This window comes from Pongo abelii, chromosome 3 (assembly GCF_028885655.2).
Source record: "Pongo abelii isolate AG06213 chromosome 3, NHGRI_mPonAbe1-v2.0_pri, whole genome shotgun sequence".
Lineage (NCBI taxonomy): Eukaryota > Metazoa > Chordata > Mammalia > Primates > Hominidae > Pongo > Pongo abelii.
Genome location: NC_071988.2, coordinates 137,787,988 through 137,860,076, shown reverse-complemented (window position 1 = coordinate 137,860,076; position 72,089 = coordinate 137,787,988). Strand labels below are relative to the sequence as shown.

At 35.2% G+C, this 72,089-nt stretch overlaps 1 long non-coding RNA gene across 1 annotated transcript; it reads left to right on the top strand.

The window, feature by feature from the left end:
* Positions 1–25,613: 25,613 nt before the first annotated feature.
* LOC112133118 (uncharacterized) lies at positions 25,614–47,002 on the top strand. Its single transcript, XR_008524694.2, has 5 exons — positions 25,614–26,003; positions 27,875–28,068; positions 30,869–31,218; positions 41,177–41,211; positions 46,774–47,002. It is a non-coding gene; the product is annotated as an uncharacterized LOC112133118 (long non-coding RNA).
* Positions 47,003–72,089: the final 25,087 nt, after the last annotated feature.

Below are 72,089 nucleotides of genomic sequence, written 5' to 3'. Positions count from 1 at the left end.
ATGTGATGTGTAGCAAAGTCTAACATTATTTCTATAAAATTTTTTCTAATATTGAAGAAACAAGTTAAAAAATGCTTAAGTTATGTTTTGGGTGATAAGTAGACTTCTAAAATTCTAGAATAGAAGAGACATCTACAATCATTAATGATTCATATAGTCTAATAAGATATATGTTGTATGTTATTTCTCAATCTATAGCACTAGGTCTACTAGGTAAGATCTTCTAAAGTATATGACTTCCATCACTTCCTTCAAAGAATTTTTTTTTTTTTTGAAACAAAGTCTCTCTCTGTAACCTAGGCCAGAGTACAATGGAGTGACCTGGGCTTACTGCAGCCTTCACCTCTCGGGTTCAAGTGATTCTCATGCCTCGGCCTCCCAAGTAGCTGGGACTACGGGCATGTGCCACCACGCCTGGCTAATATTTTTGTATTTTTAGTAGAGATGGAGTTTTGCCATGTTGGCCAGGCTGGTCTTGAACTCCTGACCTCAGGTGATCATCTCGCTTCAGCCTCCCAAAGTTCTGGAATTACAGCCATGAGCCATGGCACCCAGCCTCAAATAATTTTTAAATAAGCCTTTATTTCAACGCTTTAAAAGATGATAGTAGAAATATACATATATTTTTATTAAAATATTTGCATATTTCATATGCAATATTTATATTAAAATATCTCCATTTCCACACCAGTGACTAAGTGTCTACCCAATACTGATTAAGTTGTGATACTTTGACCAGGGGTTCTTATTACATTATCAGATACACTCCAAATTACTTGAACAAATGTAAAGATAATACAGTGTTGCCAAGTTACAGATTGCCCAAGTAACCTTAAGACTTTATGGTACTTTATTTTGCAATTTTTTATCTAAACTATTGACCAAAATCTGTTGTTTGCCTTTTGGAAGCAAAAACTCATGGCAGAACTTTTGGTATCATACATAATAACCCTCCTGTGATATATAAATATATTTTATTACCCAGCATACTCAGCTGTATGGAATTTCAGGCTTTAATAATAAAGGGAGAAATAAACATAATGGACACATTTTTTCCCCACAGAATTGAAAACACAGAGGGTTACCTAGCTATTTACATTCATCAGGATAGGAAGCAAACAGGCATGCATAACACTTACAATATTAACTTTGTGTTTTCTCTATGGAAGTTATGGGAAAATTGTGTTTTTCTATATAAGTGGTATAAGAATGGAATCTAGAAAAAAAACTCAAGAGGCAATATTAAAAGGCAAAGAATTGGCTTACATACCCTGGCAAAGCCTAGCCAACTGTATATACAATGTGGTGCTGTTAGTAAATACGTCAATTGGCCCATAATACTTCCTTTTATTTTTAATTGACACATAATAATTGTACATATGTATGGGGTACAGTATAATGTTTTGATACATGTATACAATGTGTAATAATAAAATTAGGTGTGGCTTAAGCAACTCAAAACAGAAGGAATGAACATCACTTAGGGATCTTGAACTTTCAATTTCAGCAGTAACTGAACTTTGGCTTTACTCTTTCTTGAAGGAGGGCAAAGTGTGCTTTTGATTTACATGAAATAATTAAACTATGTCAGGTAGGGAAAGTGAATATTGTGTTTAAACAAAAACAGAAAGGGGTGGTGTGTGATAGATGGAGACAGATGGAGTGATAATGCCTATATGTTATTTTGTTTGGCCAACATGGTTTCTCTGAAATTTTAGGGACACTAATTCACTTTTTACCTTTGATTTTAAAAAACACTTTCCAGGCTGTTTTAATGAAACAGTTTGTCAAGTTTTCTCCCTCCTTCTGCCTAGCGATGGGAAAGAGAACCAAGCTATTTTATTATAATTTTTTAAGTGACTTAGTGGAATGTTAAGATAACTGATACAAAGAAAGTTTCTCAATACAAGAAATTCTGATGCAGTATCCTGAAATGTCTCTAAAGTTGTCAGAGAGTGGAGATGCTTTGTTTCTTTTTCATCTCAAAAGAAAGCAAGCTATTATTTTATTCTTTAACCACATAATAGCTTTTGTGTACATATATGTGTATGTGTGTGTGTTTATTTGTGGATGGCATGTTTTAAAGAAAATGTTGTATAAAAATGTAACATATATAAAATGCATAATCCATAATTGTACAACTTGAACTTTCATGAAGTGAATAGACTCGTGTCACCAGCACCAGGTATAGTAACAGAAAATAATTCAAACTTCAAAACTTTCCCTTGTGTTCCCTCACAATCATTAACCCACTCATAGGTAACCCCAGTGTTGATTTATCAGATCATAGGTACGTTTTGCCTGCTTTTAAAATTTAAATGGCATCATCTTATGTGTGTGGCTTTTTTGGTTCGACATTTTGTTTATGTTATGATACTCAGTTTGTTTTATAGATCTGTCAAACCGTTATTGACTTTTTACCACCTGTTTTACCAATTAACTAATTTGGGGGTGGATTTGTCAATTTCTCCTATTCATACATTTGATTTTGTTTTATATGCTTAAAACTATTCAGTACACACAGATTTTAAATGTAACTTTATGTCAATATTTTCATCTTTATCATTATCAGTATCTCCTTTATACTTCACTTTTTCATTAGTCAGCAATAAGTGTAGATACGCCAACATTCTTTTAATAGCATTTGCTTGTATCTGTTTTCATCCTTTTACCTGTAACTTTTTCTTATTCTTAAATTTAAGTTCTGTTTCTTATATACAGGTATTTGAAAATTTGTAATTCATTCTAACAATCCAATTTTTAATTGGTACATAAAATTCACCTACTTATATTTAATTTACTGACCAACTTGTGTTTATATCATATTACTATAGTTTTTATTTTAACTTTTGTATTTTCTTTTAGTATCTTTATTTAGATTCAAAGAATATTTGTTATTTTTCTCATTAACTTGATATACATTGTCTTATTATTTTTTCAGTGGTTATAATGGAGTTACAATATACATTAGTGACCTATTACAATATAAAATTACTTTTACAACTTCCCTAAACTATTAAAACCATAGAACACAAAAATCTACTTGCCCTTCTTTCATTTTGCATTATTGTTTCTACACTTGTATTTCTGCATATAATTAAACCAATATAAGCATGCACATGTATATTTTTTCTTTTTCTTTTCTTTTTTTTTTTTTTTGATACGAAGTCTCCCTCTGTCACCCAGGCTGGAGTGCAGTGGCGCAATCTCGGCTCACTGCAAACTCCATCTCCTGGGTTCACGCCATTCTTCTGCCTCAGCCTCCGCATAGCTGGGACTGTAGGCGCCCACCACCACACCCAGCTAATTTTTTTTTTTTTTTTTTTGTATTTTTAGTAGAGACGGGATTTCACCGTATTAGTCAGGATGGTCTCGATCTCCTGACTTCGTGATCCACCCGCCTTGGCCTCCCAAAATGCTGGAATTATGGGAGTAAGTCACTGTGCCTGGCCGTATATTTTTTCTCACATATATATATTTTACTTGATTTTCATTCTTTCCTGCATTTCCTTCAGTCCTCCTGCTATCAACTACTTCCTCCTAAAAGCCTGCTTTTCGTATTCTGTTAATGTATTTCTACTTGTTACAGATTTTCTTAACTTTTTTGCATAAAGTTATCATTATTTCAACTTCCATTGAAAGAGATTTTAAAGGATATAGAAATTATTTTCTTTGAGGACTCTAAGGAAGTTATTTTCTTTGAGGACCCTAAAGAAGTTTCTTTGAGGACTCTAAAGTAAGGTTTTCTTTGAGGACTCTAAAGCATATAGAAATTATTTTATTTGAGGACTTTAAAGATTCCCTCCAAATCTCATGTTGAAATCTGATTTTCAAGTTGGAGGTGGGTCCTGGTGGATGGTGATTGAATCATGGAGGCAGATCTCTCATGAATGGTTTAGCACCATCTCCTCAGTGATGAGTGAGTTCTTGTTCAGTTAGTTCACATGAGATCTGGTTGTTTAAAAGTCTGGGACATCTCCTTCCTTGCTCTCTTGTTCCCTTTCTCATCATCTGACACACCTGCTCCCCCTTCACCTTCTGCTATGATTGTAAGCTCCCTGAAGCCCTTACCAGAGCAGATGCAGTATCACCTTTCTTGTACACCCTGCAGAACCATGAGATATTTAAACCTTTTTTCTTTACACATTCCCCAGTCTCAGAGATCCCTTTTTAGAGGCAAATGGCCTGATACGGTTTGGCTCTATGGCCCCACTCAAATCTCACCTGAATTGTAATGTCCATAATTTCCACGTGTCAAGGGCAGGGCCAGGTGGAGGTAATTGGATAATGGGGGCAGTTTCCCCCATGCTGTTCCCCTGATAGTGAGTGAGTTCTCATGAGATCTGATGGTTTTATAATAATCTGGCATCAACTAATTTCTTGGTGTATTTATTCTAGCACATCATCAGTTTGCAAACTTTAAACCTAGTTTATTCAGCAAAACAATACTACAAAAACTCTATTTTTTTTTTTTTTTACAGAGGCTGTCTTATCTGAATATTAGTAAATTACATCCAGAAAAAACAATTTCAAAATATAATTTCACCTCTCATTCTTTTCTCTCTAGAACATTGGCCCTTCGATTGTGCAATGACTCTGCAAGTCCCACAATATTTTATATTCAAAATATATATTTGAATAAATATTTTTGTGCAATATAGTAAATACATTTTTGTGCAAATATAATCAAATTGGATTTTCTTTTTTATTTCCACATACATGAAGGTTTGGTTTTCTCTTTGCAAAATATTTGCCAATAAAACTGCCCAGTGTTTACTGGGTAAATATTTTCAAATGCATAAATAGTGTTGAATACTCACACACAGTTATGATTTCTAAGTATTACTATCTTTGTGAGGAAAGTGAACCTTGGAGAGACTAAATAACTTCATTAGATTTCAATTGCTTAAGAGTGGCAGAATCAGGATTTGAGCACAAGTTTTCCACGTTTGATTTCTTTGCTACTAAACTATGTTGAACAAGTTTGGAGAGAGTAGATATTGGTTAGATTTCCATATTTAACACCTATTATTAAATTAGTGCTCATGGAGATTGGTTTTAAATTGCTAAGCATATGGCTTACTTTCTATAAAATGTGACATATTATTTACTTCACTGAAATATCACTCAACAGTATTGAATACATGTTAGAAACACTATCTTATCTACATCACATCATATTAAAATTTATAAATTCTAAAATCTATATTCTAGATTCTCAGTGAGCTAAAAATAAACATTTTTATTAACAGACTCAAATATATTTGGTTTTTGCATACCATATAAAAATAAGATGCAAAATTATATAAACTTAAACTTATGCTTAATAATTCATGTTTCAGTATTTTATCTCACTTAGACTAATGTCAATGTTTGATGAATATTTATTATTTTATTTAGTATTTCTAAGTTTTCAAGTTACCATATTTTGAAAATTATTTTAAAACAGACATAACATATATTATTTTTAAATAAAATTTGTCATGATTCAATTTGATCAAATCAAATTTATGATTTTTATAATATTAAATATCCTATAGATATAATATTAGCTTATTCAATTAGTAAACCCACGTAGAAGAAAATACATGTCTTATTATACTTAATGCTGATTACTCAGAAGACATAGCCTTTGTTATGTAAACAAATATTACACAAGTCTTATTTGCCCAAAGGCTTACTCAAATTATATAAATCTGAATCTTTAAAACATTTGGGTTAGTTTCTATATTTAGGAATATTTAATACATTAGCACTTATTTATTTCTATGGCAATTATAATAGAGCTCCTTTAAGCGATTCTATAAATGAATTTGGTAATACCATCTGGAGGTAGGAAAATGTCACATTCGTAACCTAATGCATACATACATATATATGAGAAAGATGCAAATAAAGATCTTTTAGCTTTCATTCTAAAACTTTAGCTATGAGTCAGGCATAAACACAGCAATACAAAAGCCACCTGTTTTTGTAGCTATTGACTCTCAACTCTGTTTGATTTTAGATTTTATCAGAATTGTGTTTCTCACAATTGAGACAAATTGTGGTTACTCGCCCAATAAGAGGGCTAAAGCTTCCCACCAATATTTGTGAAGAAGGTGTTTAATACTTTTTTGTGCACTGATATGTAATTTTGTGAAGGCTGTAGACTAAATTTTGAATGAGGGGCTGAAGAGACACCAAGAAGATATCTGGGTGTCTCCAAAACCCATGTGAATAGATGAAATACCCCATCTGTTTTCTATTAGCTCTTCTGGTACCAAGGGGTTACTATTGGGGTGCATGAACCCCTTCAGTGCTCTGAAGAGGTCAGGGGACCCAGAATTCAAGTGAATATTGGGATTTGAGAGGCTGAAGTAGGAAGAAAAAGATGACTCAGGGGTAAAGGGATGGAGAAGGTAGATCCAAGGATTTTAGGGAGCTGCAGGAAAGCTTAATGGTGGCCAAGAGAGAAAGAAAACTGGAAGCGAGAGATGGGAGAAGTTTTAGATGAACCAGCTTCAGGAGATCTTGTTTTCCAAAAAGGCAATTGAAGTTTTAAACTATCCTTTCTAACATCATCCCAAAGAAAAAAAAGGAAGTGGACAGAGCATGTAGCGTAGTCTCCTAGCACATAGTGAGCAGGAATATGAGGCAGAAGAGTATCAGTAGATTGCAAATCTATTTCCATTATAACAGGAGGTCTCTGGTTTTGTAAGACTCTAAAATATGCAAGGATATTAACCCAAAAGGGGACTCTAACCCTTATATAATTGCTCAAAAGAATCAAAATCTACTCCTGTCATGCCTCAAAATGTCTATAGCATAGAATCAGGATTCAGACTCACTGAAGTATCTCCCAGAGTCTAGCCAAAGTCAACACGGGTGTGAGGGGTGGGCACTTTCCTTAGGGCGAAAATTCAGAGTTTCATGGAGGTTCCAGTCCTGATCAGGGTCATGGCACCAACGAAATGTTAAAAAATCACACCGGGCCAGGTGTAGAGGCTCATGCCTGTAATCCCAGCACTTTGGGAGGCCAATACAGGTGGATCGCTTGAGCCCAGAAGTTTGAGACCAGTCTGGGAAACATGATGCAACCCTCACTGTACAAAAAATACAATAATTAGACAGATGTGGTAGTGTAGGACTGTAGTTCCAGCTACATGGGAGGCTGAAGTGGGAGGATCACTTGAGCCTGAGAGGTGGAGGGTGCAGTGAGCTTTGATCATGCCACTGTACCCCAGCCTGGGCGACACAATAAGACCCTGTCTCAAAAAAATAAAATAAAATAAAATAAAAATAAAAGATAACTGTATCACAATGGACAAAGATGAACAAACAGAAATTGATTTTTTTTTTCCAATACTATTGTCAGCCATGTGGGAGAGAGAACATACCAAGTCTGGATAGTCAACTCCAGTCTAACAAAAGGCAGGAGAGCTTTTAAAAACCAGGATGGGTGGCTCTTAGGCCATCTAATTGACTATATTCAAAGGAAAAGTAAGCTTGTTTCTATTTTCCTGACAGGAGGTAGTTTCACAGATTGGAGAAACAAGGTTAGGATCCTACCCGCTCACAGAAACAGAGACAAGCGACGATCTTCCTTGATTGTATTTCAAAGGGATGGCCCCCAGGTCCTTGAGAAAGTCCTGGCAAGAGTCTTTTCAAACTTTTGTATCTCAGAGGAGCAGAAAAATAATTTACAATTACACCCTAGTTTTCTAAAGTAAGTAAGAAAATGAAGGTCAGGGGTCTGAAGAAGCCTGTGTACATTTCAATCAAACTGAGGGGAACTTTAAGGCTGTCTTGGTAATAGTCTTTTTTAACATTTATATCATTTCTCCAGTGGTGCAGTTTTTTGTTTTTGTTTTTGTTTTTTGTTGTTGTTGTTGTTGTTTTTGTTTCCTTGCCTTTCATTCATTTCCCTGACTGTAACATTCCCAGTGTTGTTTCCTTGAAGCCATATTTTTTGTTAACTTTGTGCTTTTTCCCCTTAAATGACACAGGAAAGCTGGAGAGGAAGAAAAGTATAGAGGATTCTACTTCACAAACTTAAACAAAATCCATCTACTGGAGAGTGAGCATTTGTAATGGAGGACAGAGGCTTTACAATGGGTGCCACCCTTCTCTAAGCCCTGCCAGAGTCTTGAGGGCATTTTTCTTGGATCCTCACTGAGAACCTGGCAGGGTTTCTGGAGGTAAATCCCACAAAAGTGTGGGGCTTCTTTAAGGTTGTGGCTCTGTAGACTTCAGAGTCTTAGTCCACATTGAGCCTCTAGCAATTATCAATATTGCCATTTAAGTCCATATCTAAGATGTTACTTATAACACAATTTATAAGATACAGAAAGAAATAATTCACTCAATTAATAAATGATAAGACAAAACAAACTAAAAAAAACCTGGAATGAATTATTGTTGGAATTAAAATGAAAATCAAATATTTTATGATGATCTTTTAAGGCCATGTATGCTTCAACCATATTCCATTTCACCTCTCTCCTAATGAGCCTGCTACAACCATAGAAGTCACAAAGTTTTTGGATATGTTATTTCCTCTGGCTGAAATTGTCTCATTTCTCATAGGCCTCTCTTATTTTGTTCTTTCAATCTCACCTTATACAGTTCTGGTTAGAGACATTTTTTTCTTAATCATCTTATGTCAAATAAACTCCTAAATTGTTACATATGCTGAGCCATAATCAACTTTTTTTTTTGGGGGGAGGCAGGGAGATGGAGTCTTGCTCTGTCACCCAGGATGGTGTGCAGTGGCGTAATCTTGGCTCACCGTAACCTCTGCCTGCTGGGTTCAAGCAATTCTCCTGCCTCAGCCTCCTTAGTAGCTGGGATTACAGGTGGCCACCATCACGCCCAGCTAATTTTTGTATTTTTAGTAGAGACAGGGTTTCACCATGTTGGCCAGGCTGATCTCGGGTCTCAAACTCCTGACCTCAGGCGATCTGCCCACCTGGACCTCCCAAAGTGCTGGGATTACAGGTGAGAGCCGCCGCACCAGCCTCAACTTTCTTAATATTACCTACTACACCTGCCTGACAGCTTGGTTTTGCCCGATGCTCCATTAGAATCCATGAAGGCAGTGACCATATTTTTTAAATTCACCACCATACTCTAGCGACCAGCACCTTGTTTGACCTTCTTTGACATATAGTGAGTTATTAATTAATCTTTCTTAACCATGACTCACACAGATTATTCTTAATGCCAGTGATTAAAATATTCAAACAGAAAAGAAACTTGAAATAATATTGATTCCCATAAACTCTGAATCCTATGATTCTGTGAGTGCTAATTCCTACTGTGTGTTAGTGGATAAGCTATTTTTTCTCTTTAGCATAAGCTTTCTCATTTGTAAAATAAAGCTAATAAGTATTTTATAGGATTTTAGTGAATAAAATTGAATAAATTTAAAACCTTACAACAGTCCTCAGAACATCAATGCTTAATAAAAGATAGTGATTAATGTTACAGTAGGTAGCTAATCAGGTATAAGCAGGGTACGAGAGGGCTCTCCCTTCACCACCACCCCTCACACACCAGGAGAGTTGGGCGACCATCAGGTGATGGTCAGGCAGTTGTTAACTGTTTCTCTAAAGTAATAATTGGTCACAGCCAGCACTAGGGAAAGGCAGTCTACTAATAGATATAGATAGAAAACACCTGAAACTGATCAGCAGCTTCCCAATAAGGTCTCAGGGGTGGGGAGAAGTAGTGCAAGATCCTGGAAGTTTGTCAATGTATAAAACCCCAAGTCAAGAGGTCAAGCAGTACACTTGGTTGTGTTGTCAATGTATAAAACCCCAAGTCAAGAGGTCAAGCAGTACACTTGGTTTCAAGTCATCCGCCTGGCCCTCTTCCAAGTATACTTTCCTTCCTTTCTTTCTTTTCCTTCCTTCCTTTCTTTTCATTCCTGTTCTAAACCTTTTTAATAAACTTCCACTCCTGCTCTGAAACTTGCCTCAGTCTATTTTTCTGCCTTATGCCCGTCAGTCAAATTCTTTCTTCTTTTTTTTATTTATTTATTTTTTTATTATACTTTAAGTTTTAGGGTACATGTGCACAACGTGCAGGTTTGTTACACATGTATACACGTGCCATGTTGGTGTGCTGCACCCATTAACTCATCATTTAACATTAGGTATATCTCCTAATGCTATCTCTCCCCCCCTCCCCCCACCCTGGAAACCATCATTCTCAGCAAACTATTGCAAGGACAAAAAATCAAATTCTTTCTTCTAAGGAGGCAAGAATTAAGGTTCCTGCAGACCCATACGGATTCACCACCATGTGACTCCGATACTTTCCACCAGTAATGATTATTAATTTTTTATAAAAATTAAACAGTAATGATCACAAAAGGAAACACTATACTTAAAATAGCCTCTGCTATTTTATAACATTTCTTTCAAGTGTTTCAAAGCATCATGAAAACATAATTAGATGCATTTCTATAAGCATCTCACAATTTCTATAGCATAGTTAATAGTCTATGGCTTTTTTTAACACAGTTGAAGTCAAAGACATAATAAGGGTAATTATCTCTCACAAGGTCAAAAAATATAGCTTTCAGAATATGGTTTAGGAAGAACTGAGCTGCTTAAGAAAACTCATGTTTACACTGCACTTAGTGTTCATTATATTTCCATTCAGTGTTAACACTGTATAGATAAGCAGTTTGCAGACAAACTCATAATATTGCAATGGACCAACTCATAATATTGCAAAGGACCTTAGAAAATGTGTCTCGTATTACAAAAAGAGAACTAAGTAGAAAAAAAGTCAGAAACCATAATTTGACTACCACAAATTGCCATTCATAGAACTGTTCTCGTTTGCTCACTTTATAATAGTAGGTCCAAATTCCCAACATCATTCTGTGAAGTGTTAGCAATTTGCATACATCATTTCTTGTCATCAAGTCCAGTGTTTTTTCCACAGCACTCTATTGATTCAAGTTTATTTCAATCGCCACAGCATTCTTTGTTAAGTATCAAATACATCTCCCCACATGGGGCAAGTGAGGTGAATGTATTTCACTGTCTTTTCTGTTCAGACCCAATTTAGGGCACTGTGATATATCCTAATTAACCCACTATAAGAACATCATTAACAAAGGAATGTGCCCAGAAGATAGCAAATGGAACATTAAAATACATGACATAGTACCACAATAGAAAAATTGGAAGGTGTTAAGAGCCACAAATGTGGTCAAAAGAAAGTTTACATCATGTCTCATTAGCTATTACTGAATGACTGAAGCACTCTAATTAAATTAAAAAAATTAAACTTGGGATTTGTGCCCACTGGTCTCTAACGTTTTTTTCATTCTATACTTTAGCGCAACTGAAATCATTTCTTTAAAATTTTATAGTTTTTATTTCTCTGCGTCAGTTGTTCTCAAAATATCTGTGCATTGGAATCACCTGAGGATCATTAAAAAGTTATGCCTAGATCTCATCCACAGAGTTTCTGATTTAATTTATGTTAGTTGATGTCTGCAGAGGGATTTTTTAAAACTTCTCCAGCTAATTCTCATGTACAGCCAAAGTTGAGACTCATAGTTTATGAGTCAATGTTTTAATTCTACACTTTTCCACCTTCACTGATCTAATTACAACTGTTTATCTATATTTCAGTTGAATTGTCACTTTCTCAGACAAACTTAACATGATATCCCTAGGTATCCTTAATTTATACCCCTATGCTATGCTGATATGTTTCTGGATTAAACCACTCACAAAATTTTACTGACAGATATATTTAATGTTTCTCTTTTCTGCCAGAAAGATTCTAAGAGCAGGGGGTTATCTGTCTGTGTTTTCATTTTGGTGTTTTAGCTCTTTTTCATTTCAAGCATATAATAGGCCCTCAATAAATAAAAGCTCAGACCAAGAAATTAAGGTTTCAATAATAATAGGTTAGATATTAATGTAGAATACCATAACTAAATTATCTATAATCTATTGAATACTTATGACATAGCAAGGGATTTACAAGCACTAGACGTAATTCTCAACAACCTTCCCAGATGTGATACAAATAACACACTAAAAAGGTTAATAAAATTTCCCATGATCACAAAGTAAGAAGTAGCAGAGCCCAGTCTAACTCTAAATTTGGATTGACATTAACACTTGCATATTTTCTACTATACATTATATACTATATCACAATAACATAAGAAAAACCACTCTAAAGAAAAGGTCCCCAACTCCTGGGCCATGGACTGATACTGGTCCATGGCCTGTTAGAAACCAGGTTGCTCAGAAGGAGGTGAATGGCAGGCGAGCAAGTACAACTGCCTGAGCTTCGCCTCCTGTCAGATCAGCAGCTGCATGATAGGAGCTCAAACCCTATTATGAACTGTACATGTGAGGGCTCTAGGTTGCGTACTCCTTATGAGAATCTAATACCTGATCATCTGAGGTGGAACAGTTTCATCCCAAAACCATACCCTGCCCCAACATCCACCGAAAAATGTGCTTAATGGAAAGAACTTCAACACAAATAGTGTATGCCGTCATGTTAACATGAAATTCAATTTTTTAAAAGATTCATCTATACCTTCTGATCCATCTATGTAGTGTGCAATGGTATGTAATTCACAGGGACAGCTATGGTATCTTCACTAAAAGCATTTTAGTGAAAATTTTAATATACAATTTAGAGATAATAAATAACTTTTTTGTACAATTTATATAAACTTCTGTTTAGAACATAGTGGACTATCTCTTGATTTTTGTTTGAAGTATCGATATCAATGGTTCTTCAAGAAAAGACAAGGGATCTTCTGCTAGGCATGGATATCCAGAATACACATAAGTTATTATGGTATGTCTATATCAAAGGCTTTTCTCAGCCAAGAATTTTATATTTATTTTTTCATTTTTCCACAAACATAGACTTTTAAACTCCTGGTAGTTTAAAATATTTAATGCTTAAAAATATTTTTTCCTCACAAACATGCAGGGTGAATGATACATATATTTACAATAACCTCCTGCAGAGATGTTTTCATATCCCAGTGGATTATTTTAAACATTGGAAAGAAAATTCTTACATTTCTAGGATATAAAAATATATTACAAGCTAAGAAAAATGAATGTTTATCAGCATTTTTTTCCCCTGCAGATAATATTTGGCTGGCAAAATGACCTTTATATATGGATGTATTATTCTGTCTTTAAAAAAAAAACACTGAAGTTTAGACAGTTTTTATTACATTGATTGTTATACATTTTTTCAGGTCATAGCTGAGTGTGGTTATTGCATTATTATTTTTCATTTGGAATTTAAAGATTTTCTGCCAGTAACTTTACAGCCCAATTTAAAAAAAGAAAGAGTGTTTGTAATCACTTGATTTATATATTTTCTAAAAGATAGTGCCGCAATGGGAACTTTTTCATCAGACTGTCAGGTCTATACAGCTTTTATGTTGTTGCCATTTTTGACTTTAAGGTATGTTAGAGATTCTTGATCAGGATTTTTTTTTTTATTTTAGACATTCACATTATTTATATGGGTAAAAATATATCCATAATAAATTGGTTATTCAATATTCAACACTGAGATTTTAGAGTAGATTTCACCACATTCAGAATTGCTTTTATGAGAAATCGTCAAAGTTTTGTTGCCATATTTCCCTTTAAGCTCAGGGGAGTTTGACAGAAAACAAGAACCATCATACTTATAAAGAACCACATGTAACCGCAATGTGCTGTTGACTTCAAGCAATCCATGAGCACTATTTCTCTTTATTATTAAAACAAATTGATTTGAAGGTATATATTGTATACAAGACAAAATTATTTGGGATATAAAAATTTAAACTCATTAGTCTAACTGCCAATTCTTCCATTATAATTTTTCTAGAAATGGGCTGTTAAGGATGTTATTCATTGGGAAAAACTTCATCTAAAATTAAATGTTTTTACTTGGGCACTGAATTTTATATTAGCATATATGGTTCACTCTGTATAATAACCAATTCAATACCTGCTCTGTTTCAACTCAATCAGGAATTTTTGAATAAGTCCAACTAATTGAATATATAACTAGGAATACATAAATTATGATTTCAGCTCTGCTTCTAAATACCTAAAGTACTTTGTGAAGAGAATTTAGCATTTCTAACTATAAATTCATGTTATTTTGATAATTAAGCTTGAAAGTCTCTTAGAAACAAATATGTACATTCATGAAAATGAACATACTACATCCCATAAAATTAGTCTTTTTCATAGATTCTTGAGTTTACTCCTCTGAAAAAGTTGGTAAGCCAAATTAATACAGTATTTAATTTACTAGATCCCTTCCTGAATATTTTTTAATCTCAATTCAATGCCAATCCTATTCTATTCTAAATTCCTGGGCTTCAAACCTCTCTCTTCTTATAGCTAAGACTCTGGTGTCAATGATTGTTATTGTCCTAAGAAGTTGTGTTTCAGCTCTCTACAGTAGACAATAAAGCATTATTTATTAAACTTGTGTTTTGGAAAATGTGTTTTATTTTTTAGTGCTTCAAATACATCTTCACCAAAATCGCAAACAAGTATTATTATTCCCAATTTACATGTATCATAACTCATTTCAAATATTCAATTTTGGAGTTCTACTATAGACAATACAAATTTTTGAGTTTATTAATCTTTTTCTGTTACAGATTTCTACTACCCACTTCTTCTAGGTTTATTTTCTTGCAATTTATTGACATCTTCTAGTGTGCATTCATAGTTTAGACTCTGCACTAGCTGCTCAAATACACTGGATTATTTATTTAATTTACCCCAATGTTTTCTACTACAATCTTTATTAATGCTCTAAATGCAATGCCATGGGTGATATCCAGAAACTAAGTAATGGTGTAGATATCCCATTGTGCTTTCTTAAAGTAGTCCACAAGGCACTACCTCTTCTGTTATGAGTACCACTTTGAAGTTTCAAACTCAGCTGGGAGCGGTGGCTCACGCTTGTAATCCCAGCACTTTGGGAGGCCGAGACGGGCAGATCACGAGGTCAGGAGATCGAGACCACGGTGAAACCCCGTCTCTACTAAAAATATAAAAAATTAGCCGGGCGTAGTGGCGGGCGCCTGTAGTTCCAGCTACTCGGAGAGGCTGAGGCAGGAGAATGGCGTGAACATGGGAGACGGAGCTTGCAGTGAGCCGAGATCACGCCACTGCACTCAAGCCTGGGTGACAGAGCGAGACTCCGTCTCAAAAAAATAATAATAAAACAATAAATAAAAATAAAAAATAAAATGGCAACTATATGACAATGCCAGATAGATTCTCTCTCAGTATTCCACTATATTATCCCATGAAGCCATACACAGAGTTCAAATACATAACGATTCTGAAATTGAAGAGTCAGGTGAATTTTTGCTCAGCTATGGAATGAAAGGCATGAGCAAAATTCTGTCAATTTCTAGGTTAGTATATCTGTAGGGGTATGTTAAGAGAGGGAAAGTAATTTCCTGTGAAGATTATCATACCATGAGCTTTTACTCTTACCCTAATGAATAAACAATAAAAGTAATAAACACCAAAAAAGGAAAGAATCAAACACAAATCATGAGCAACACTCAAAGAACAATAATGAAAATCAAGGAAGGCTGACTACTTTATCCTTTTTAATAACCCAACAAAATCGTTACTATCTTTTGAAAATTTCAAAGTTCTAAGTTGACACAAGCAAATGATAGGTATTACTCTCAAAGGGCCTTTCGACAAAATGTTACTTCCTCGTATGATATAAATTATAGTCAGAAATTACTCATTTTGTTTTTTGTTTTTTTTTTTTTTTTTTTTTTGAGACAGAGTCTTGCTCTGTCACCCAGGCTGGAGTGCCGTGGTGCCATGAGAGCTCTCTTTTCAAAAATTTTGAAAAGCTATAGCTGCACTCTTCTTTTAAGAGAGGTTCCAAACTTTGTAGCTATGACCTCACTACTGGTTCTGTTCCTGCAGGTGACTGGCTTCACTTTTTTTATACCCATGTTGACTGCCTATAGTGATAAACAATTTTTTTCTATTTTCGGGCCCAGTGTATTAGGAATCTCTCATTTTCTGATCATGTATAGCAATATATTGTGCAACATGTAAAAACTAAAGACACCTTAAACTTTGTTTTCCTTACTTTGTGCTACCATATAATTATCTAAATAAGCTACTAGTTTGTGACCATGTTGCTTAAACTATCTTGGCCCCACTCCCCTATCTAAAATGGAGGGATGGAACAGTAAATTCTTAACTAAAAATTATTTTTCTCCCTGTGTTTCAACTCCATTCTTTATTTGGCATACTTTACTCATATAGCTGCTTTTTTCCTCTAAGTGAAAGAGCTAATGTTGGGACCAGAATATACCCCCTCTTCAAAAACTCTTGAATTTTAGCAATTTCACATAGTTATTTTGATACAAAACAAGTGGGATAAATTTGAACTTTTCTTTTGCATGCACATTGTGCCCCCCTACACATTATGTGGACTAAATAACTATTTTCTGAGCTAGAGGAAACAAAGAGTTATAATATTAACATGGGGTTCTTTGGTGCCACTTTGCCAACTGGAATTCTCCATGGCTGGCAGTGTCTCTGCCCAGGCTTTGCTCAAGCCAGCTGGGCTCACTCCGCCCACCCAGGCTGGCATGCTGTGCTCTGCTGCGTGCACTATCAGCCAGGATTCTGTGCCTGTGGTGGCTTTGCACTCAGCCTGCAGCTAGTCCAGGTGTGTTGCGACTGGCTTCTGCCTTGGGTCCCAGTGTGTGGATGAGGGGGATGCTGCATCACCCAAAAACTCGGAGATGCCAGCAACTGCCAAGCTTCAAGGAGCATTAACACCTTTTGTGTGAGAAGTACAGAGGTCTGAGCCCCCAGGAAGTATCATATCTCATTCAGTTCCACTGCCCACAGCTTGGCCAGTGAGAGCATGGGGCATTCAACAGCTTTTTTTCCCCTGTTAAACAAGAGCCGGAGGGAAGGTAATAGTGTTACAGCTCAGCGGGTTCTGGATTCTTGTCCCATGACCACGAAGAATGAGGTACATGAACACCAGAGAGTGACCAAGGCAGAGAAGATTTTTATCTAGTGACAGAAAAGCTTTCAACATAAGAGGGGACCCAGAGTGGGTATCCTTCTGTTTGAGAGGGGTCCCAAAAGCAGGTAGCCATCTGTGAGGCTGAGTCCGGGGTTTTTATGGGCTCATAATGGGTAAGTATGTGCTGAATTGTCCATACAGGCCTGGAAAATCACCATTCAATTGGCTAAAAGGCATCGAGGGAGTTCTCACTCCATACATGGACTCCATCTGGAACTGGCAGCTCAGCTTTCAGGCTTTAAATTGTCTTTGGCTTGAAGGTCAGGTTTCACTGGAGACCCATACCTGTCTGTCTCAGAATTCATCTGTCTCCTGCTGCTATCAATAGGCTACGAGATATTTTGATTCAGTGATGAGGACTCTGTGCCTAATCTTACCTAGAGGTCTAGACCTGGATGGGGAGAAAAATCAACTTCCAGGTAAGGTCAGTAATCCAAACACTGAGAAGAAATATACTAACCTCCAAGGTGAGATTTTGAAAGTAAATATTTTCCGTGCACCTATTCATAATAGGATAGGGTCAGCAGAGCACAAGTGATGGCATCATGGGTCTAAGCAGAGAGAGTCATAGTGCTACTTTTTATCCCCATTTTCCTATATTTTGAGAGAGTCTTAAGGGAAGATCCAAATTTTCACATATGCCAGAGAGGAATAAAAAATGATTGAAAAAGCCAGCAGATTTATGGACACTTTGTTGTCTGAAAGAAGACAATTTAGTTTGCCCAGACCAGTGACTGGACAAAAGAGTCACTGGAGTAGTACTCTAGGAAATCTAGGTGGATAAAATCAGAATGAGAAAGATATTGCTTATATCTCAGTAGGTGCACAGTGATGAGTTGACAGAGGCTAGGTATCTACTCCTGATGACATGGTGATGCATAAACCTTACAAATAAAATGCTGCCAGAGGCTGAAGACCACATATATTATTATTCAAACACAGGAACATTTAAGAGTAAGAAGGGGGAATAATAATAATTATTCCAGACAACAGGCTTAAAATAGAAACTGTTCTAGAACCACCACCTAACACATGCCTGTGATCACTGATGACAGAGAGGAAACAACGGTTCTTCCTGAATGGAATAAATGTAAATCTTAAATGGCAAAGCCAGATTTGATTGAGAACTTGTCTTCTGACCTTTGGGGAAATTACTAGACATGGTGTTTAAATTTATATATAGAAAAATGAAGATATATTATTACTATTCAGAAATTGTTATTTGAAAAAATATGCAATAAAAATTAAGCATGAGAAAATTCTAATATATATCTGATACTTACATATTTTTGATATGCACATGTAGTTCTGATAGAAACACACATACATATAGAATTCTGATATACACATGCACATACACATTATACGTGTATAATTCTGAAATATAGGTACACATAATTGAGATACACAAACCATGCATAAATAATTCTGATGCACACACAGACCCAAATTTAATCTATCATCTAGATTAGTACTGCTGATATGACAAAACTCTGAAATAAATAATAGCCTCAAATTTGATTATAAATTGAATGAGAAGGGATTATTTTAGAATCTTTTTAAGAACAAACAGATATTTTAATAAACAGGCTACTTAATGTAATTAAATTCCAACTAAAATGTAGGCAAGGATTATTGTCTCATGGTCCTTCAGAGTGTAACTTATATCTCAACAATGGAGCCTGTGTTAAACATGCAATATAAAGACTGAGAGCATAGCAAATGTAAAAAGATACAGTCACACACACATCGTAATCTTAAAATGATCTTGCTAAACAAGATAAAAGTTTAAAAACAATTCAGAAAGTCTTTGCCTTAATTTTAGCTTTTAAAAAATAGTTTTGTATTCAAACTTAAAGAGATTTATTTTACTTAGGAAAAAAAAGTGCCCGGTTTTATTTTTTACTTGAAACAAAGTATCATCTATTTCATAGATACATATTTATACATGTAATCATATTCACCCTACATGAAAAAGATTTTTCCTTCTTTAATGGACACAAGACTCTTAACAAATGAAATGTTTAGAAGCCATCCTCTATGGCCCTGGTCCCCAACCTTTTTTGGCACCAGGGACCCGTTCTGTGGAAAATAATTTTTCCACAGACAGGGTGTGGTGGGCAATGATATCAGGATGAAACTTTTCCACCTCAAATCATCAGGCATTAGTTAGATTCTCATAAGGTGTGGGCAGCCTACATCCCTCACATGTGCAGTTTACAATAGAATTCGGGCCCCTATAAGAATCTAATGCACCTGCTGATCTGACAGGAGGTAGAGCTCAGGTGGTAATGCTCACTTGCCTGCTGTTCACTTCCTGCTGGGTGGCCCACCTCCTAACAGGCCGTGGACTGGTATCCATCTATGGCCTGGGGGTTGCAGACCCCTGCTCTACTTCCTGTGGGTAAGAAAAGACCACACGTGTTTGCTTCCCAATACCTTTGCATTGATTAAGAAACTTAAAGGAATTTTCAGTGTGCCGTAGTGTTAGTACTACTTGTGGTAGTAGAACCAATAATAAAAGAATCGGGAATATGATGCTAAGACTTGCAGTAACATTTTATCCTTGTTAAATTAAAGCCAAATCCATATAGCCCTGGAGTTTAGGTAGAAAAAGGAAGGAAAAGTCCTGGCAGAGATAAAGTCTGAGAATGACTTGAGTTCAGATTTACCATATATATGGTAATCATAATCATTTTTATAGCTTGCTTTTCAAAATTTTATTGATCTTTTTCAATGAGCCAAATGTTTTTTTAATTTCCTGTTTTATATATTTAGTTCTACTGTTAAATTTTCTTTCATTTATTTTCTTCCATTTTTTAGATTTATTTTGTTTTTTTCTGCTTCTTAAATTAGAATCATGTTAGAATTGTAGATATTTGTAATTTTCTAATATAAATATTTCAAGTGTAAAATTTGTTTCTGAGCACTGCTTTTCTGCATCCTGTTCATCATCTGTTTTCTTTTTTTATTTTTTTCTATTTTTGAGACAAAGTTTCGTTCTTGATGCCCAGGCTGGAGTGCAATGGCATAATCTCAGCTCACTGCAAACTCCGCCTCCAGGGTTCAAGCAATTCTCCTGCCTCAGCCTCCCGAGTAGCTGGGATTACAGGCATGTGCGGCCATGCGGGGCTAATTTTGTATTTTTAGTAGAGATGGGGTTTCTCCATGTTGGTCAGGCTGGTCTCAAACTCCTGACCTCATGTGATCCACCCACCTCAGCCTCCCAAAGTACTGGGATTATAGGCATGAGCCACCGCACCCAGCATCTGTTTCATTTTCATAATCTTTCAATGCAAACTGTTTCCTATTTTCTTGTAACTTTATTTTGACCTTGGGCTATTAACAAATGTGTTATACACTTTCCAAAAGTCTAGAATGTTCTATCTATCTTATTGATTTCTAACTTAGTTTCATTCTCAGAGAACATATACTCTGGAACAAATAACATAGTCATTTAAAATCTTATGTATTTATTGAGAATCCTTTAATGACCTAGTGTATGGCCTATCTTTGTGTAAATGATGCATATTGTATATATTTGGTATAGCTTTATAGCTGTCACTTGGCCCTACATGGTTTAAAATATTATTTAAATATTATTTTCACTGATTTTTATTGCTAGGTGTTATGTCAGTTGCTGAAATGTAACATATTTATTTCTTATTCTTATAAGCCAAAGTTTTAAAATTTATATTAAAGCCCTAATAATACACAGAAGCTTCTATTTATGTTTCTGATAAGTTGACCATCTCTTCATTATTCAACATTTATCTTTGTTAATATATTTCTATATTTATTGTGTGTAGTCCTCCATTCATTTATCCTCAGCTTAAGTCTTTTATGAAAGCATATAGTGGTGTCTTTTCTCATCTTATAAATCTTGAAGCCTCTGTACTTTGTTTCACTTACTTTTAAGACAATTAATGATATGGTTGGATATATTTTTACAGTTTTCTGTTTATTGATTATTCCAATTTTTTCCTGTTTCTCCTTTTTTACTTTTTTTGTGTTTATTAGAATTTGGAAGGTAATTAATAGGTAAGCTTTTTAGCTAAATCTCTTCAAATTATATTATATGGTTTCTCTAAGAATATCACATTCTTTTACTTTTCACAGTCTACTAAGATTCAATAATGTTCCACTTTACATGAAATTTGAGGATCTTACAACTGTGTATGACCACACTCCTATCTTTAATGCCATATCTATCTGTATGTACACACATATTACATCTATGTTATCAACCAACACACAATGTTACAATGTTGAGTTTAAAGTGAAATTTGTAAGTTTGTTTTTCAAGTCTGAGGAGTTTTCAGGCTTTATCTTTTAAAATATAATTTTTCCATTCTCTCTTCTCCTTCTGGGACTACCAATTATGCATGTTAGGTTTTTTAATAATGTCTGGCATTTTTTGAGGATGTGTTAATTTTTTTTAAATTATCTTTTAGATTGAATAATATTTATCAGCCTTTAGTATGTCTACCTTTTATCTCTAATTTGCTGTTGAACCAATCCGATGAATTTCACATTTCAGGTATAGTGTTTTTCAGTTTAAAAGTTTACGTTTGGTTCTTTTATGAACACTTTTTTTATGTTTAGATTTCTTCTCCACTCATTCTACATAAAAATAGCTTCCCTTATTTTTGAACATGTGTTCAACTAGTTATAATGATATATTGCTTTTCAAAATTGTTATTCATTGCAACATTTGGTTCATCTTACTGTTAGCCTCCATTTGTTACTTGTTCTATTGTATAGGCATTGTGTATACTCTCTGAAGGATGAATGAGTAAAAAGAATAAAAAATGAAAAACTCATGCTCAAAATGTAATTCTTTTTTTTTTTTTTTTTTGAGATAGAGTTTTGCTCTTGTTGCCCAGGCTGGAATGCAATGGCGTGAACCCAGTATGCATGCCATGAAATTAATTATACAGGTATGTAAATTTTATACATAGGCATACTCCCTAATGGTTAGTTTGAAAATAAATGGATAAGGTTTTTCTTATGTGTTTCTTATCATACCTTAGCCATTTTGAATGTTACTTTGTAGATTATTAGTTATCTATAATTATCTGAAAAGTGTTGATTTTGTTTTGCTTAGCAGGGAGTTAACTTGAATTTATTCAAACTTCAAATTTTGTTATTCTTGAAATAAGCAAAAGCTGAGCCATCTGCTCTGCTAATATTCTTAGTTTGGCCACTTGTAAGTTGCCCACAAATGCATAGATGCCAGCTATATAATGTGGAAGAATGTGTATTTATAATTAAGTTTCTCCTCTCTGGCTCCTTATTTTCTAGGAATTCTTTTTAATTTTCTTCATTTCTGTGTTCTCCCCCCAAATCAATCAATCTTCTAGGTCTTCAAGCCTCAACACAAAGAAAGGATAAATGTTGGAGGTGATGGAGATCCTAAATACCCTGATTTGATCATTACACATTGTCTGCATGGATCAAAATATCACAGGCACCCCATAAATATGTATAATAATTATGGATCAATAAAAATAAATTTAAAGCCCAAACACTAAATCATAACTTTTAATCTGAGTTTTGATTCCCTTGCATGTCCCTGACTGTGACCTTCCCTCAGGCAAAACTTATGAAATTGGAAAAAGCACGCAGTGGAAATACTCTTTTCATGAGTATAACCTCCCAGTTTCTTCCTATTTTAAATTGTTTACAGCACTTAAAGTAGTTGAATTTAATGTTGTTTGCAGAGTTTATGTTTGCTATCTATATAAGTATTGATCTATACCTATTATTTATGTAGCATTAACATAAGTTGTCAAAACAAATATACTTATCAACAAAGAAGTCTTTGATAAGTATATTTGTTTTGGCAACCTGTGTTTGTAACATATAAATAGATAAACAACGTGGTAAATTAAACTATGGCCACAAAAGTTTTACCTAATAAATGCAATGATAGTTACATTTGGAAAAACAGCTAATATTATTTCTTACAATTAATGTGCGCCCAATTCCTCGCATATAAAAGGAACAACAAACTCAGAATTGATACTATGCCTAAACTCCTGAATTTCACATTTATTTGCATTTTAGCCTAGCAATTTTTTTCAAATGTGTTTGATCTTTTATTGAAACATTTCCCCACCTCACTTTGTTGTTTTCAAAAGAAATGTGGTCTGAATCACTTAGTCCATCAAACTTCTGGAAATCATGGCCTAAAATTTATATTTTTTGTTTTGATTTACATTTATATATAGTTTTACGTATCTTTTTTTTTTTTTTTTTTTTTTTTTTTTTTGCACATACTATCTCCTCAAATTTTCAAACTGTTGAGTTTTTCACAGATGAGAAACCTGAGACATGGACAAAAAGTTATTTGCCCCGGAACTTCGAGAGTTAAGGTTAAAATTTACGCTTTTAACAATAAAATCAATACTTTTTTTTACCTCTAAGTAATTAAACATTTGGATAGAATAGTAGGCTATTATTCTTGACAACTTTTTTCTTAATAGAATGAGATTATCTATTATCACTGTGTATGGGAAGTATTTTACTCTTATCACCAATATGATATTTAAGGTTTTCATTATTAAAATTAATATCTATGGAGAAATTTCAATTACATGTATTTATTTGTATGGTTTACATAGGCAGACTGGATACAGGTGCCTCCTATGTCTTTTGAACCCAGGGCAATAAAAATATTAAAACAAAAGGAAAGAAAATATTAAAATGCATAATACATTGCTCATACTATTTTTTAACTCAAATCTCATTTAAGGAAATAATAGCCTAAGGATACTGGTGCAAGAACATCATTTTTAGAATGAAAATAACAAAAACAATTTGAATGAACATCAGGATAGAGAAGGGCTGAGTAAAGAATACATTCACATCATTAATTTTTGCCATTCAGATTAATTAAAAGTAAGCTTATTTTACTTGAAAGGTTTTCTGAAAGTTTGAGACACCAAAATACAAAAAGTTTTATGCATTAGGATCCAATTGTTGAAAAGAAATCAGCAATGCTATACTCCCCCCAAATTTACATGATTATATAAACAATTATATTACATATAAGTATACAATATATTACATTCCACTCAAAAATGTGGAAAGATGCATACTTTGTTGTTAACAAAATTTACTTATGATGAGAGTAAAAATAATTTTGTCAACTAAAACAAAGAATAGAAGAATGACAATACATTTAGAAGAAAAAATAAACCCAGTATGTGTGCCATGAAATTAATTGTACAGGTATGTAAATTTTATACATATGCATACTCCCTAATGGTTAGTTTGAAAATAAATGGAAATATATGTTAAACTACTTAAAATAACTAAAGCAATGTGCAAATGGCTAACATTGGTGAAAAATTTTCACAGTATTTAAATTCAATAATTTAATAATTCTAATGCCCAAAAAATAAACTGCATTTTTTATTGGATATCCTTAGTTCAACATAAAATTTGTAACATATGAAAAATATTTTATAGAGAAAACAGATTAAATCTTAAAAATTTTTGGCATTGAAAAATAATTCACTATGAAAATTACTTCTTGCTGGTAATGAGGAAATTTTTTCTTCAAATGCATGAACTGCTTTTGCTTTAAATTTTTCATTTCAACACCCTGTAACATCTTCAAAAATTTATAATCACTCGGGATAGCTGCCTTTGGAAATATGATTAACCTGAGATTTTTCAACTCTCCATTTTTCTTTCCCGAGGGTGGAGTTGAATTTTATATCAAAAATTAATTAAATTAGGTTATATTTTATATAAAATATATTTAATATTATGTCAATGAGTTTCCTTAAAAGATTAAAGCAGTATAGGCATTGTGTATACTCTCTGAAGGATGAATGAGTAAAAAGAATAAAAAATGAAAAACTCATGCTCAAAATGTAATTTTATTTTTTATTTTTTTTGAGATGGAGGTTTTCGCTCTTGCTGCCCAGGCTGGAGTGCAATGTCATGATCTTGGCTCACTGCAACCTCTGCCTCCTGGGTTCAAGTGATTCTCCTGCCTCAGCCTCCTGAGTAGCTGGGATTACAGGCATGTGCCACCACGCCTGGCTAATTTTCTATTTTTAATAGAGACAGGGTTTCTCTCTGTTGGTCAGGGTGGTCTCAAACTCCCAACCTCAAGTGATCCACCTGCCTCAGTCCCCCAAAGTGCTGGGATTACAGGCGTGAGCCATCGCGGCTGGCCAGTTTTGGATATTTATATATAGTTCCCTCTTTCTCAACATTGGTTACAAAATGGAATTTGGGGATTATTGCAGGGGGCCATATGAAGTCCCATATGGCCTCTAAAATGACTTCCTGAAGAATACTAAATGGACTCTCTATTCAAGCATGTGATATTTGTCAGGCCTCTGAGCCCAAGCTAAGCCATCATACCCCCTGTGACCTGCATGTACACATCCAGATGGCCAGTGCCTGCCTTAACTAATGACATTCCACCACAAAAGAAGTGAAAATGGCCTGTTCCTGCCTTAACTGATGACATTGTCTTGTGAAATTCCTTCTCCTGGCTCATTCTGGCTCAAAAGCTCCCCTACTGAGCACCTTGTGACCCCCACTCTGCCTGCCAGAGAACAATCCCCTTTGACTGTAATTTTCCATTATCTACCCAAATCCTATAAAATGGCCCCACCCCTATCTCCCTTACCTGACTCTCTTTTTGGACTCAGCCCACCTGCACCCAGGTGAAATAAACAGCCATGTTGCTCACACAAAGCCTGTTTGGTGGTCTCTTCACATGGATGCGAGTGAAATTTGGTGCCATGACTCGGATTGGGGGACCTCCCTTGGGAGATCAATCCCCTTATCTCCTGTTCTTTGCTCCGTGAAAAAGATCCACCTACGTACGACCTCAGGTCCTCAGACCCACCAGCCCAAGGAACATCTCACCAATTTTAAATCAGGTAAGCGGCCTCTTCTTACTCTCTTCTCCAGCCTCTCTCACTATCCCTCAACCACTTTTTCCTTTCCACCCTTCAATCTCTCCCTTCTCTTAATTTCAATTCCTTTCATTTTCTGGTAGAGACAAAGGAGACACGTTTTTTCCATGGACCCAAAACTCCGGCGCTGGTCACAGACTAGGGAAGGCAGACTTCCCTTGGTGTTTAATCAGGGATACCTCTGATTATTCACCCAGGTTTCAGAGGTGTCAGACCATGCAGGGACGCCTGCCTTGATCCTTCGCCCTTAGCGGCAAGTCCCACTTTTCTGGGGAAGGGGCAAGTACCCCAACCCCTTCTCTCCATGTCTCTACCCCTTCTCCGCCTTTCTGGGGGGCAAGAAACCCCCAACCCCTTCTCCTTCACCCTGAGCGGCAAGTCCCGCTTTTCTAGAGGGGCAAGTACCCCAATCTCGTTTCTCTGTGCCTCAATCCCTTATTTCCGTGCCCCGACCTCTTATCTCTGCACCCAATCCCTTATTTCCGTGCCCCAACCTCTTATATCTCTGTGCCCCAATCCCTTATTTCCGTGCCCCAACCTCTTATATCTCTGCACCCCAATCCCTTATTTCCACACCCCGACCTCTTATCTCTGTGCCCCATCCCTTATTTCTGTGCCCCGACCTCTTATCTCTGCACTCTAACCCCTTTCCTGCTTTTCTGGAAGGTAAGAACCCCCAAACCCCTTCCTTCTGTGTCTCTACTCTCTTTTCTCTAGGCTTGCTTCCTTTACTATGGGCAACCTTCCACCCTCCATTCCTCCTTCTTCTCCCTTAGCCTGTGTCCTCAAAAACTTAAAACCTCTTCAACTCTCACCTGACCTAAAATCTAAGCATCTTATTTTCTTCTGCAATGCCACTTGACCCCAATACAAACTCGACAGTAGTTCCAAATAGCCAGAAAATGGCACTTTCAATTCTTCCATCCTACAAGATCTAAATCATTCTTGTCATAAAATGGGCAAATGGTCTGAGGTGCCTGATGTCCAGGCATTCTTTTACACATTGGTCCCTTCCTAGTCTCTGTGCCCAATGCAACTCATCCCAAATCTTCCTTCTTTCCCTCCCACCTGTCCCCTCAGTCCCAACCCCAAGCGTCACTGAGTCTTTCTAATCTTCCTTTTCTACAGATCCATCTGACCTCTCCCTTCCTCCCCAGGCTGCTCCTCGCCAGGCTGAGCTAGGTCCCAATTCTTCCTCAGCCTCTGCTCCTCCACCCTATAATCCTTTTATCACCTGCCCTCCTCACACCTGGTCTGGCTTACAGTTTCATTCCATGACTAGCCCTCCCTCACCTGCCCAGCAATTTACTCTTAAAAAGGTGGCTGGAGCTAAAGGCATAGTCAAGATTAATGCTCCTTTTTCTTTTTCCCAAATCAGATAGTGTTTAGGCTCTTTTTTCATCAAATATAAAAATCCAGCCCAGTTCATGACTCGTTTGGCAGCAACCCTGAGACACTTTACAGCCCTGGACCCTAAAAGGTCAAAAGGCCATCTTATTCTCGAAATACATTTTATTACCCAATCTGCTCCCAACATTAAATAAAACTCCAAAAATTAAATTCCAGCCCTCAAACCCCACAACAGGATTTAATTAACCTTGCCTTCAAGGTGTACAATGATAGAAAAAAGTTGCAATTCCTTCCCTCCACTGTGAGACAAACTCCAGCCACATCTCCAGCACACAAGAACTTCCAAATGCCTGAACCGCAGTGGCCAGGCATTCCTCCAGAACCTCCTCCCCCAGGAGCTTTCTACAAGTGCCAGAAATCCAGCCACCAGGCCAAGGAATGCCCACAGCCCGGGATTCCTCCTAAGCCACATCCCATCTGTGCAGGACCCCTCTGGAAATCAGACTGTCCAACTCACCTGGCAGCCACTCCCAGAGCCCCTGGAACTCTGGCCCAAGGCTCTCTGACTCCTTCCCAGATCTTCTTGGCTTAGCAGCTGAAGACTGACACTGGCCGATCGCCTCTGAAGCCCCCTAAACCATCACAGATGCCGAGCTTCAGGTAACTCTCACAGTGGAAGGTAAGTCCATCCCCTTCTTAATTAATAGGGAGGCTACCCACTCCACATTACCTTATTTTCAAGGGCCTGTTTCCCTTGCCTCCTTAACTGTTGTTGGTATTGACAGCCAGGCTTCTAAACCTCTTAAAACTCCCCAACTCTGGTGCCAACTTAGACAATACTCTTTTAAGCACTCCTTTTAGTTATCCCCACCTGCCCAGTTCCCTTATTAGGCTGAGACACTTTAACTAAATTATCTGCTTCCCTGACTATTCCTGGATTATAGCTACATCTCACTACTGCCCTTCTTCCCAATCGAAAGCCTCCTTTGCGTCCCCCTCTTGTATCCCCCACCTTAACCCACAAGTATAAGATACCTCTACTCCCTCCTTGGTGACCGATCATGCACCCCTTACCATCTCATTAAAACCTAATCACCCTTACCCCACTCAATGCCAATATCCCATCCCACAGCATGCTTTGAAAGGTTAAAGCCTGTTATCACTCGCCTGCTACAGCATGGCCTTATAAAACCTATAAACTCTCCTTAAAATTCCCCCATTTTACCTGTCCTAAAACCAGTCAAGCCTTACAGGCTAGTTCAGGATCTACGCCTTATCAACCAAATTGTTTTGCCTATCCACCCCATGGTGCCAAACTCATATACTCTCCTATCCTCAATACCTCCCTCCACAGTCCATTATTCTGTTTTGGATCTCAAACATGCTTTCTTTACTATTCCTTTGCACCCGTCATCCCAGCCTCTCTTCACTTTCACTTGGACTGACCCTGACACCCATTAGTCTCAGCAAATTACCTGGGCTGTACTGCCGCAAGGCTTCACAGACAGCCCCCATTACTTCAGTCAAGCCCAAATTTCATCCTCATCTGTTACCTATCTTGGCATAATTCTCATAAAAGCACATGCGCTCTCCCTGCTGATCAAGTCTGATTAATCTCCCAAACCTCAATCCCTTACAAAACAACAACTCCTTTCCTTCCTAGGCATGGTTAGTGCGGTCAGAATTCTTACACAAGAGCCAGGACCGCACCCTGTAGCCTTTCTGTGCAAACAACTTGACCTTACTGTTTTAGCCTAGCCCTCATGTCTCCGTGCAGCGGCTGCTGCCACCCTAATACTTTTAGAGGCCCTCAAAATCACAAACTATGCTCAACTTACTCTCTACATTTCTCATAACTTCCAAAGACTATTTTCTTCCTCATACCTGATGCATATACTTTCTGTTCCCCGGCTCCTTCAGCTGTACTCACTCTTTGTTAAGTCCCACAATTACCATTGTTCCTGGCCCGGACTTCAATCCAGCCTCCCACATTATTCCTGATACCACACCTGACCCCCATGACTGTATCTCTCTGATCCACCTGACATTCACCCCATTTCCCCATATTTCCTTCTTTCCTGTTCCTCACCCTGATCACGTTTGATTTATTGATGGCAGTTCCACCAGGCCTAATCGTCACACACCAGCAAAGGCAGGCTATGCTATATAGCACAAGCCACTGGCCCGCGTCTTAGAACCTCTCATTTCCTTTCCATTGTGGAAATCTATCCTCAAGGAAATAACTTCTCAGTGTTCCATCTGCTATTCTACTACTCCTCAGGGATTATTCAGGCCCCCTCCCTTCCCTACACATCAAGCTCAAGGATTTGCCCCCATCCAGGACTGGCAAGTTAGCTTTACTCAACATGCCCCGGGTCAGATAACTAAAATACCTCTTAGTCTAGGTAGACACTTTCACTGGATAGGTAGAGTCCTTTCCTACAGGGTCTGAGAAGGCCACCGCAGTCATTTCTTCCCTTCTGTCAGACATAATTCCTCAGTTTAGCCTTCCCACCTCTATATAGTCTGATAACAGACCAGCCTTTATTAGTCAAATCAGCCAAGCAGTTTTTCAGGCTCTTAGTATTCAGTGAAACCCTTATATCCCTTATGGTCCTCCATCTTCAGGAAAAGTAGAACGGACTAAAGGTCTTTTAAAAACACACCTCACCAAGCTCAGCCACCAACTTAAAAAGGACTGGACAATACTTTTACGACTTTCCCTTCTCAGAAGTCAGACCTGTTCTCAGAATGCTACAAGGTACAGCCCATTTGAGCTCCTGTATAGACGCTCCTTTTTATTAGGCCCCAGTCTCATTCCAGACACCAGACCAACTTAGACTGTGCCCCAAAAAAACTTGTCATCCCTGCTATCTTCTGTCTAGTCATACTCCTATTCACCATTCTCAACTACTCATACATGCCCTGCTCTTGTTTACACTGCCGGTTTACACTGTTTCTCCAAGCCATCACAGCTGATATCTCCTGGTGCTATCCCCAAACTGCCACTCTTAACTCTTGAAGTAAATAAATAATCTTTGCTGGCAGGACTATGCTGAATCTCCTTAGGCACTCTCTAATCAGATGTCCTGAGTCGTCCCAATTCTTAGACCTTTTATACCTGTTTTTCTCGTTCTCTTATTCCATTTAGTTTTTCAATTCATACAAAACTGTATCCAGGCCATCACCAATAATTCTAAATGACAAATGTTCCTTCTAACAACCCCACAATATCATCCCTTACCACAGAATCTTCCTTCAGCTTAATCTCTCCCACTCTAGGTTCCCCCACTGCCCCTAATCCCGCTCGAAGCAGCCCTGAGAAACATCGCCCATTATCTCTCCATACTACCCCCAAACATTTTCACCATCCCAACACTTTACCACTATTTCATTTTATTTTTCTTATTAATATAAGAAGACAGGAATGTCAGGCCTCTGAGCTCAAGCTAAGCCATCATATCCAATGTGATCTGCAGGTACACATCCAGATGGCCAGTTCCTGCCTTAACTGATGATATTCCACCACAAAAGAAGTGAAAATGGCCTGTTTCTGCCTTAACTGATGACATTGTCTTGTGAAATTCCTTCTCCTGGCTCATCCTGGCTCAAAAGCTCCCCTACTGAGCACCTTGTGACCCCCACTCTGCCTGCCAGAGAACAACCCCCTTTGACTGTAATTTTCCTTTATCCACCCAAATCCTATAAAACGGCCCACCCCTATCTCCCTTCCCTGACTCTCTTTTTGGACTCAGCCCGCCTGCACCCAGGTGAAATAAACAGCCATGTTGCTCACACAAAGCCTGTTTGGTGGTCTCTTCACACGGACGTGAGTGAAAATACTTTTCAGGTTACTATTATTTGACATTTGTTTATGATTACAGATAACACATTTATCCAATTGAAACTGCCTTTACAAAAATTATAACTGAGGAAATTATGACAGTGAAAGAGATCAGACTTAACTGACTCCATCTTGCTTCTAACATTTAAGCTGTCCTTATTCATTCCTGGGCATAGGCCAAACTAACCTTGGGAAGGAATTCAGTCTATGGTTTGACTCTGAAACAAAATTGATAATAGCCCTTTCTTGAAAAGACCCCCTTCTTGCCTGGGGACCAGTCTGTCTTTGCAGGACTAACAAATTAGCTACAAGATTATGGGTTAGAGCCACTACCTGCCAAATTATCTTTAAAAACGCAGATCCCCGAATGCTCGGGGAGACTAATTTGAGTAATAATAAAACTCAGGTCTCCTGCACATCCAGCTCTGCATGAATTACTCTTTCTCCATTGGAATTCCCCTGTCTTGATAAATTGGCTCTGTCTAGACAACAGACAAGGTGAACCCACTGGGTGGTTACACTATTTTCAGTAGAAATATTATAAGGTAAAAAATCAAATTTTATTCAGATTTCTATTAAATGTAGTAAAAATATAGATGATTAAATTTGGAAATATTTGATGCTGCCAATTCTCATTTTAAAAATGATTTTCATTATTTTGTCTAATCTAATTCACCTAAAAACACAAATATACAAGATTTATCAGAAATTAAGCCCTTTTGAAATGGAGACAATGATCCTTTTGTTAACAACTCATACAAAGACTTGAATATTCATGTTATCCTCTTCTGAGTACATTTAGAAATTTTTTTTTTTACCTTCATAACTTCAATATATGTCTTCCAGTGAAGGCTGTATAGTTAATTTTAAATTCTAGCATAGTTTGACCTTTTATTTTGACATTCAGTCATCTCTATTTTAAAAATCTGGCTTGATGATTGTTTTACTGAGGACATGCCTCATGGATTTTCAGATGACTTTTAATGTGCTGTTATTCTCCATTTAATCATTTCAAATCTATTAAAGATATCAGCATAGTTCCTTAGATTGTCATTAAAAGACTTTAAAAATGGCTCAGTACTGCAATTTCTTCATATTGCTCCATCTAGATAAACATTAAGCAACCATTACATTAAGCTTTGCCCATTAGATGAATAGAGAACATGCTTCAAAGGCACAATTTATCTGCTCAGAGTTCAAGAAAATCCTTGCTTTAACTTTGATATTTGCTCTGTCTACTTTGTACGGATTCCTGAATCATGTCTCTTCAGTAACGTTGCTTACTAATCATAAAAATAAAGGAATATAGAAGAATTTTTACTTGCCAAATTTTCTTTTTAGTATGGCTTTGTTTTTATCAAAATAAAAGAGTATATTTCCTCTTTAAAAATTATTCTGAACTTTCAGTTTTTCTAAATTCCAGGCTAATTACAATCCCAGTTAATCTAAGGGCAAATCATTTTTTCAGGATAGTTCAGAATAAACTTTGACCCACCTCTTCCTCATTTTATATTAATATATATGAGCTCACCAAGACTGCCTTAATGTTCCTGTCAGCTTTAGTTAACTTTAGAAAGATTTCTTCCTGACTATAGGGCTGACCTCCCTTTTCTCAGAGCATTTACTTTAGAAAACTTGTAATTTAGCCCTTTTTCTCCTTTGAAATGTAAATCTTCTCCCAGCTTTGCAGGAGTTTTTAAAACCCAAAGAATGTTTCTCAAGGAATGTTTTCTCTGGGAGCTATCCTTTTGAAATGTAATAAAAGGAGCTAGTGCCTACTCTTATCTTCCAGTCTCTGTGGGAAGGTAGGAGCACAACTTCAATGAGTGACAATTAGCACTAACATTCTAATTATTGGCCTAATCACATTGATCTCTACAGTCCTACAGTGTTTTTCTACTAGCTCACCCCAGGGCCTAAGCATCTTCCTGCCTTTTGTTTCAGTGGAGTTCAGCCCAGTCTCTCTGTCCTATTGCAATCATATTAAATAGATTTCCTTGCTTGTTTAACTCTGTCAGGTGCAATTTCTTAGATATGGCTATACAAGAGTTACATTCATTCCTAAAAAAAGAAAGTGCACAAGCTGAAATTTAGGGCTCACTTAATATGGGGGCCTAATAATAAATATAATAGCAACACTAAAATGTATTGGGAGCTTACTATGTGAAATACATTATTAATTTAAATCAACTTATTGAATCATGAAAACCAACACACACACACACACACACACACACACACACGCACGCACAAACACACAAGTCTGTATATTTCCCAGTAATTACCTAGTGGAATAAGTACAGTGCTTTGCAATACAGATCAATACTTAGGTACTGGATATTAAAAAGAAAAAGTTGTCATAAATTCAAAAAGTATTGAATTTTTTACTTAACATAAAAACAAATATTAATAAACATACTTTTGCAAAAACTTGCATTTTCTCATAAATACCATCTGTAATCGGGGTTCCAACAATGCCAATGAGGTAATAAAATGGAGGGCACAGTCAGCCTTGTCACATGCCAGGCAACTAAAGAAAAGGATGCTGTTACAGAGAGTCACAAGTTCTTTCTGCCAATGGGAGATAATGGAGCTCTCTCATTTAAATGAAGTCTTACTGGCTGGTGAAAGGGAACTCTTTATGCTCTTTGGTTATTTTCTGGGTCTACTGACTTTTTTATTGATTTATTTCCCTACCCTAGAATCTGCTCTGAGATGTGCACCCTAACTGCTAACTTCCAATACTCTATCTGTTCACCAAGCAAAGTAAAATCCTATTTTGTAAATTTCACAATATACCCTGAGTAAAAATATATTTTTTAATCAGCTTTTTCTTACAGCAGAAAAAGTTCAAATTCCCAATATTCCAGTAGAAAAGGTTAAAAAGCAATGCTTAGTTTTCTTTCATTCAAAAGTCAATGAAAAGAAAAAAATACAAGTTAAGGTTTCCAAGTCAATTATATTTTAAAAGAAGTAAATATTCATATTCTGATAAATATACATAATGTGAGATAATTTGATGCTGAACAGATGAAGTTATACTATTTAATAATTAGTTCCATTAGTTCCCTTGCTATTGTCTATTTTCCTATTTTGCTGTCTTCATTAAATAAGATATGTACCTCTTTGGAAATACTGATGAAAATAAATAAGCCAGAAAATGTTCACTATAGTCGACATTTAGGATTTTTTAAAGCAGGGATGCTTTTCTCCAATGTTCACAACACTGACTTATTCCCCTTCATTTAAACTCACAAAATTTAAAACACACAATGACATACAAGTTTAGATACCTTGGAAGATTTTTGAGGGCAGAGTTTGGTTCTATTTTTGTTTCAATCACACAGAGAGCATAAAAAATGAAAATTAAATCTGAGGTTTATAGAATTATATACATTAAGAATGTAGGGTTTTATAAAAAATAAGTTGTATATTTTTAAGTATTTTTGCTTTTATTCTTCTCTCAAATTTATTTATACCTAACCTCCTGTGAAAATTTAACCATTTTCTAAGTATTCTGTTTAAATATTGTAATATTTACAGAAAAGCATTGTGAACACCAACTACACACACATCGACATCATGCCAAACGGAATCTATATCTGTATATAGACAAATACAACAAACAAAATACCAAAGAATACACTACCAGTCAGAGTAACAAACGCTATTATAGGATTCCCAATTAAGTCAGGGAAAATTAGAAACACCTGGAGGTGTATCAGGTTGATATTATTCCTTGGTTCCAGTGAGGAAACAAAAGAAAATATTTCTCAGAAATAAATATTTATCAAATTATTCTTCTCAAGTTTTCTAAAAATTATGATATATGAAATAAGAGCTTTTAAGAGAAGTAGGAAACTTGTATTTGGAACTGAAAAAATGAGGCAGAATGTATTATGAAGAGATTTAAAAAAATGAAAATAGAAAAAGGTAAAAATATAAGAAAGGTAGAATAAAAAGTTCTCACAAACATCTAAACGGGGTCCTAGAAAAAAACGGACAGATAATGGGATAGAGGAAATATTTGAGAGGGATTAAGTATTTTTTTAGAACTAATAAAACAAGTGAGCCAGAGGAAGAGAAACCTCAGTCGAATAAATGGGAAAATGTTAGCAAAAATACCAGAATAATACAAAATGAAAACCTTAAAACTAACTAGAACAAAAACATTTTTGACATGAACAGTCAGTAGAAGCCATAGTAAACACAGAACTATATTCAAAGGTCAAAAAAAGTATTTGTCAAAGTTTTGTGCCAAACAAGTGTTTTTACTAGTTTTCTATTGCTGCTACAATATGTTACCATGAATAGAGTGGTTTAAATGATGGAAATGAATTATCTTACAGTTCTTGTTCTTTTGGAGGCTCTGAGATAAGTCATTTCTTTGCCCTCTCCAACGACTACAAGCCACTCTGTTTCTTCACTCATAGCCTTTCCTTCATCTTCAAAGTTGGCAACACATGTCTGACCCTGTTCCCATCTTTACATCTCTTTTTCCTTTCTTTTTTTGAAACAGGGTCTTGATGTGTTGCCTATCCTGGAGTACAATGGCATGATCACAACTCACTGCATCATCAAATTCCTGGGCTCAAGTAATCCTCCTACCTCAGCCTCCTAAGTAGCTGGGTCTAAAGGCATGTGCCACCATGCTTGGTTTTTTTTGTGTGTTTGTTTTAGTAAAGATGGGGGTCTTGATCTGTTGCCCAGGCTGACCTCTAACTCATGGACTCAAGTGATCCTCCCACCTCAGTATCTCAAAGTACTAGGATTATAGGCATGAGCCACTAATCTATCTTACATCTCTTTTTCTGACCTCAGAAATTACACTGGACCCACCTGAAAAGCCCCGGCTAATCACCTTATTTCAAGATCAGCTGGTTAGCAAACTTAATTTCACTTGCTAGCTTAATTCCCCTTTGTCATGCAATCTAATGTATTCACAGGTCCCAGGAACAGAGCATAGTTATCTTTGAAGGGCAATATTGTGCCCATTACATTATCTCCCATAAGCAAAGACAAATTTAATTTTCACATTAAAAAATAAGGCTGGGCACAGTGGCTCACACCTGTAATCCTAGCACTTTGGGAGGCCGAGGCGGGCGGATCATCTGAGGTCAGGAGTTCAAGACCAGTCTGGTCAACATGGTGAAACCCTGTCTCTACTAAAACTACAAAAATTAGATGGGCATGGTGGCACATACCTGTCATCCCAGCTACTTGGGAGGCTGAGGCAGGAGAATTGTTTGAACCTGGGAGGCGGAAGTTGCAGTGAGCCAAGATCATGCCACTGTACTCCAGCCTGGGTGACAGAGCAAGATCCTGTCTCAAAATAAAATAAAATAAAAAATAAGAAGTATTACTACCAATGACATGTATTCAAAGAATTTAAAAGGGATATGTTTCAGGTAGAAAAGCATAACCTCCTGAAGTATCGGTAATATAAAGCACGAAGAAAAGTTTTGTAAGTAAATAAAAATTTTAGAAAAAAATGCAAAACAATTTATGTAAAATGCTCATGTCACTGGTGTCTATTTGGAGGAAGTTAAAAGTAGACATAAGTAAAATAATAAACAACAGTAATCTTGTGGTGAATGAATACAATATTTGAATTATTCATATTTTCATAAGGCTGGTGCTAAGATAACTTTACTAATCAAATTACTTCACTCCTGCATAGTAAAAGGTGAAGTGTATTGACTAAAATAATAAGATTAAATATAGTTCTGATAGATGCAGGAGGCAGATAAGGGAACCTGCACAGAGTCTTGCCTGGGCATGCCCACAAGGGACTGGGGGCCTGCGTGTGCACCGGGAGAATGGGGTGGAGCCACCAGGAATTCATGCCTTATGCAGGGGGAGGAGCTGGGCCTCTTTAGCTCCTGTGTGGTGGCCTCCTATTCAATCTGTGAGGTGGGAGCCTGTTGGCTGGACCCCCTCTTACTTGCTGTGAGCTTTCTTTTAATAAATTCCACTCTCCTCACCCTTCAATGTGTCTGCGTGCCTATTTTTCCTAGTTGTGAGACAAAAACCAGTATTTTATCTAAGCTAAGGAGCAAAAAATTTTGCACCAATTTTTATACCGTACAGTGAATATGGAAATTAAAGCCGACCACCCAATAACATAAGTAAATAAAGAAAAAGAGCTAAAACTTTGTAGATAAATACAAAGAAAGCCAAAAGGTGGTCAAAGCCCATGTATCAATAATCACAAAACACTCTTTTAAAAGGTAGTAAATCATCATTTTGGGTATTAAAACAAACCAGATATAACATATGCCTGGATATTTAAAAGGTACATCTGAACTTACATTACAGAATTGTCAAAGGTTTTTGTGTGGTCATGCAGTGGTTTGAAAACTAATACAAAGGAAATATAAGCAACTTTTAATTATAAATTTTATATATTGTTAAATATGAAAAGGACTGTTATGATTTGAATTACGTGCCCCTGAAACGCATGTTGAAGTCCTAAACCTTAGTACCTCAGGAAGTGAACCTGTATGGGACTGAAATAATCTCACATATAATTCATTCAATTATCATGGGTTCATAATGGAGTAGGGTGGGACCCAATCTAGTATGACAGGTGTTGTTATAAAAAGAGGATAGTTTAAAACAGATATGCTTACAGATAGAATGCCATTTGAACAGGAAAGCAGAGGTTGCATGATGTATCTACAAGCCAGGCATTCCAAAGATTTCCATGGAATAGATTCTTCCTCACAGCATTAAAAAGATACAGCATTGCTGTCACCTTGATCTCATACTACTAGGTTCCTGAACTATTTAGACAACAAATTAATATTCTTTAATTCACCCAATTTGTGGTACTTTGTATACGAGTACTAGCAAATCAATAGAGGAAGTAAATTCTAAAGCTCTATAATTACAGTGCAGATTCAAGAAACAATATACATTTGATAATCTACACAAATAAATAAATTTAATCTTTAAATAGTAATCTTCCCAGAAATGGATAAACAAAGTATGGTATAACCATATACTAGAATACTATTCAGTGCTGAAATAAACCATCAAGCAATGCAAAAACATGAGTGAATATTATATTCATATTACAAAATGAAGGAAGTTACTCAAAAAGGCTACATATTGTATGATATTGTTTATATAACATTCTAGAAAAAGCAAGACCATAGATATGGTAAACAGATAATTGGCTGGGAGGGGTTTGGGGCTTGCAGTGAGTTGAATAACTAAAGTAAAGAGCAGATTTTAGGATGGCAAAATGATTTTGTGTGGTACTACAACAGTAGTAGATAACACTAAATATTTTTTAAAACCCATAAAAACTTACTATATGAAGTAAGCCTATTTTATGCAGATTAAACAATATTTAGGAGGTCATGGCACCCCAGGATTAAATGCAGACAAAAGAATCTAACCATATAACAAATGTATAAAATTAACCCACTGAAGAGGGTAGGAGAAAAGTTGCTGTCAGTTAATTCAGCAATGGTCTAATGTCTGTTCTCATGCTGCTATAAAGAACTAACTGAGACTGGGTAAATTTATGAAGATAAGAAGTTTAATTGACCCACAGTTCCACAGGCTGTACGGGATGCATGCCTGGGAGGCCTCAGGAAACTTATAATCATGGCAGAAGGCCTAGGGGAAAGCAAGTACCTTCTCCAAATGGCAGAGAGGGAGACACAGAGGGTGAAGGGGAAAGTGCCAAACACTTTTAAACCATCAGATCTCATGAGAACTCAATCACTTTAATGGGAACAGCAAGGGGGAATTTTGCTCCCATGATCCAATCACCTCGCACCTGGTCCCTTCCCCAACATGAGATTTGGTTGGGACACAGAGTCAAAGTCTATCACTGGCCTAAATAACTTTAGAGACAAAGGAAAACTGTAAGACAAATGGCGAACGGGGCTATACATAAGCATAGTAATATACTTGGTAAAATTGTTTAGCATAGTAGTACAGGATAACAATTCTAATACTGCTGTGCATGTGTAGTATAGTTAGGCAATTAAGTGAATTATGGTGGTGACAGATTTCTCACTGTTGAAATCAGAGCATACAGACAAGCAATGTAGATGACTGAAATTATTTATGAAGTACTAGATTAGAGTCAGAGAATTCAGTATACATTTTCATCTACCCTAATATATATACGGGTTGGTATATATAATATATATATATATAAAATATATACACACATATTTCTAGAAGTTTGTATATGCATGGTTAATATATACACATGTATTTCTTTGCTCTGTCACTTAAAGGGCCTAGAGACAACCTAACTAACAACAATCACATCCATCTAGTACCTAGATGCTGGTTTTATACAACACTTTCAAATATGAGAAAGAAGGGCACACAGAAAAAATAGCTGAGTCTAAGACTAGGGTACAGAATACCGAAGAAGAACTTTATACATCTTGTAGCATCAAAAACAATGATGAGGCTCGTCAAATAGACAAATAAGCCAACTGAAAGTGTTTCCAGCAGACAAAGCTGGAACAAATTGAGTAGGAAAAAAACTTAAAACATTGTGTAGAATTATCACCCAAAATATAAAATACATATTCATAAATCCATTCTGAAATTTAAAAATAATTTATTTAATAAATGGAGTAAATAGATAAATCACACATATAGACAAATTCCAAATTGTTTAAGTAGATAATACATCCTCACTGAGCTGGAACTTAACTCCTCACACCTTTAGTGTGGCCAGTGCATAATGACATCCTTCGAAAGTGTTTCATGAAAAAAGAGAAAATAAAATAACTTTAAAGTGGAGAAATGTGACAAACATAATCTCAGCCAGTTAACTAAGGTTAACATCAGCAGTAATAAGTCATGTTGATATAAAAATGACATTTTATCTCTTGAATCTTTTTCCTCCCCTGACAAAAATTACTTCAGTCTAAACATAGGAAATACAAACAGTTAATTTATAATTTAGGACAGTCTACAAAACATCTGACCAGCACTTCTGAACACTATGAAGGTAATAAAAAACAAGGTAAGGCTGAGCACTAATACAGCTAAGAGTAGTTAGACACATGCTGTCTAAATGTAATGTGTTATCTTGAGTGGGATTCTAAAAGGGAAAATAAACATTAGGTAAAAATTAAGAATTCTGAATAAAGTATGGACTTCACTTATTAGTAATATATCAATATTTATTCATTAGTTATTACAAATATACCAGGCTAATGTTTGATGCTAGCAATAGAAATTACTATAGTATTTTCACAACTTTTGTACAAATATTAATCTATTTTTAAATATAATTTTGAAGAAATATTGCCCAAATGGAAACATAAGAAATTAGTAATATGTATTTCTGTCCTCTAGCCATTAAAGTACAATGTAGAATAACTGGCTTTTGTATTGCTGAAAGAATGAAATCCAGTTATCTGTATACTCCATTTTAATTAATTCTGCAAATTAACCTTTGTTACATTTTTTGTCTTTTTTCAACTTTCTAAAGAATAGTTAAAATGCAATAAAATATTAATCTATGGTCCACAGTTTAATAATGTTTATTAATTTGTTTACCTCTACACTACCACCACAATCAAAATATGTGACATTTCTACCTGTAAAAGGTTCTATTGTGCCCCTTCTCAGCAAAGCGCATCTTATTCATGGTCTCAGGGCAATCACAGATCTGTCTTCTGTCATAATAGATGAGATTTTGAATTGTTAATATTTTATATAAATGTAATAATAAAACATCTGAATCTAGTATATTTTGATGTTAAATTGTATTGGTAAACTATATAACATATGAATATCTTAATTTACTTATCTTCATTGTTGAGTAGTATTCCATTAGGTGATTTTTTACAATTTGTCCATTTGCCTATTAACATACATTTACTTCTTATGTTTGCAATGTTTTAATAACATTGTAAATATTTGCATATAATTTGTGGATTTTTATATTTTGTAGGAAATAACATGATAGTGAAATTGCTGATTCAGATGGTAAGTCCAATTTTAACTTTTTAAACAATAGACAAACTGTTTGCAAAAGAGTGGAATCATTTGCATTCATCAAGGAATGTATAAAACTTCCAGTTACGCTATATCCTCAGCAACTTTTGGTAATGTCAGTCTTTCTCATTTTAACAATTCTAGTGGGTATATAGTGGCCACTTTATTGTGTTTTAATTTGCATTTACCATATAAATCATGATGCTGAACTTTTTTTATTGATCATTTCTTTGTCTTCTTTTGTGAAATGTCTGGTGTAAATATTTTAATCAATTTTATTGAGTTTTTATTGAGTTTTTTATTTCCAATTATGAAATTTTAAATATGTTTGGTATGTTTAGGAAGCAAGCCCATCATCTAACTGTAATGTGCATGTCTTCTCAGTCATTTTGTGATTCTTTCATGTTCTTTTTGGCTGGAGTGCAGTGGCATGATCTCGGCTCACTGCAACCTCCACCCCCCAGGTTCAAGTGATTCTCCTGTGTCAGCCTCCTGAGTAGCTAGCACTACAGGCACGTGCCACCATGCCCAGCTAATTTTTTGTATTTTTAGTAGAGACAGGGTTTCGCCACGTGAGCCAGGATGGTCTTGATCTCCTTACTTCGTGATCTGCCTGCCTCTGCCTCCCAAAGTGCTGGGATTACAGGCATGAACCACCACACCTAGCTCTTCCATGTTCTTAACTGTGTCTCTGAAGAACAAATATTTTAATTTTAAAGAAGTACAATTTATCAATTTTTAAAATTGTTCCCACATTTTCGTTCTAATTAAAATATCTTTTGACCACTGTTAAAGTTATAATTACTGTGTCCTATGATGGCCTAGAGAAGTTTTAGTTTTTATAACGAATTTTTAGTTCATTTTTATAAGTAGCATAAGAAAATGGTTGAATTTTGTTTTTGTCATCTTTTCAAACCATTGTAAAAATAGATTTAGGGAGTTCAAGTGCATTTTTTGTTATGCGGATATATTGTTTATTGGTGAAGACTGGGTTTTTAGTGTAATTATTATCTGATCAATGTAAATTGTACTCTATAGGTAATTTCTCATCACTCACCCCTCTACCATTCTCCCACACTTTGGCATCTTCAATGTCTATTATTCTCCAATGTCTATTATTCCACTCTGTATGTCCATATGTATCCATTGTTTGGCTCCCACTTATAAGTGAGAATATTCAATATTTAGCTTTCTTTTTCTCTGAGTTACTTCACTTAAGATAATGGCCTCCAGTAGATGGTCATTATATAAAGATAAACAGATCAACTCAACAAGAAGATAATACTAAATATATATGCATCCAACATTGGAGTACTAAGATTCGTAAAACAAATACTACTAGACCTGAGAAAAGAGATAGACAGCAATATAATAATAGCCCAGCTCACAGCACTAGACAGATCATCAAGTCAGAAAACTAGCAAAGAAACACTGGAATTAAATTGAACTCTAGACCAAATGGACCTAACAGACATTTACAAAACATTCTACTCAACAACCACAGAATATACATTCTTCTTATCTGGGCATGGAACAGTATCCAAAAAGACCATATTCTAGGTAACAAAACAAGTCTCAATAAATTTCAAAAATTAAAATCATATCAAGTATCTTCTCATACCACAGTGGAATAAAACTGGAAATAAATAACAAGAGGAAGTCTCATAACCATATAAATGCATGGAAGTTGAAGAACATATGACTGAATGGGTCTTTGGATCACTGATAGAATAAAGAGAGAGATTTAAAAACTTTTAGAAACAAATGGAAGTAGAGACCCAACATCAAAAACCTCTGGAATAGAGCAAAAGCAGTGCTGAGAGGGAAATTTATAGTATTAAATGACTATATCGAAAAGATAGAAAAATCTCAAATTAACAACCTAATGTTGCACTTCCAGGACTAGAAAAACCAAGAACAAACAAAACCCAAAGGTAGCAGAAGAAAAAAAAAATAAAAAAGATCAGAGAAGAGCTAAATCAATTTGATAGCAATAAAACAAGTCAGAGGATCAATGAAAGAAAAAGTTGGTTATTTGAAAATATAAACAAAATCGATATACTACGTGCTAGAATAACCAAGAAAATAAGACAGCAGACTAAGATAAGCACAATCAGAAATGAAGGTGACATTACAACTGATACCACAGAAATACAAAAGTTCATCAGAGACTACTATAAACATTTCTACATGCATAAGTTTAAAAACCTAAAGGAAATAGACAAATTCCTGGAAACATACAACCTTCTAATAGTGAGCCAGGAAGACATAGGATTTCTGAAAAATCAATAAGCAGTGAAATTGAATCAATAATAATAATTCTTCCAAAAAATATGCCCAGGAGTAGATGGATTCACAGCTGAATTCTACCAGATGTACAAAGAAGAGCTGGTACCAATTCTACTGAAACTATTCCAAAAACTCAAAGAGGAGAGAATCCTCCCTGATTCTACAAAATCAGTATCACCCTGATACCAAAGCCAGGCAAGGACACAACAACAAAAACTAAAGTACAGGCCAATAGCCCTGGTGAACATAGATGAAAAAAAATCCTTAACAAAAGACTAGCAAACCAAATCCAACAACACATCACAAATATAACATACCATGATCAAGTAGGTTTTATCCAAAGAATGCAAGAATGGTTCGACATATGCAAATAAATAATGTAATTCACCTTATAAGCAGATTTTTAAAATGAGATTATCTCAATAGACGCAGAAAAAGCCTTCAATAAAAATCAGCATCCGTTCATGATAAAAACCCTTAACAAACTACACATTGAAAGAATATACATCAAAATAACAAAAGCTGTATATGACTAACCCACAGCCAACATCATACTGAACAGGGAAAAGTTAAAGAAATTGAAATCGTAAGTGTATTTTCAACTAAAGAACTGAAAGATCTCTGGAATACACTAATGAAAGACGTCATACATGACACAAACAAATGAAAAAGAAAAAAAAACCTCTGATGCTCATTGATTAGATGAATCAATACAGTTAAAATGACAATTCTGCCCAAAGCAATCTGCAGATTCAGTGCACTTTAAACTCTTTAAAAACGATTTCTTTTCCATTACATTTCCTTAACACCGTTTTTCAGAAATCAACTGGCCACATATATTCAGGTATTTTTGAGATAGTCTATTTTGCTTCATTAACCTATCTCTCTTTATACTAATACTACTACTACACTGTTTTGATCATTTTAGATTTATAGAAATATGCAAAATAAATCATGTAAAGGAAGTCCTCCATATTTTCTCTATTTTTTTTTTAAATTGGCTATTCTATGATGTGTACATTCAAATATAAAGTTTGTAATGAGTGTGTTAATTTCACCAAGAATTAGTCAACTGGAATTTGTATTGTAATTGTATTAAATTGATAGAATAATGTTAAGATAATTTAAATTTTAACAATATTGATATTTTCAATATATAAATATTTCATAGCTATGTCTTAATTTCTCTTTGTGACATTTGGACTTCTCATTGTAAAGATCATCTACATGTTTTATTTTATACATCATTAATCATTTCATACTTTTGCATCCTATGGTAAATTGAAAATTTATCTTTTTGAATTTGAATTTCCAATCATTTGTTTATAGTATAAAAGTGTAGTTTTTTCAATATTGGCAAGATATTCTAAAATCTTGTTAAATTTTCTTTTTTCTCACAGCATTTTTGTTGAATGGGATTTACTGAATAATCATATTTTTGCTTATAAACATAGTTTAAAAGATTTTTTAATTCCAACTTTGCACAAGTTTACTATATCTGCAAAATTGGAAATATATGCTACTTTTTTTGCATTACTGCCCTGCTTAGGATCTTTTTGTAATAACAAAGAGCAGTGGTGAGAGTGGACCTTTTTACTCTTCTTGAATTCATAGACATAGCATTCAATCTTTTACTAATAAATACAATATTAATTTTAAATATTTGATGCATATCCTTTATTAGCTTGAAGTTCAATTTTATTTATAACTTTCTGAGTTTTCAGCATGAATAAGTTTTCAGTTGTGCCAAATACTTTTTTATAATCTCTTAATATGTAGAATTGCATTGATTAGTTTTCGTATGAAAAATCAATCTTGAATTCCTGATGTAACACTGCTTGGCCATGTCATATTATGGTTCTTATTTATTGCTGGGTTTGATTATCATCATATCTTCATAAATCCTTATTTGACACCCCACAGGTCAGTTAATTTCTCTAATTATAACCTCTGCCTATACCTGTGCCTTCCTTTAAAAACAGTTGTAAAAATTAGTAAAATGCACTCACTTGTATAACTATTTTACTTACAGTTGTATCAATATTATATTGTAAGATTCATGAAGTCAGAATCTTAGATTTTCTCTAATTTATTCTATTGATAAACTATATAGTAAGACTGAAATATGTGTCAGATTAAAGAATATAACTCATGAAGTTCCAAACACTAAAATACATGACAATATTGTATACATTTTTCCAGATAATTACAAAAACATTGTCTTTGACAGCAAAGTTGGTAATATGACATTGGTTAATGTCTACATTATATGTTTTATTTTCTTGATCTGCAGTCCAATGCTCTACCTTCGAGCTAAACTCCCTCCTGCTATATATTTTATTTTCTATTACTCCATTTGGAAAATTCTTGGGAGGTTAGAGAGGAAGACTATTTTACTGTGTTAACTATGATACACTGTTAAAATAATTTTAGTTTATATTTCATTAGAATAAAATGAAGTGTAATTGTATATGTCCCTATCTAGTCATAAATACTTTGATATTAAATTTTGTTTAAGGTGTACAGTTAATTTTGTGGTCTTCCTACTTAAAATTGCATTTAAATTTTGACTGTATTAACACAGTTTTGAGACTTGAGGGAAAAAAATCCTTTCATTAATCCTAAATAATCTAGAATAATGTAATCTATTTTTTCTAGCAGATTTCAACAGATATTTAAAAGTAAGATTGATGAACTGAAGATTCAAAACATTTGAAACTTTCCATAATATAAATTATTAGAGGAGTTTAGTTTATGAGCATAGAAAAGAGTAAATAGATTGAACATATTCCTATTGTTACCTTTGTATCAAAACTTTTTATCTTATTAAAATGGGTTGGGTTATACTTGATCTAGTAAAATATGTGTATTTTATAAATACAACTTACAAGCAAACATTATGTACCATTTTGTGAGAAAATATGTGTAATTATATAAATTTCTTTAAAATGAAGGTGTTGATACCCAATTTACAAAGTATTAAGGACATTTATTTTTGAACATTGAAAGATATTAATATCCATATATACCTTAAACTATTTCTATGATTCATGCTATTTTATTTTAATAACTATTTTGCCTAAATAATTCAATTGCTAAACTTTGAATTTGTCCAATATTTAGATTGCTTGGAGAATTTTATTTATAAAGATAGTATTGATGTATAGAAGTTATTATGTTTTGAAAACGTTTAGGTAATAACAACCAAATGACAGGATCATGACTTTCTTTTCTTTTCTTTTCTTTTCTTTTTTTTTGAGACAGAATTTTGCTCTTGTTGCCCAGGCTGGAGTGCAGTGGCGCGATTTCGGCTCACCGCAACCTCCGCTTCCCAGGTTTAAGCAATTCTCCTGCCTCACCCTCCGGAGTAGCTGGGATTACAGGCAAGTGCCACCATGTCTGGCTAATTATGACTTTCTTTTCTACAGGGAGAATAAATAATATTCAAGTTGTCTTTCATTTTTAAATAGCCTGCTTTAAAACTTAAAAGTATAGCCACATTTTAAAAAAGTAAAACTTTTAAAATGTACACAACTAAATTCTGAATTATTATAGTGTGACTGAAGAATATTGGATGATGTAATATAATAAAGTATAAAACAAGTATGATTTACCTACTTGTTTTGGTAATAAACATTTTTATATGAAATTGATACAATCAATTCATTTATATATGCTGAAATATTAAAGTCATGATCTTTTTATGAGCCTTCATATTTTAATATTTTGGCAGTAGTGATTTTAAAATAAAGAACATATTTACACAAAATTTTGTTTAGTCTGTAAAATGTAAAGTAAATCAATAAATGCGAATCTTTTTTTACAATGTTAAGATGATCAGTCTGTTGTTTTAATAAGATATAATTGACAACATGTGGTAGCTCAAGCCTGCAATCCCAGCATTTTGGGAGACTGAGGTGGGTGGATCACGAGGTCAGGCGTTCAAGACCAGCCTGGCCAACATTGTGAAACTCCATCTCTATTAAAAATACAAAAAAATTAGCTAGGTGTGGTGGCGTGTGCCTGCAATCCCAGCTACTTAGGAGGGTGAGGCAGGAGAATTGCTTGAACTCAGGAGGCAAAGGTTGCAGTGAGCCAAGATCGCACCACTGCACTGCAGCCTGGGTGAAATAGCGAGACTCTATCTGAAAAAATAAAAAATAAAAAATAAAAATAAAAAAATAAAAAAAGATATGATTACATTTTTTCAAATCTTAGACAATAAAGTTAATCTTGATATATCCCATGATGATTTTAAACTAAGCAAATTTATTTGCAGCAGCAAAATTAATTTCGTAGGTGAATAAACTGAATACTTCCAGTATAAGCCTTCAAAGATCAGTTAAGTGGAAAGTAAACAGGAAACACCCGTCTATTTGAAAAAAGCATTGGCAATTGTGGTGTTTGGCATAAGCTGTATGACAGAGAAAAACAGTAGTTTCAGAAAACATTTATGAAATTTTTAATGACAACATGTTTTTCAATCATTAGTTACAGTTTGATTTATAATCTACAAAGACAGAAATCACTTGCTCTATTTTGTATCTCCCATAAAGCATCTATTTTTCCCTCGCATAAATGTAATATACATTTATCTACTCTCCCCTTTCCTTTTGCACCAGGAAGGACAAGGATTTCTATCTTTGCTATATAAGAAAAGGGAACTCTTTTGAAGGAACATTTTTAATTTCGTCACAAAAGGTGTAAAAACAACAAAAAAAAGTGAAGGGAAGTTAGCTTAACTAAACTAAACTATGTAAAGTGATTCCTAGAGTATTGACATAGACGAAATATCACCAACAGCATACTTCAGATTTTTAAAAAAATATTATATAGTGAAAAAAATAGCTCCTTACTGAAGTTCAACTATTAAAAATATGATACAACATATACATTTCCTAAATAAATTCACTAAGACAGTATAAAATGATATAGTATAGAAATAAATTATTTTTTGAATAATCCAGATTTCAGTAAAAAAATTCTTCTGACTTCATCACAAGAATATGAACATATTTCTTCAAATATTTATAATATTAAAAAACAAACAGTGGAGTAGGAGAGTGGGATTTCATTTGAAACTTGGGTATAGAATATTCATTAGAAAATGACTTATTAACAAAAGAACAATATACATCAAGTTTAACCAATAATTTGTGTAGCTGACTGAATTCAGTATATTCACAATATATTTTAAATGATTTGTATAAGCATAAATTATTTTTGAAAGAATAGAATTGAATTTCTCACCTCCATTTCAGAATTTCTATTTAAATTTTAATTGGTGTGTATTTTGTTACATACATTGTTTTTAAATGCATTTAAAATGTTTGTTAAATACGTCTTCAAAAATGGGTATGTAAGTACATAAACTTATGCTTGTTAAGAAAGAAAATTCTACAAACTACAGAATACTGTATGTGACTTCAGGTTTTTTTAAAAACCTGAAGCAAGAAGAGATTGGGGCCTATTTTTAGCATCCTTAAAAGAAATTCCAAAAATATTCCATATGCCACCAAACTAAGCTTCATAAGCAAAGGAGAAATAACAGATTTTCCATACAAGCAAGCACTAGGGAACTTTTTGCCACTATACTAGCCTTACAAGAGACTCTCAAGGGAATTGTAAACATGGGAAAAAAAGAACAATACTTGCTCCCAGAAAAATACCCTTAAGTACAAAGCCCACACACCTTATAAAGCAGACACACAATAGAAATGAAAAAGTAACAAGTTAACAATTTCACAATAGGATCAAAACCTCAAATATCAATGTTAACCTTGAATGGAAATGATTGAAATGCCCCCAGTTAAAAGGCACTGAGTCACAAGTTGGATAAACAACAGGACCCAGCTGTCCTTATCTCCAAGAGATCCATCTTACATGCAGTGACACCCATAGGCTCAAATAAAAGGTTGAAGAAATATCTATTATGCAACAGAAAGCAATAAAGGGCCAGAGTGACTATTCTGATATCAGATGAAACACACTTTAAACCAACAGCAGTAATCAGAGACAAAGAGGGTCATTACACAATGATAAAGAGTTCAATTCAATAAGAAGACTTAACTGTCTTAAATATATATGCATCCAACAATGGAGCACCATCATTCATAAAATAAGCACAACTAGACCTAAGAAATGACATAGATAGCTGCATAATAATAATGCAGGTCTTCAACAACCCACTTGCAACATTAGACAGGTCATCAGGCAGAAAACTAACAAATAAATTCTAGACTTAAACTCAACACTTGACCAATTGGACTTAATATGCAGCTACAGAATACTCTGCCCATCAACCACAGAATATACATTCTCATCTGCACATAGAACATACTCTGTTATCTACCACATGCTTGCCCATAAAGCAAGTCTCAATAAATTCAAAAACATTGAAATGATACCAACCATACTCTCAGACTTCAGTGGAATAAAAATAGAAATTAGTACCAAGAAGAGCTCTCAAAACTACATCAATAAATGGAAATTAAACAAATTGCTCCTGAATAACTTTTGGGTAAACAAAGAGAGTAGGGCAGAAATTAGAATAAATAAATAAATAAATGAAAACACAGATACAATATATCAAAATCTCAAGGATGTAGCAAAAGCAGTGTTAGGAGCAAAGTTTATAGCACTAAATGCCTACATCAAAAAGATAGAAATATATCAAATTAATGATCTAACCTGAAACCTAGAGGAACTAGAAAAACAAAAACAAACTAATACCAAAGTTAGCAGAAGGAAAGAAATAACTATATTCAGGGCAGAGTTGAACAAAATTGAGACACATATATTCATGCCAAAGATTAATGAAACCAAAAGTTGGCACTTTGAAAGGATAAACAAGATCAACAGACTGCCAGCTAGATTATCAAACAAGAGAGAAGATCCAACTAAGCACAATCAGTAATGGCAAAGGTGACATTGTAGCAGGACAAGCCACAGACAAAACCTCTCAGACATCGAGTTGTAGAAGGAAGGGCTTTATTCAGCTGGGAGCATCAGCAAGCTACTGCTTTAAAATCCGAGCTCCCCGAGTGCACAATTTCTGTCCCTTTTAAGGGCTCACTAAAGGGCACACTGAAGATTTTACATGAAAGGGTTGTGACTGATTGAGCAATCTAGGGGATACATGACAGGGGTTTCACACACTGGTAGTCAGAGTGAAACAGAACAGAGCAGGGAGTTTCACAATGTTCTTCCATACAATGCCTGAAATCTATGGGTAACATGGGGTTCTAAGTCATGAGTTGATTTTTAACTACTAGGTTTAGGCCAGGCAAGCCCAGGCCTGGTTTTGGGCCTGGAACCAGGCTGCTTGTCTTTGATTTCACTTCCTTATTTTTTTCTTAAAACAGGTACTGAGTATAAAACAATATAAAACAATATGAGAGTCTCTCTCTTCCCTCATTTTCCCCCTTTGGGATTCTCACTTTTTATTAGAGAGAGTTCTCACTTTTATTTTTGCTACTTATATCTTTTTGTGCAATAGATTGATAGTGATTTATACAGTACACTTGCACTGAAGCATTTTGGTGAACTAAGGTAGTGATGAAACCTTTTATCATTTGAAGAAGTACAGGTAGCAAACAAGGGAGCAGTAAGCAGGTTTTTATTACTATTATAACTTTTATTATAAGAATTTTACATCTTCCTAGTGCTGGGAACCATCTTCTAAACATGGCTTCAGGGTTGAATCCATGCTACACTTGTACAGGCACATGTGCCAGTTTTGTCATATTTTTAACTATGTCTTTAACTACTTGCCTTTGATTATCCATGTGTAGACAATAATTAGTAACGTTAAATTTCTTACAGACTTCTCTTTTAGCTGCTAGCAAGTAGTTGAGAGCCAATCTATTTTGATAGATAGCATTTCTTATCTGAGTTTTTTTTTTTTTTTTTCCAGGCTAGAATAGTCAAGGCTTGACTGGTTTTATTAGTGGTGATTTTTAAAAGAGCTTGCAACCGTATGATTCAGTTGAGCATGTAAATGGGGGTCCAGTATCCCCATGATCCATCTTGTGTCTAAGTGGCAGGCCTATAGTATTATATAATTTTTTTAGGGGATCATTCATCATTTTTCCAATTACCTATGGCTATGCTTCGTTTTCCACAGGAAGCATAGACAGGGAAACCCAGGAGTTTGCTTGTTTTTATGGGCAGTAGGAAGAAAGATGGTTTAATAGTGCCAACAACACAACTAAATGTCCACTGGCCAGGCAGCTTAGCGTAGGCTTTATGTCTACATATCCAGTATAACCCGGTGGGGGCAATCCAGTCTCAGTGGAATTCTGGGTGGGCCCAGACAGTCTGCAACATTGGAAATTTACTGAATGGATCTCTTTCTGTGTAATTGGAATTCCACCATGTAACTGTTTTTTGCGGTACCATTATACAGTTTTTGCCCCAGACAACTAAGTCCTCCTACAGAATGAGTGAATTCTTTTCTTTTTTTAGCTATGCAATATTGTTCAATAATTGAGACTTTTAGAAACTAGAGATGATCAGGGTGATTCTTTTGGGCCGGGAATTCATCAGGAACTGGGTCTGTAGGCACTAATTTTCGGGCTTCTTATGGCCATTGATCTCTTATGACAGTTTTTCCACAAACATAACATGAAGTGACATTTAGAGACTGGGCTACATGCTCGGCTAATTGCAAAAACAAATTTCTGTTTTTTCCTGGAGTCTCTGGTACTGGCACATTTAGTTTATCATAGAAAGTCTGAAATACTGGTTCTGGGGAGCATCTTTGAACCTCCCCTTTTATTAAGATGTTTATGCTAAGATCTAGTCCTTTTCCATCAATGCCCACTGATATGTATTTTTCTTTATTTCATTTTGGGTCTGAGGGGTTTGTGATTACCAGTTTTAAAGGGTTGCAGCTCCCACTCATACAAGAGGGGCTGCCTTTTCCTTTCTGGAGCCAAACAGGATCTTTTTAATCTTTTTTCTGAGTAGTCCAAATGACACAAGACCAGTATTGACACATCTCACATAAATATGATTCTTGACAGGTATACTTATTTTTTACGGTGTAACTTTTTTCCAATCTACAGAACTGCACCCTATTCCTTGCTGATTACTATGAATAGCGGCACAAGTGTCAAATTTTAAGGTTACACGTTTGGAGACCCTTCTTTTTTCTCTTCTAGCTATTACTTTACTTGTGTCATCTAGAAAAGGACCAGTCCTTAGTCTTACTTCAACAACTTGTGATCATGGGAAGTTCAGAGGGGTCATAGCACACATCAGGCTGGTCACTTCCTGGATTACATACTTTGTACTGAGTGTTATTATACAAACAGGTTCCTTTTGGAGTTCCTAGGCATTCATAATAACTATAAAATAATAGGACTGTAGCAATCTTTTGTCCTACCTCAGTGACTTGATGTATATACTGGGAATAGCCCTCAGTTTGAGGAAGGTCAGTTGAAGTCCTTACTGTACAAGTCCAAATTTTAAGGAAAATGAGTCCCGCGATGAGTTTCCTCATGCTTCAGCCATGGGTGGACCAGTCAGCTTCCGGGTGTGACTGGAGCAGGGTTTGCTGTCTTCTTCAGATCACTTTGCAGGGGTTGGCAAAGCTGCTGCCATCCACATACAGCTCCTAGTCTACTGATGTTTAAGGGTGGTCTCAGAGGTTGGGCCTACTGGAATAAACTGAGTCCAACACCTCTAAACATTTATGTTTAACTGGGCTCTCTGATACCAGGAGTAAGGTGGTGGGGTTAGGGTGTTGCAAACTTCAATGATTATGTGGGGACTTTAACAGAGCAAGCTTTGGTATCTAGTTAGTCTAGCATTTATTAGCTAATGATGTCCTTTGGTATTTATTAAAGTCACCACAGCATGGGGAGACTTTATGTTTAGGTTTTGCCTAAGAGTTAGCTTATCTGCCTCTTGTGCTAACAGGGCCATTGCTGCCAGGGCCCTTGGACATGGGGGCCAGCCTTTGGAAACCCCGTCTAGTTGTTTTGAGGGATAGGCCACTGGCCTTGGCCAGGGCCTTACAGTCTGGGTTAAAACTCCAACTGCCATTTTTTTTTTCCTGGTTGATGAAATGCCAGAGTAAAAGGGATAGCCAAATAGATGAAAGCACAAGTGCCACTCTAGTTATTTGGCAGAGTGCCCAGTAAAGGTCCACCCCAATACCACCACACATCTGCTTGGGGATGAACAAGGTCTGACTGATTGATAAGCTCTTGAAAATTCTTAAGCTCACGGCATACTTCAGGTCTCCAAGGAATGCTAAGTCTCCTCCCTGTCATGAGAGACACAAAGTGAACTTAGTGTTGGGAGACGGAAGCCGGATGAACCTCGGGGGCTGACCCACAGGGTGCTGGACTTTGGGATATAGCAGAGAGAGCTTGACATGACTTATTACTCCAGGCTGTAGAATCCTGGAAAAGAGCTACCATGCAGCCCACGCCTGGTCGACTGGAGGATCACCTTAGTGGAAGGGGGACAATCAGGGCCTCTGGCGTGCCATGTGCACAAGCATAACAATTGCTTTTGTTTAATGTGCAGATGGAATATTTGATCCATTTCAACCAGGCATTTGCATCTTGGTATGCTATCTTAATTGTCAAAGTTTGTTTTAAGTCTTTAACTTTCATGATCCTCTAGTAAAATGAGTGTTTCCTTTAGCACCTATTTTTATTAGTTTTTAGACCAAAGAAAGCTAAACACCATTTTATATTTAATAATATTTCTTGTATTATTTTTATACCAGATAAACTCAATTTTACCTTTATATTAGTGTGTTATTAATGTTAAACTTAATTTTAATAAAACCTTGTAGACATATGTATCGAATTTTTCATGTTTGACTATAAGGTAAGATTTTATAGACTCTTTTTAACCTTTTATAATTTTTGTTAAAGAGCAGGTTGATGCTTTAAGAAAAATCTGTTGCATTTTTACTTTAATGTCCAGTTCACAGAAAAACTGGATGATACCTTTTTAACTTTAGCTAATATGTTTACACACAGAATTTTCATTACAATTAATGTTTTAAAACTTACTTAAACTTTTAAAACAATAATTCTTTTAACCTTTTAATGTAAGTAAAAATCCACATTCTTATGTCTCCTTATAATCTTTTTACCAAAGGTATATTTTACTTTTTATATACACCTTGCACATAAACTGTTTCTTCAATAGTACTCAGGAGGCCTTATTATTTTTAAATTATACAACATTTTTTACATAAAATTTTTTTATAACATTTTGCTTTTCTTTCACGACTTTTACAGACAATTTTTCAACATGTCTCAACTTTTTGACTTATTACAAACATTTTTTCTTTAAACTACCAGTAAATTTATTTCAGGACAAGAATTTACCATATAACATTCTTTTAATATAAATTCTGCCTCCTCCCTTTTTTTTCCTTTTTTAAAGAGAACTTTTTTATGTCTTTGGACTAGACTGTCTAAGGCCACAAGATTGGAAGTTACCATAATGCATGTTACACTGTTAACTTTTAGCAAACTTCACTTTTGTTGAAAACCTTATAAGTTTGGGATTTCGATTATCCTTTGCTATTAATAGACCTTGTTTAGTCTAAATTAACTTAGAATTGGTATAGATGGCCTCTTTTTCTCTCTGCTGGTCTTTCCTTGCCTCTGCCAGCCACTTATGCTACTGTTCTCTTAACTACTGTAGGGGGGAAGGGGGTCTAAAACCAGCTGTAACTGTCTATGTATGGAAACTGGTCTGGGTGCCTTGGCTTACAGGTTACCTTGTGCCATACCTTTGAAACAAGGGACCTGTCCAAGCTTCCTTCTGATGGCCAACCCACCTCTAATGCTAGCCAGTCTATTTCACACAAAGTTCTAAGTTTTCCTGGTGTCATAGTAACTCCATAGTCTCCATTAAATCCTTTCTTGAAATTCTTTAACATAGTTCCCAGTGGGGTGGGCTTACTTTGCACCTGACCCATTTTTTTTTTTTTTTTTCCGAGACAAAATACCATACTCACACCACACACATTCACCACAAGACAAAGAACGGGTAAAGAGGGCACACACAAACTTTTACCATTTATACCAAACCAAAATCACGAAATTCAAAATCCGAGTATCAAAAAATTCAAGCCAAGTCAAAACCAAAACCAAAGTATCCAGCAATTCAAGTCAAGTCAAAACCAGAACAAAAGTGCCAATGCAGGCACACACGGTGGGTGATCAGGCCACGCTTCCACTCAAATGGAGTGGGGCAAATTCTAAAGACTAGTCTTACCAAGTTTCAGATGTCCAGACTCCAAGTGCCAGTTCCTTCCTGGTGTTCAGCCACTGTGTTAATCCTCCACGGGGGCCTGCTATGTGCTCCTCTGGTGAGGTGTTCCACCAGGGCAATTTTCTACCAGGGAGCGCTCTTTGGATCGCGTCACTCAGGCTGGCCGGAGTGCCCTGCAGGGATGCTCCACAGGGCAAGCCTAAGCCGCCTAAGGGGCTGCCTTGGCCATCTGTCAGTTACCTTGTTTCCCAGTCAGGGAACCAAGAAATGTAGCAGGATGAGCTGCAGACAAAACCTCTCAGACACCAAGTTGTAGAAAGTAGGGCTTTATTCAACTGGGAGCATCAGCAAGCTACTGCCTTAAAATCCGAGCTCCCCGAGAGCACAATTTCTGTCCCTTTTAAGGGCTCACAACACTAAAGATTTTACATGAAAGGGTTGTGACTGATTGAGCAATCTAGGGGATACGTGACAGGGGTTTCACGCACTGGTAGTCAGAGTGAAACAGAACAGAGCAGGGAGTTTCACAATGTTCTTCCATACAGTGACTGAAATCTATGGGTAACATGGGGTTCTAAGTCATGAGTTGATTTTTAACTACTAGGTTTAGGCCAGGCAGGCCCAGGCCTGGTTTTGGGCCTGGTGCTGGGCTGCTTGTCTTTGATTTCACTTCCTTGTCTTTTTCTTAAAACAGGTACTGAGTATAAAACAATATAAAACAATATGAGAGAGTCTCTCTGTTCCCTCAACATTACAACCAATCCCACAGAAATCCAAAATGGCCTTAGAGATTATGAACATCTCTAGAGGTAAACCAGAAGATCTAAAGAAAATGCATAAATTACTGGAAATGTAATATCTCAAGACTGAATCAGGAAGAAATTGAAACACTGAACAGATCAATATCAAGTCTGAAATTGAATTAGTAATAACAAAACTAGCAACCAAAAAAAAAAAGCCTCAGACCAGATGAGTTCATAAACAAATTCTACCACACATACAAGAAGAGCTGTTACCACTACTACTAACACTATTCCAAAAAATTGATGAGGGACTCTTCAACTCATTCTATGAAGCCACCATCACCCTGATACAAAAACCCGGCAAAGCAACCACAAAAAAGGAAAACTACAGGCCAGTGTTCCTGATGAATGTAGATGCAAAAATCCTCAAAATATCAACACACTGAATTCAACAGCATATTAAAAAGTTAATTCACCATGATCAAATAGACTTCATTCCTGGGATGCAAGAGTGATTCAACATATACAAAACAATAAATGTAATTCACCACATAAACAATTAAAAACAGAAATCATATGATTATGTCAATAGATGTGGAAAAAGCGTTAGACAAAATCCAACACTCCTTAATGAAAATAATCAACAAACTAGGCTTCAAAGGAACATAACTCAAAACAAAAAGACCTGTCTATGACAAACCCATAACAAACATCATACTAAAAGGGCAAAAGCTAGAAGCATACCCCTGAAGAACTGGAACAAGACAAGGATGCCTACTCTCACCACTCCTATTCAACATAGTACTGGAAGGCCTAGACAGAGCAATCAGGCAAGGGAAATAAATACATGGCATCCCAATAGGGAAAGAATAAGTCAAACTGTCTCTCTTCATGGATGTTAAGATCCTATACTTAGAGAAACCTAAAGAATCTGCCAAAAGGCTCCTGGAATGGATAAATGACTTCAGTAAAGCTTCAGGATATGAAACCAATGTATAAAAATCACTAGCATTTGTATACAAAAATAATGTTTAGGCTGAGAGCCAAATCAAGAGTACAACGCCATTTACAATAACCACATATAAAAAAAATTTTGGAATACATCTAACTAAGGAACAAAAGATCTCTACAAGGAGAACTACAAAGCACTGCCAAAAGAAATCATAAACAATACAAACCTATGGAAAAGCATTCCATGCTAATGAATTGGAAGAATCAGTATTGTTAAAATGGCCATACTGCCCAAAAGAATCTACAGATATAACACTATTCCTATCAAAATGACATTTTTTCCACAGAACTAGAAAAAGTATTTTAAAATTCCTATGGAACCAAAAAAGATTCTGAATAGCCAAAGCAATTATAAACAAAAAGAACAAAGCCAGAGGCATCATATTTCCTGACTTCAAACTATATTATAAGGGTACATAACCAAATAAGCATGGTACTGCTACAAACACAGACATATTAGACCAAGGAAACAAAATAAACAACCCAGAAATAAAGCAACACACCTACAGCCATTTGGCCTTTGACAAAGTCGACAAAAATAAGCAATAGGGCAACGGAGTCATGATTCAATAAATGGTGCTAGGCTAATTGGCTAGCCATATGCAGAATGAAAATGGACCTGCATCTCTCACCATACACAAAAATTAACTCAAGATGGAATAGAGACTTAAATGTACCAACTCAAAGTATAAGAAACCTAGAAGAAAACATAGAAAATACTATTCTGGACATCAGACTTGGAAAATAATTTATGACTAAGTCCTCAAAAGCAATTGCAACAAAAACAAGTATTGACAAGTGGCACCTAATTAAACTAAAGAGATTCTGTCTTGCAAAAGAAACTAACAACAGAGTAAACAGATGATCAACATAATGGGAGACAATATTCACAATCTATGCATTTAAGAAAAGTTTAGTATTTAGAATCTATAAGGAACTTAACAATTGAACAAGCAAAAACAGAATAATCTCATTAAACAATGTGCAAAAGATATGAACAGACACTTCTCAAAAAAAGACATTTAAGCAGCCCAAAAAACATATGAAAAAATGCTCCACCTAACTAATCATCAGAGAAATGCAAATCAAAACCTCAATGAGATACCATCTCACACCAGTCATAATGGTTATTATTAAAAAAATTAAAAAAACACAGATGCTAGTGAGGCTTGGGAGAAAGAGAAGCACTCATATACTGTTAGTGGGAATGTAAATTAGTTCAGCCACTATGGGAAGCAGTTTGGAGACTTCTGAAAGTACTTATAATGAACATTCAACTCAGCAATCCCATTCCTGGGTATATATCCTAAAGAAAACAAGTCTGTCTACCAAAAAGATATATGAACTCGCACATTCATTGCAGTACTATTTACAATAGCAAAGACTATTCAGAACAGCAAATACATTTTAACTGATGAAAATACTTAAAATATACTTTTATCAGTTTTCAAATATACAATACATTGTTATTAACCATAGTCACCATATTGTACAACATTTTTCTGAATTTATTCCTCCTGTATAGCTGAAAGTTTGTATTCTTTGGCCAGCATCTCCTTAATCCTTCCATACAACGTTTATTATTGGAGAAAAATAAACTATATGATTAAATAAATTCATACCCTCTCAGTTTAATATATCAAAATATTAAGAAATCACAATTTATGCTACTACATATCCCTGAAACCTATTATTAAGTACTACAACCTTTTAAAAACCGTCCATACATCCTTAAATCAGAGGCCTTCTTAGTGGTCAAAAAATCATCATTGCTTTTAGAATATCTTGTTTAATATTTCTTTTGATTTCTTCCCAATATTAATTTTAATCCTTGTTCTGTTTTAATGAAATATATATTTACTATTAGACTTCCATTCTTTTATATTCCAGATAGTTTTATCTAAAATACTATCATTCTATTTAATTTTTAATTTTCATTTTCCAAAATAAAACTTCATAAACCTTGGAAATATGACTTGGAAATCTATTACCCTCATAAAAATTTTAAATTCCTCATAAGCGATTAAATTCCTCATGAGGAGGAATTTAAAATTTTTAATAAGGAATTCCTCATAAGGAATTTAAAATTTTTATGAGGGTGCATGAGGATTTTAACGGCCCCTTTATTGTCCTTTTTTGAATAATTTAAATTCTTTTAAAAAATTTTTTATTGTTTATATTTTATTATTTTATTAGAATATATTATGTATATCATTACTGTTTTGTTAAGTAACTGTTTCTTCTTTCTTCAAACATCCTCAGATTTATGCATGTTATTTTTTATATTTTTGTATTATTTAAAATATTTTTTGTATGTCTTTTTCATTATTCCATTATATACCTTCAAGATATAAACTATATCACATTGTTTATTTGATGTCATATTCGTTCAATTGCAGATGCCTTTGTTGTTTAATTTTGTTTTGTTTTTAGATGAGATTGTAACTTGATTTTACACTTTTACCACTTTTACACTTTATTTGTACCAAATAGGTACAAATGCTTGAACTTATGTGTGTTTGTATGTGTCTATGCATGTGTTGAATTGTCTTTTTCTTCCATCAGAATAAAAGTTTCTGGAAGATAATAAATTTTTATGTTTTATTTATTTATATAGCCATGGTGCCTAAGACAGTGCCTGGAATTATATGTATTTAATAATGAATGATTCTGGTTTTATAAATTTTTCTCATAATGTGTGAACCCATTATATTTCAAAATCCGCTCAACAACTCATTATATATTTTGTATTATATAATGCTATCTTATTAAGGTTTTCTAATATTGAGAACATTTTCTTACAGAAAGATCACAGATGGTCCCCTAATATGTAAGTCAGGGTTTTCCAGAGAGACAGGAACTGTGAAATATGTGAGAGGGGAATTATTAGGGAATTGGCTTATACAATCACAGAAGTGGAGAAGAAGTGGAGAAGAGACATGTAAGCTGGAAAACCAGAGAATCCTTAGCATGGCTCAGTCCAAGTATAGGAGTGTCAGCACCAGAAAAGCCAACGGTGCAGTCACTAGTCTGAGGCCAAAGGCCTGAGAGCCTCTGAGAGGCTTCTGGTGCAAGTTCCATAGTCGAAAAGCCAAAGAACCTGGAGTCTGATGTCTAAGGGCAGAAGGAAAAAGGTGCCCTGCTCCAGAAGGGAAGAAAAAAGAGAACAGAGAGAGAAAGTTCCTCTCCTTCCATCTGGTTATCTTAACCAGGTCTATAGTTAATTGTATGGTGCCAGCGCACATTGAGGTTTGGTATTCCTCTCTTATATTTATATTATAGTATTTATATGAGTCCACTGACTCACACATCAGTTTCCCATGGAAACATCCTTACAAACACATGGAAACAATGTTTAACAGACATCTAGGTGTACCTCAATCCAGTCAAATTGATGCCTAAAATTAAGTACCGTAATTCCACCCCTGGTCAACTCGGCACCCATACATACACATCTTAAACCATATTTACTATAAAAATAAAAACAATGACAAGGTCACAGTTCGACATAACATGACCTAGCTCTCCCTCATGCAACCAAAAACATGATAATCCCTTTCCCAGAGGAGAAGATAGTGTCTTGGGTGATGTTTATTTTTCTCCTGATATCTCATAACTTAAATACTATCATATACACTTAATGATACTTAAATGATATAAAGTCAATAAATGCTTTGTACATGATGAAGATATAAGAGAAGTAAGAAAACAAAGATAGTCGCGTAATACATATGTATATATGCACAAAGGTATTCTTAACAAAAAAGGAAGGAAAAACTCATGACAATTACAGTCTTTGTTTTCATAAGTGACTGCATTGTCATAACTGGTATTTATAACTGTCTTCTTCTGTTACCCGTTCTGCATTCCTTTTGCCTTCAGCAAGAACCTCAGCTGGTTGTAGTTCTTTACCTGGCAAGGTGAACAAAGCCTTTATTCTCAAAGAATCTGGGACATTTGTAATCCTGCCTGGATTGGATTGTTAGAGTTTCCCATTGACCATAATGACAAGGCATGGTAATACTACGAAATGCTCTAAGGAATCTCCTGTATTCCAGACATATGCTTCCTTTCCTTCATTTTGGAATAGTAACCTAGTTTTCCCTTTGTAGTCAGGACGAATTACTCAAGCCAATGCAGTAATTCCCTGCCTTAGCCTGCTGAGTCAGAGGCATAAGGAGCCCAAAGTGGCCAGGTGGCCACTTCCAGTTCAGTGATCTAATTGTCACATCTCCTGGTAGAAGCATTTCTCTCGCTGGAACTAGGACCTCTAGGCCAGCTGAAAATAAAACCCTGGGAATAGGAAGCAAAAATGTTGTCAGTTGGTGACTAGGGGTAACGTGAGTGGTGCCACTCCAGTTTTACTCCTTGATCCTTGGATCAATAAATCCTGGCTATGGGAGAAACAATCCTATATTTTAGACACTGATTTGGAGAATATACAGCCTTCTGGTGAACATCGCACTAGCTGTGCAAAGTATTATCACCTAGCTGGTGTCGTAACTGCAAATTCAAAAGACCATTCCAACTGTTCTATCAAGACAATTGCTTCTGGGTCATGGGGAGCATGGTAAGAACAGTAAATTCCATGGGCATGGGCCCATTGCTACATTTCTTTGGCTGCAAAGTGAGTTCATTGGTCAGAAACAATGCTGTGTAAAATAACATTACAGTGGATAAGGCATTTTGTAAGTTCACAGATGGCAGTTTTGGCAGAAGCATTGCATTCAGGAAAGGCAAATCCATATCCAAAGCAAGTATCTATTCCAATGAAGACAAAATGCTGCCTCTTCCATAATGGAAGCAGTCCATTATAATCACCCTGCCACTAGGTAGCTGGCTCATCACCCTGAGGAATGGTATCATATTAGGGGCTTTGTGTTGATCTCTTCTGTTGGCAGATTGAGTCCTCAGCAGTGGCCATAATCAGGCAAACCTTAGTGAGTGGGAGTTCTTGTTGATCGCATGCACAATCTCTGTCCATGCCACAATGGTCACTTTGTTCGTAAACTCATAGGCAGTGACAATGGTGGCTAGGGAAAAAGGCTGACTGGTGTTCATGGAGTGTGACATTCTATCTGCTTGATTGTTAAAATTCTCCACTGTTAAGGTCACCCACTGGTAAGCATTCATACGGGATGCAAATATCTTTACATCTTTGGACCACTCACAGAGGTCTATTTACAAGAGGTTATCCACATACTTCCTGTAAAAAAAAATTGTGATTTTTTTTTTAGCTTTAAGATGGTGCTAAAGTGATATGCATTCAGCAGAAACTATACTTTGAGTACTCATAAAGCCATTCTAGTTTTCACTTTCAACACAGTATTTAATACATTACATGACATATTCAACACCCTATTATAAAATAGGCTTTGTGTTAGATGATTTTCCTCAATTTTAGGCTAGTGTAATTGTTGTTGTTAAGGGACCAACAGGTCCATATGCCTGCTTGCAGTAGCATCCCCAAACACCAAGACAGCAGGGTTTGCAGCAGAGAAAGAATTTAACGATCCCAGGGCAGCTGTGTGAGGAGATGGGAGGAAACCTCAAGTGCATCTCCCTGAGGAATGCTGGGCTGGAGTTTTTAAAAGGATCATGGAGGTTGAGAGACTGGGAAATTGGGGTCACTGGTTGGAGTAAGGAGGATAAAATCATGAGAATGTGGAAACTGTATTCTTTGGTGAGTCAGCTCCTGTGGGGTCCTGAAGACCAGCTAGTATCAGAAGTCTTATTCCAGTCTTATTCCAGGAGTTTCAGCAGTATGCAAGACCTGACAGAATATCTTATATGGAAAACTTAATGTTCAACAATAGTCAAGTTATTAATCTATACAGCAGTTAAGGAAAAATGATAATCTTGTGACAGGATCTATGTAATTCTGAGTTAAGAGGCAGCAAATAACTATGAGGAAGCTGATCAGAGAGCAAGCTGACCTAATGATTAATGCTGAATGTGCTGCAAGCTGGGTTTGTTTTTGTTTGTACTCCTCCCTTTTTCTCTGACTAATTTTATAAAGTTAATGGGGACAGTTTCATTCTGAAGATGTTTAAGATAGGCTAGGCTAAGCACTGGTATTCAGTAGGTTGGGCATATTATATGCATTTTTGACATAATGATATTTTCAGCTTAAGGTGGATTTATCAGGATGTAACCCTATCGAGGAGCATCTGTATGATGTTTCATGAGGTGGGGTTTATTGATGGTGTTATTTTCTTCAGTTTCCCAACAATCCTGTTGTTTTTCATGTAGTTGAAAAATTTAATCCAATTTCTTATTTAATTTATTTATCTTGAGTGCTAAGTCTTAAGATTAATGGGTCTGCCTGAAAATAACACGGGCTCAACATTCATTGGTTAACTGAATCTGTCTCTGTAATGTAGCAGCAACCCTATCTCCCTATGATAAGTATGGCTAAGTATTCCTGGCAACATAGTAACATTGTCTTTATCTGATGTTATATATTCTTTATAGAAGGATTATTTTGTCAACATATTGCAATGTGGTTCCTTTGCCTGATTTTGTTTTGAAAACAGTTTTTCACTCTTTGGTAAAATGTGGCTTTGAGATAATTTTACAATTATTTTTTCTTGTAATTTGATTCTATGAAGATTCCCAATAGTAACTATTTACAATGATTTTAGTGGAATTATGTCAATTAGATCTTTGTCATATATGGTCTTGATTGCAAAACATTAATGCTTTGTGGGTATGTGACTAAAGATGATTTTTGCAACAATTTAATATAACATAAAAATGCACGTACAGTATAACAATTTCATGTCACATAAAAATGCATGAAAATACTTCAGTTAGGCTGTTAGAATACATGGTCTTTTCTAATAATTTTTGTAATGCATACTACTTGGATAGAAATTTAATTCCTAAAATTAGTTTTGTATAAACTTTTGTATTTTTTTACGTCTTTCATCTTTGTATTAGATATCCATCTTCTTCAAGTTAAATTTATGAGTTTCACCATCCATGTGTTTATTTTTGGAAACAAATAGAATTACGACTTGTTTCAAATCCTCCATTAATAAAGTCCTCACACATTCACATTTTATGCTATAGATTTGCTGATTGTGGGGTATTTATCTTTTTTTACATATACTTCACTATCACTACTGTATGTTTGTTGAGTATTATCCAGTGGGGGGTGTGTGTGTGTGTGTATGTGTGTGTGTGTGTATGCATGCTTAACTGAGCTTTTGTCTCTAACTTTCCCAGGTAGGTGGCTACTATGTTTAGTCATATGTCCTTGTCTGTATTCACATGTCCATGTCTGTATAAGCATTTCAGTACCTATTTAGCACTTGTAGAACAGAGAATTAGATAAAACACAATGAAACATTTAGAATTTGAAATTATGTATACATAGAGTCTTATATTTATAATTTTGTTTCAATAAATATTTTGCTATTGTCATAGGTAAATATTTTTCTATCAATTTACCACTAAATATGTACTTGTTTTTATACTAATATGTAATGCTAGTGTGTGACTTACTTGATGAATGGAGAGAGGTTACTTCATCACATTAAAATCTATAAAGTTTATATTAGGTTCATTCTAGTTTTAATGTATCTACTTGGTAACACCTAGATGCCATAGTGAAAAATTGTGAGGTATTGTTTACTTTCGGGAGAAAAACAATAACATTTTTGTCTGATATGCATTTTTAAATTTCAGTATCTACATATTTGTCTATTCTTTTACAGTTAAATATTTCTACTTGACTTCAAACTGTTTTTTAGATTCTTCTTAATTCTGTGATATAGCATTGCAGTTTAATGGTGGATCAATACCTAAGATATCATTGTATATTTTATTTCATTGCACTTTCTTTTAGGTCTCTGATTAGAGTTTACTATTCCGATATGACACATAAGTTTATTAAATATTGTGCTGTGATTATGTTCAGATAGGATTGTTATTGTCACCTTCAGTATATTCAACACGCAAACATGGCATGTTAATATTAAAATCTCAAAACTTGTTTGAATTATTGTTTGTGACTTTTCTTTTCCTCCTAGGTGGCTACTATATTTTGTTACATGTTTTTCTAAATATAACCACTTTAGTGCTTATATTGTGGTTATAGAACAGATAATTATATAAAATACAGTGAAATATTTAGAGCTTGATTTATTTTCTTTAAATTCATTACTTAATTCTAAAATTACTTGTAATTGCTCACCATTGATTTAACTTTTTAACAGGAATTGTTGTAAAACACCAAAGAAAACATGGCCTAAAATTTAAGAGTCATGTCCTCCAATTGCAGTCTCTTTGCCAGTTGCATTTATCAAGTGCAATCAGCAGTATTCTGGGATATGGTAATAATGAGGAGAGGCATTTTAATCATATAGTTATGTATATCCATATATATGTATGCATATATATACAAAATATGTATGTATATGTAAAATAATTATAGTTATACAGTTATGTATGGTAAGATCATAAACTACTTATATGGGATCAAAATTAAAAGCAATCCTCTATTTTTGTATTTGTCAAAATTTCTTATTAAATGAAACTTCCCATGTGACATCATTAAAATTTCTGACATTTATTACTTTTCTTTCCACTTAAGAAACTACTAAGGGACCTGGCACGGTGGCTCACACCTGTAATCCCAGCACTTTAGGAGGTCCAGGAGGGTGGATTACCTGAGGCCAGGAGTTTGAGACCAACCTGGCCAGCATGGTGAAACCCCATCTCTACTAAAAATACAAAAATTAGCCTGGCGTGGTGGCATATGGCTGTATTCCCGGCTACTTGGGAGGCTGAGGCAGGAGAGTCGCTTGAACTCAGGAGGCGGAAGTTGCAGTGAGATGAGATGGCGCCTGGGCAACAAAGCAAGACTCAGTCTCAAAAAAAAAAAAAAAAAAAAAAAGAAGAAGAAGAAAAGAAACTACTAAAGGTTGTCTTGTAAAATTCTGGGGGTAAAACCCCACAACCTGTTTTTTTCCAGCCTTACATGTTTTTCTGAGAAACAATAAAGTTTGTGGACTATTGCTGTTAGATAGCTTCTTGCACCTTTATGATACATTGTTCTGATGTATCTCATACCCATAATATTTGTTGCACAAAAAATTAAACATTTGTGTTAAACGTCAAAGGGTTTGAAGGAATGTCAGAATATAAAGCAAATCTTTCTTAAAAATTAAAATATAATTATTCTAACAAAATTGTTTCTCAGGAATGTTATTCTTGTCCATCATAGTTTGGGCTTCTCAAAAAACAGACTCAAAAAGAAATTTGTGTACAAGTGACTTAATTATGAAATGTCCTGAGGAACACCACCTGAGGGAAGAAGGATTGGGTGAGGGAGAAATTGAACTGCAGAGTGGTCATAATTGACCTCAGGTATTCCTACCAAAGCTGTAGAGATGGGATGGTGTTTCCAAAGGATTCTCAGTTAGCAGGAAGCGGCTTGGTCTTTTTAACGCTCTCCATTTAATCAGCTATGGAATGACAGCTTTCTTCTGGGAGGAACAAAATATTGTTGGGGCAACAGGATTTAGTTATAATTTATGTAGTGTCTCCCACATTGGAGAAGCATCAGTCAAGAAGGTTAGGGACATAGTTAGGAGACCATAGTGTCTATGGCAAAGACCTAATTCCCTAAGTTCTTACAAGAATATATGCTCTCTTTCTATATAAATCCTGTTTTCGTCTTTGTCTTTTTATGCCAAAATCAAGTTTCAAAATGAAATGATAAAGGAAAACATATTGAGAAGAGCTAATGGGGGACAAATTAAAACTTTTATAAAATAAATGGGATATTTATAATTTATAGTAGGTTCAGTTTAATTCCAATTATTTATATTCAAAAATGCTCATGGTTTTCAAATAAATATGTAAAACAGGAGATGAAATAAAAACTATAAGTGAAAATCAAGACTATTTAAAAAATATTTATAAGCAGGCTTATCGCCAGATCTCTATTAAAAAAAAAAAAGTGCATCTGATAGATATCTCAGGTTGTAGAGCTGGACACCTAGATTAAAAAATAAATAAAATTAAAAATAAAAAGCATGATCAAGCTGTGAAGCAAATCTTTCTTAAAAATTATTTGTAAAATAGAAAACCTCTTACTTATCTAATCTTCTACCGGTTAGAAGGCAGCATTAAGGCAGGGTGCTGTGATTCATTCTTAGCTACTTGGGAGGCTGCAGCAGATAATTGCTTGAGCCTAGGAGTTAGAGGCCAGACTTGGCAACATAGTCAGATTTCTGTTTCTAAAATATATAAATAAATGAAATTTAAAAGATAGGTAGCATTAAGTGACAAGTACAATTATATTTTGAGCCATGAATTGATTTGTTATTCTAGCATTTTGCTAATAGCATCTCCAATTGCATCTGGCATCTCTACCAAAATTTTAACTTGTAATACTTTTCACTGATTTTTGATATGATAATGAATAATTGCTGATCTTGCACAATAATTTCAGGATATCGCACATCTGTATGTCAAAACAAAATGTTCCACAATAAAAATAAACTCAGTCACTTAGATCAGACACAGTATATACTAATTGTTTGAACTATCACTGCTTGAATCAAATAAATTTGTGAGTTCTGCTTTGAGAAACTAGAACATCAATAAATCAGGCATTCCTAAGCAACATAGTATTTAGCCTTTATACCAGATATGGGGCATATCTTGTCCAATCTTGGTTCAGGTTGTGAGGATCACAAACCATATTTCCTTTCTATAAATGTTACTATTATATCAAGTAACAAGAGGGATGCCACAAAAATTCTCTAATGGCTTTATATACAGACAGCATCTAAACAGTCCTTTTAGTCACATTTATTACGGTGCAGCTGAGATAGAAGTGCCATTTTCAAGAAGTCTCATCTACATAATTACTCTGAAATAGGTACAGTATCTGATAATGAGGTTAAAACCAGTTTTGTAAAAAATGGATTATAAAACTGATGAATATAAAAGATTCCTAATATTCAACTGTAATCTGAGAAACATTCAATTATATTAATAATGTTCTTAGAAGAGAAATTGCTAAATTTCTGTCTTTATTTCTTTTTCATAATTTTCTATTAGGATATAATTCAAAATTTATGGACATTATAAGAAAAGTACAAGGAAGTCCCATATACACGTTAACGCAGATTAGCAATTGTTCACATTTTGCCTGCTTTTTGCTTGCTCTCTCCTCTCTCTATTCCTTCCTTCCTGTCCACAACACAAACACGTTTGTATGCATGCACATGTACGTACACACACATATGCAAACTCACACACACTCAAACACAGATGGCTCTGGCTTTGTATAAATTTATTAAGAATGAATTTCAGTTACCTGGTTTTAGTTAAATTTCAGTCAACCAACAAAGCAGTTCAGATTTCAGTTGCTGTGGGATATTAACTTCGAGTAATTGCACAAGTATAAGCTTTGCTGCTAGCTCCTTAGTCCATAAGTCACCTTGTAAATAACAGGAGCATATTATGATCAGTGACCAACTTTATCACTTCTTTCAAAGTCTTTCACTGATTTTTTACAGTGTATCCATTATTCATTTCATGCACAGATACAAAAGTGTGTGGGGTTGTGTCAGTTTTTTCTTTCCCAGTGATAAAACCATGTGATATTTTATACAAATGAATTATTGAAAGAAGGAATGGACCAACAGATCTGGAAGTATAGCAAATAATGAAGAATGATAATGCTAGCATGAAACTCCAATTCCACAAAAATGAAGAAATAGAAGAAACAACAGAATACATGGAAATTAGAAGAAATAGATGACCAAGATTCAAGATATGCAGCCACAGGAATTTAGTGAAGACAAATTTATCTACATAAATGAGACCAGCGGTTGTGACAGAGAGGGTGATGATGTCCCAGACTGACACTTGCAAAAAAAGTCACATTAAAAAAAAAAAAACTCTTGGCCAGGTGTGGTGGCTTACGCAGATAATCCCAGCACTTTGGGAGACCAAGGCGGGCAGATCATGAGGTCAGGAGTTCGAGACCAGCCTAGCCAACATGGTGAAACCGTGTCCCTACTAAAAATACAAAAATTAGCTGGGCATGGTGGCGGGTGCCTCTAATCCCAGCTACTCGGGAGGCTGAGGCAGGAGAATAGTTTGAACCTGGGAGGCGGAGGTTGCAGTGAGCTGAGATGGTGCCATTGCACTCCTACCTGGGCAACAGGGTGAGACTCCTTCTCAAAAAAAAAAAAAAATCTCTCAAAGATGCTTCATGATATTGAAAATGCAAGGGATAATATGTTAGAAGTAAATTCAAATTTAGGAAGTAGAATAATAATTCACTAAGTTATAAAAATGGTGCTCACTTATATGTAAATTTCACATTAAGAAAAGATGAGCACTGTTCAAATTACACTTGTCAAGTTTTATACAAATGAGTAAAATAAATTAATTGTATATATTGCTAATATTTAAAATTATGGTGTATAACATAAATACACATTTTACTTTTTAAATTTTTCTATACATTTATAAGTAAGGATAAGATAGTTTTGATGTTTTATACAAATGAATAAAATAAATTAATTGTATGTATTGCTATAAATTATGGTGTATAACATAAATATGCATTTTACTGTTTTTAATTTTTCTATACATTTATAAGTAAGAATAAGAGAGTTTTTAATGTTCAATCAATAATGCTTAAAGATCCCAGAATATTAATTTTTCTTATTGAATTTTAAGGTTGCTTTGTATGGTTTTAGTTTGCACTGTTATGTTTACAGTCTGGTACTACTATCCTAAGGCAAGAGTGCCATTTGAGAATAAGTTAGAAACATCATCATTTGTTCCTAATTACTCGCATTTTTTATTAACCAAATAAGGACATTGATCCAAATGTTCAATGCATGAATCACAGTACAGTAACCAACTCAGAAAACATATCACTGATACAATATTATTATCTAATCTGCAGTACATTTTTTTTTTTTTTTTGAGACAGAACCTTGCTCTGTTGCCCAGGCTGGAGTGCAGTGGCGCAATCTCGGCTCACTACAACCTCTGCCTGCCGGGTTCAAGCGATTCTCCTGCGTCAGCCTCCAGAGTAGCTGGAACTACAGGAACCCACCACACCACCTGTCTAATTTTTTGTATTTTTAGTAGAGACGGGGTTTCACCATGTTGGCCAGGCTGGTCTTGAACTCCTGACCTTGTGATCCGCCCATCTCAGCCTCCCAAAGTGCTGGGATTACAGGCGTGAGCCACCGCATCTGGCAAAACTTTTGCCGAAACCCAGGATCGAACCACCTTTAGATCTTCAGTCTAACGTTCTCCCAACTGAGCTATTTTGGCTGGGCAGCAATATGTGTTAAAGGTAACTGTTTCAGAGTAAATTACGGAGCTATACTTTTTTTTTTCAGTCCAGGATCCAGCCTCAAATAATGCATTGCATTTGTGTATTGATGATTTCCTTTAATCTGGGATATTTGCTTGGCCTTATCTTTTCTGAGCTAGGCAGTTATTTTATAAAATATTTCTCAACTTTGGTGTTTCTCATATTTCTTTATGCTTAAATTTAGGTTATACATGCTTTGGCAAACATAAAATTGGGTTTGTTAGTGCATCATTGAAAGAATGTGATTTTGTTTATCCTATTATAGATAATGCTAACATTAGTCATGTGATTAAAGTTGTATTTTCAGTGTTTTCCCATTGTAGTAAAATTATTTGCCCCTTTATAATTGATAACTAATATCAAGGAATCTATTTTGAAACTATGAAAATATGCTTTCTCATCTCACCTTTTACCCACTGGATTTTGCACTTACTGATTTTACAATTAGTATTCTACCTTAATAAAGGGTTTTGAGTATTTATTTATTTTCTGCAGATTGAACATCTCTTATCTGAAATGATTGAGATCAGAAGTGTTTTGGATTTTATATTTTTTTTATTTTGGAATATTTGAATATATATGAGTGTGTGTATATATATATATGAGATATCTTGGGGATGGAACCCAAGTCTAAACAAAAAAGTTGTTTATGTTTTATATGCACCTTACATGCATAGCCTGAATGTAGTGTTTTACAATGTCTTAAATAATTTTGTGTATGAAACAAAGTTTAGATTGTGTTTGGACTGCGAGTGGTCTCATGTGGCTAATTGTGGAATATTCCACTTAAGCACCATGTCAGCATTCAAAAATTTTGGATTTTGGAATGTTTTGGATTCCAGGTTTTTGGGATAAGGAAGCTCAACCTACAGTGAAAAAGTTATTGCAGGCTCATTTTAAGCTTTCCTTGTCTTAGCCGTGAATTGGAGAAATTATGTTTTCTGATCATAAGTTTTTTATTAGTAAGTGCTTTACAAATATTCAGCATTTGTTTTGTCTACCATATTTATTTTCTTAGTAGTGGTTTTGATAAATTTTAATCAAAATAAGTTAATTTTAAAAAGTTAGACTGGGCACCATGGCTCACGCCTGTAATCCCAGCACTTTGGGAGGCCAAGGTGGGTAGATCACCTGAGGTCAGTAGCTGGAGACTAGCCTGGCAGAGAGGCGAAACTCTGTCTCTACTAAAAATACAAAAATTAGCCATG